A 72,089-nucleotide genomic window follows, 5' to 3' on the forward strand; every position below is an offset into this window, starting at 1 on the left:
CCACTGCAACTTAATTGTGACCTAATGAAATCCAAACTCCCTTCTCACCTCAATGACCACCATGTAACATATGGCCTTAGTCACAATAAAGTTCTATGCCCAACTTAAGGCTTATACTGAGGCCTCAGTTGTCATAAGGAATAAACACAGTGCCAAATTTAAGAACTAAACCATTTTGTGGACCCCCGTGGGAGGATTGTGGGACTGGATCTTCATGATGAGATCCAATTAACATGTGGTTTTATGACCATTATGGAAAAATGGTAGAGCTAAGAAGGTGTTAGAAGCCTGTTCTGTAGCTTTCAAAAACATCACTTACCCAGCAATAGTTGGTCTGAGACTTGACTGACCTGCTCTGACATCCAGAGGACTATTAGAAGGTAAATTTTGAGAAGTAGCTCAGTTTATTCATAGAGGTATTCAGGTCTCTTTCTAGATTCAAAATGACATGAGCCCTAAAGCTACACTTAAGGAGTTTAAGAAAAGACCTTACTCAGGATGAGAATAAGAGAAGAGGTAGGCACATTTGCTGCCAAGTTCCCTTTGCCTGGTGTACCGGACTAGGAAAATTGTGCCTTGAAGCCCTATCATTAGTGAAAAAATTATACAACAGCAACACCCAGCAACTTCTACTTCATCCGTTTGCTCTTTTTCTTTTTCTTCCAGTCTGTGCCACTTGCATGTGTGCACAAGAGCAGAACTCTGTCCTGAGCCAGTTGTGTCTTTCATCAGACAATGTAATACATTTGCTTCAAGTTGAAATTGGCAACACTGATGGAGGATGTAGAATAAAGCAACAGAAATTCATGGACTTGAGTTTCTATTCCATTTTTAAAATAATTCAGTGATTTAGCTGAGAAATGGATGCCTGCTATCCAGCAATTAGTCTGAAATAAATGTAATACCAGTTATTCTGGAGGTTTTCTACTTAAAACTATGATAATGATATAACATGGAATATCCTTATTAACTTATTATTTTGCAGCAGATTATACTTAGGAGCATGACTTCTAAGGGTACAAAAAGTAAAATGGTTGTTGGAGAGTGAGAATTTAAAAAAGGAAAAAAAAAAAGAAAAGTAAAAAAGGGAGGTTGTCATATGGTTAAGATGGTCATCTCACAGACACAAGGTACAGCGGTTTACTATTAGAATTTTAAAGTGAACTCCATCGACTGTATTGTTGTCGAATACGGAAGTTCGAAAACTGTAATATCGAAGACCAAAAACCAACCTAAGAATGGGTTTTAACATGGGTCGAGATAGGTGTTCAATGTTATTCCGAACAACAAACCTTTCCCCTATCTCAACCCATGTTAAAACCCATTCCTAGGTTAGTTTTTGGTCTTCGATATTACCGTTTTCGAACTTCCGTGTTCGACAACAGTACAGTCGACGGAGTTCGCTTCGAAATTCTAATAGCAAACCGGTACAGCATTTAATTTTCAGCCTTAGTTACTGTCTGGTTATTGGCTAGTATACCTCTCAACTGTCCACATTTTTACAGAATGTCCACATTTTTGCCTCATATTTTTGGTCTGTTCCTCATAAAATTTATGGATATCTGGGAAATCACTGCAGATTGCTGTCTCTAAATAATGTTAAATAATGACAAATATCTGAGTTTCAGACAGACAATACATGTTTGTATCTTTCGGCTTTTCCCAGTTAGGGATCGCCACAGCGAAACTCTGGTCCACTAATGATTGGCAGTAGAGTTTTACTTGCTGGCTTGCCGGGCCTAATGCACAACCTTCAACGAAGGAGTGCCCATTCACGCATGTTGCCACACAGAAGACGATCTAACTGAGAATCAAACAGGCAACGTCTAACTGTGAGGCAACAACGGTACTGCAGCACCACCACCGCAGTCAGACAGACAATACATAATAATGCAAAATCTGTTATTCTAGCAGCCTTCTAAGTTTATAGGAGCATTATGTAAAATCTGTCCCTATTTCTGGGCCTTTGTCTCCCCATTATTTCTGACTTTGTCCATATTTCTCGCACTGAGAGGTTGACAGGTATGTTGGCTATGCATGTAATAGTCTGCAGCCTGATTGCATAGATATGAACCTATGAACCCCAGTGTTAATAAACTTTACAATAAGAGGAAGAAACTCATAGTACACATAAGCAAAATTAATACCACAACAGCAAGAAAATAATTCAAAAATATCAGCAAAGACCTTTGAAAGAAAATCAAATCCTCCAAAAGCTAGTACAAATTGAGAATTCTTACCCATGCCAAGAATAACTACAAAGTTTCTTTAGCTGTTTCAAGAACCACAGAAGTAATTCCCAACAATGCTCTGAGTTAATAGAAAATAATTCCACATACTTATCCCCTAATGGCATGGCCATCTTATTAGCAGACAAATTAATTCCAAACATGACTCCCCTATCTCCTCCTCATTATCTGCAGTACATTAGTATGCACATACCACTCCCAATCACTTCTGAGCAAGGCCTAAGTGTCTTCTGCAGGGCTAAGAACACTAGCTTGATAGGCTAGTCTATCCTCTTGTCACAACCAAACATTGTCTGGCTGATTTGTTGTTAAGTTTATTCAGTATAATTTTCTCCACTGGATTCATGCCAGAGGTATGGTGAACTGCTATAATCATCCCACTCCACAAAGGGAGACCCGCTACTGATCCAGGAAATTATAGACCCATAAACCTCACCAGCCTTATCTGTAAGGCAATGGAGTGAATCATTGTGGAACTCATTAACAAAGATTTAGGTAGTTTTAAACCATGGACCAAACCAATTTGGCTTTGTTAAATGCAGATCCTGGTTCCTAAACCCGGAGGACATCTTTGAACAAGTCAAAGATTTCTTTAAGTGGAGCATGTCCAACAGCTCAGGGTTTGACATGGCCTTGTATGTTAAGCAGAGATCACCTCTGAGTAGACGATATGCCACAGAGTATAGCTGGAGTTATTTTAGACGGTCAGCATATGGCATCTGCTTTAGGCCTGTGATTCTTTTAGTGAGGTATTTCTGTGGCCTTTACAGCTGTTGCAGATGTCTTGTGAGGTACATATCAAATAGGGCATTATACTCTATAATGGGTCTAATGAGGGATGAGTACAGTGGGACAATGACCTCCTTTTTTCTGGATGAAAAGCCCTTAGTGATGAGGTGTGCCACATAGAAGAATTTCCTGACTGTTATGGCGATGTGGTTATCGAAAGTGAGACCACTGTCCACCTGTGTCCCTAAGTCTCTCATCACACTTTTGATGTTTAGTGTCCTGCCACCTATGTGGTAATTCATGGGTGCATGTTTTTTTCCAAAGGGGATAACTATACATTTCTTGGCATTAAGCTTGAGCCCATGGCTCTGGCACCAGGCATCTGTTTCTGTAAGGCCCTTTTGTAGAATATCCACATCATTTGGGGGATTCAATAATGGCTCCCAGTTTGCAGTCATCTGCAAACTTTGTTAGCTAGAGTCCCTTAGTGTTGGCCTGTACTTCAAAGAAGTGGATACCAAACAAGAGTGGTCCCAGGACTGAACCCTGAGGTACTCCACTTGTCACTTGTCTGGATCTGGATTTGGAGTCGGCTACTTTTACAGTCTGGGTTCTGTCAGTAAGCCAGTTGGCAACCCATCGAGTGACGTAGAGATTTATGCCCAGCTTAGTAAGTTTATATATGATTACAGAGTGGGGGATGGTGTTGAAGGCCTTGGCAAGGTCCAGATAGGCTGTGTGGACCGCCTTACCCTCGTCCACAGCTCTGGAGACTGATTCGAAGAAGTCAATCAGATTCAGGAGACTAGAGTGGCCCTTCACAAACCCAAACTGGGTGGGGTCCAGTGTCTGAACGTTGCCAATGTCTTTGTTTATAAGTTCCATGATAATGCATTCCATGCCCTTGCAGATCAGGGTTGTCAGACTGATGGGACACTAGTTCCCGGGATCCAAGGTAGATCCTCCCTTGTGGAGCGGGATAACTGTAGCTGTGCACTACTCAGTGGGCATGAAGCCTGAGGTGAGGCTATGATTAAACATGACACTTAGGTGAGGTGCCAGTTCATTTTGTAGTTCATGTAGTACACAGGCTGGGTTGTCATCTGGTCCCATGGATGCTGTATTCTTAGCTTTGGAGAGTGCAGTTTCTACCTGTGTGGCCGTGATTATCAGAATTTGGCAGTCTTTTGGTATTGAGATGGGCCCTTTAGGGGGTGAGAGGGGGTGAAGTTGGCAATAAATCGATCTGCCAGGATATTGGCAATATCCTTGGGATCAGTATATTTAATGCCATTCTGTTGTAGCTCAGAGCAGATCTGAGCATTGCCATTTAGATTCTTGACATAACTATAGAATGCCTTGTGGTTGTCTTTGGAATCTTTGGCAATTTTATTTTCGTAACTAGCTTTTGAGGATTTTATGAGGGATCTCAGCTTCTTACTGAGGCTGGTGAGGGAGTTTTCTGCATCCTGGGATTTTCTTCTTTTTTGTAACAGTTTCTTCCTTCTGTTGTATAGTTTGTTTATAGCAGGGGATCACCAGATTGGCTTCCTTTTCTTAGAGAAGAGCATCTTGATTCTATTTGGGATGGCACGATTCATGCACGAGTGAATGTGCTCGTACAGTGCCTTAGTGTAGGATTCCGCAGTCAAACTTCCAGATCCCGTCTGCATGGGTGTTGTGAAGTTTGTCACTTCTGACTTCAGTAGCTTGAAGTTGGCTTTGGAGAAGTTTTTTTAAGGAGGTTTCCTTACTGGGGTGTGGGGGTGGGATGTTGATGTCAAGGGTGATTTGCTTATGGACAGACCTGACCAATGAGGGGGTGACCACTGGTGTGGAGCCTCTATCTCCCATGTTAATAATGACCAGGTCTAAGATATTGGAGCCCCTGGTGGGACAATGGATTAGTTGATCCAGGGCATTGGAATTTATGAATTCCAAGAACCGTTGGGAAAAGGAGTTGGTACCCAAGTAGTTTTCCCAATTAATGGCAGGGTAGTTGAAATTACCCAGTATTAGGGTGTTTGGTTGTATCTTAATATTTTCCAGTATGTTTAGAAAGGTGTAGTGAGAATCCTGGGGCATGGTGGGGAATCTGTAGCAAGCTACAATTTGGATTGCAGTCTTACCTAGTGTTAGTTGCACCTGGAGAATTTCAGATGCATTGTGTTGGGCAACTAGCCTGGAGGTGTGAATATCCTTGGTGAATATGGACACTCCTCCAACTTTAGTGTTTCAGTCTTGGTTTTGTGGCCGAAAAGTGTGGTAAGAATTGTAGCCTGGTATTGCAGGGGTGCTCTCTGGTGCCTTGAACCATGTCTCAGTTACTGCACAGATATCGATGTTCTCCCATTTTTAGGAATGCCTCGAGAGAGTGCATTTTGAGGTTTAGACTTCTAGCATTGAGTAGCATTACCTTCAGATTTTGCATGCTTGTATCTGTTATGGTGGTGGTTTTATCCTTTGAACCTTGCCTAAAAAAGGCACTATAGGGGTGGCATGAGCTTAAGCCAGTAACCTGAATCCCAGGGGTGACAGGTGCAGACCATCTCTGGCAAAGCATCGTGGCCTGTCGATCATGTCCTCCCAGGCAAACAAATACTGGATCCCCTTTGAATGACACCAGAAGATTAGCCAATTGTTGAAGTCAATCATTTTGTCCTTATACTGTGGTATCATTCTGGGTGAAGGCAGGATGCTACTCAGGGCTAGGGTCATACCTGCCTGGGTCACATGATCCAAGAGCTCTTCCATTTCTCTTTTCATGTAATCCAGGGAGGTACGTCTCAAGTCATTCACTCCAGCATGGACAATGACAAAGTCGTATTTGTACTTGTTGTGGAGTGACTTGAGTGCATGCATTATGTGGTGGATCCTGGCACCCGACAGGCAGCTGACTGTAATTTTCTCCTTGTTCAGCCTGGTGAGTGGGACATCAGTGTGCCTGACTATAGAGTCACCTATAACTAAAGTGTTGGGTACATTGTCTTGCCTTAGGGGCTGTTGTTGGGTGACACACTGGTGTTGTGAGCTATGTGTCACTTTGGTTGTGACTGGTGTTTGTTTGTATTTCGGCTTCGGAGGTCCTTGTTGCTTGGGCAGGTTAATGTTAAGGGCCTCTGCATATGTGGGTTTAGTGTTGCTATGTGTGGGTGTTGATGGTGTGAGTTTTGAAGGGCTATGAGTTGCTTGAGGTGTAATGCAGGTGTTAACTTTCTTCTCTTGACTGTCTAGCACAATCTTGGCCGGAGAGAGCTTTGCTTCCAGTTTGGCTATGTAAGTGCATCTCTCGCAGGTTGTAGTGTTGGGTGGTAGGAGGAGAGAATTGTCTGTGTACATGAGGCAGTTGCCACATTGCCCCCAGTATGCCCAGATTCACCAGGTGGACAGGAGAAATCACCGGAAGCTGACCCTTGGACATGCCTTTTAGGTGCTTTTTTGTAAAGTTTAAGAGCTGTTTTCCCTTACCTTTGCAAGGTACTTTGCAATTATAGGCTGTTTAGTGCCTATGATTAATTTCTCCTTATTGACAAGGAGAGCTGAGCGCTTGTATCAGTTTCAGGCTTCCTAGTGCTTTCCAGCAGGTTCTAGAGCAAGTGCTAGTCACAGGGGTTCAGATTTTAGTGCTACTACTGAGAAACCAGTTAGTTTTAAGGGAAAATTTGAAGAGCAGACTTTCTGGCACCTGGAATAATTTAACTGTAGCCTCCCAGTGCTGTATGATGTGAAAAATGTGCAAACACATGCGTTTTTAAGCCAGAAAGTAGAAAGGGATAGAAATCAGCCCAAAAGGCTAATAAAATTGTATTTTCAGAGTTGGAAATCACTCCTCTAGCGTTAGATAGGCAGTACAATGCTCACCAGTCCCACTGGTAGGCAGTAGGACTTCCCTCTACCAAAGCAAGTTCTGGATAGCTCTGAGCACAGAAAATAAAGTCCCAAGACAAGCAAAGCCTGGGATATGGACTGGCTAGAAAATGTGGGAAACGAGCAAACAAGATAGTTTTTTTTTTGTTGTTGTTGAAACAGGCTAAACAATGCAATAATACAGTAAATAAACACAGAAAAGGCTAACACACTTGAGTGTGTAGTCCTAAACAGTAAATGCAATTAAAACTCTACAAAATTAGCAATTTAAAACTTTTTAAATGAAGCAAGGCAAGTGCACAACTAAAAAACGATTTAAGAGGCAGTAACACAGCAGAATAAGTAGCTAGTCTACATATACAGAGAAGTCTATATACACAGAAAAGCAGCTAAAACACGCAAACACTTCAGATGCAGTGCAACCTAGAGCACTTGAGTTGTAGCAATATTAAGGCAATTACAGTTATAATAAATGCTCTAAAATATATATTTATATTTTTAAAATGTTTGAGAAGCACAGTCAGATCACAAGGAGATTCAGGCAAAAATTTATTTTTTTTTTTGAAAGGGAAAAAGGAGAAACAGAAGGCCTTATCAAATATTCTCTCTGTATTAGGTAGAATGAGCTAATGACACTAGACTGGGAGGAGTGTCCCAGATCAGATCTACAGTAGGGGCGGGCAACTGCAAAGCCACCAAGTATAACAGCAAAGCACTACAGAAAGCCACAAAATGAAAGTTTTTAAACAGATAAAGATTTGTAAAGATACAGAATGCTTTTAACTGCAAACAAATCAGTTACCCGTGCAGATTAGTTAATAGCAATAAAATACACTCAAAAACTAAACAGCAGGCAATAAAAGTGCTATATATAAATTGCTAGAAACAATCAGTATAAATAATCGAAAAAAACAGGATACTTATATATCTCAGCTAAGAGTTGTAGTCAGCACCTCTCATCCACTCTGATCAGTGTGTATAGACAGAAACCCTCTCAAAGTTAGGGCTTAAATACCAGAAGAACAACTTTTTTTTTTTACAAAAACACAAAAGAACCAGCCCCCACTAGCCAGCAGCCAATTAACACAATCTAGCCAAGGTAAAGAAAGGCTTCAGCTAATTCAAGATGGCCTGTTCATATGCTATGGACAATCACTGTATAAACAAACAAGCCCAGAGCCAACAGTTCTGAACTGTCAATATGGCAGTTATAGGACAGGCTATATTACTGTTGTGTCACATGTGGTAGGGACTAGGGAGTGTACATGATGCAGAAAGTGTGGGAGTATAGATTATCTATGAGTACAGACCCATCATATGTGGCATCATGACATCTGCAGTCAACAACTATTTGGACCTGTCCTTTGGGGTTACACATGTCACTAAACTGTGTGTACCAGTCCTGCTTTGTGTGAGTGGTGACAGGTGTCACTTACCATGCCTACACAACATCACAACAACTCTATGTACTACTGTTACCTGAGGAGGTTGTGCCACCATGTAAGGGGGGCACCCCCACCACAACTGTCACACAGCAATGTCCACCTGTTATTGCACAGCGTGCTAATGGCAATTGTCCACCAGTCAGGTGTTCTGAGCCATGACAAGCTTGTCTCCCTCTTGTTCTATACAGCCCAGTTCATGCAGTTGCAAAGTTGATGACGTAATGCATGGGTGTAGAGCTCTGCAAACATGCCAGTCCCATCTGAAGGGAGAGGTGCAGTCACGCTATGTAAAGCATCCCACAGGTGGTTATAAATGGCTTTACTGACATATATATCTATTGTCTGCAAGAGGGGTATATGCTGGTAGTTCTAAGGAGGCTGTCATGTGGCCAGATCCCACCAGGTTGGACCACACATTGGGAGGGCTATAATGGTCACCCATATTGCAACTCACATGATGATGTATGCCAGCTCCCCATGTGGGAATGTCATGGGACCACTCCAGGGCAGTGTAGGTATGGACCTGGAACATGCTTTGGACAAGGGAGCCACAATACAGTGTGGACATATTACACAATCAAAAAGCTTTTGTCTGTAGTTTATACAGACATATTGCATGACTCTCACCTTGCAACATGATGGATGTAACTGCAATACTTGCATACACAGAGGACAACTAGCATGTAGTGCCAAGCGGTGCCCCCAGATCTATGAGCCATGACACCTGAAACTCGATGATAGGGGTTAGCATGGATACCAGCACTACCTCTATTGTATACCTACTGACACTGAGTTAAACAATGTCAATGTTGCTGTATGCCAGATTATGCCTACCAATTTGGCAGAGCCCTATAACTGTCACACTATGTGATGGATGTCAGACAGTCACACTCCACCACCCTTGAGTTGACAAGGTTTACATGTATATTAGGGCAGCAGGCCATGGCAGAAACTGTGTATGTCCTGTTCAGAGCGGTATGTCAGCTGGTGTATAGGCATGTGTCTAAGACTCATACCCTGGGAACATAGCATTGGGAGACCTATGCTGCACTGATGCCACTCACCAGTGGGATTCACCATCTGCCATTAATGGCATGTGCCCCTTCTAGGTATTCCCCACTGCCATCACAGCCACTGCCAGTGACCTCTGACTGGTACTTTAGCAGGTGTCTGCATATTGGAAGTCATCACAACCTCCCACACAGACCTAACAGTTATCTAGGATGTCCTATGACACAGTTAGTTGTTGTCTGACCCATTAACACAGATAACATGCCGACCACTACACAATACTACACTGTGGGATATCATCCACCATAGCACAATATTGTAGTGCCACACACAACACACATTTGCGCCATAACACATGAAGGTATGGACACACTGTACTTTACCCTGTGATGGTCAATGTTCATTAGAATGTGGAGATGCATTCACTATTGTACCACCTATACCGACAGGTTTTGGATATAAATGTCAGACTGTTACTGCGATACTGCCTGTGGCAGCCAGCACACCTATCATTGTGTGCAATGGCACCCTTGCCATGTCACCACACAGGCATATCGTACAACTGTAGCAGCCACACAGGTGCCAGGATACACCAATACACAGTGTAGATAACATGTCCTATGGAGTCAATGTCATGACCGTACAAATGTAATCCAGCACCTTCATGCTTTGATGGGGATTTCTATCTCCCCATACAGGGAGGTGTCAGAATCCACCATGTACCTCTCATGTTTCCATGACAGGAGTAACACATCTCACGTGTTCTACACACCTGCAACATCAACGTGGTATGAATAACACATACTGGGAAGACTGCTATGTAACACACACAGTATGCACTACATGAAACAGGCCCCCCATGCAGTTAAAGCCCACATCTGCTGTGACACACATCATGTGCAGGTTACACAATGGGATGCAGAACATGACAATCATAACTGATATTGGCCAACTGTCTGAACCGGACACAGGATATTTTTAGATGGGTACACTCCATCACCACAGCTTGTAGATGTGTAAGTTCTGAAAACACAGGTGACACATATCAAAGGTAGCAGACCATATCACAAATTATGAATGCGTGGGTACTGTGGCTGCTGCCAAAAGCTTGTTAGCCTGTCATACACATATGAACCTATGGAGACATGCACATATACTGCTGTACGTTGCTAATGTCATATTTCTGCTGTGCTGCCTTGCCATCCTGTGCCGCTTTACTGCCACCGTGTGTCCATAGGCTATCCCCTCAGATTCCTGGAACAGAGACATACACAGGTCCATGACATATCCTGTCTTTGTGTAACAATACCGCCTGTACATCATACAACATAAGGTACACAACCGTATGCTGTGTACTCATGACACATGCCAGCATACAGTATATGTTGTTGACTACTTCAAGAGGCATGGCAACACAATTCTGCAGTGTACAAGTACATGTCAAGTAATATAGTCACCCTGTGCATCAGACACATATCTTCATGTCCCTACATTGATGGGAAGGATGACAGGGATGTGGCAAAGGTATCATCACATGCAAAGAGTGTTGTGTGGGGTTGCTGCAGGCCTAGGCTGGCCCAGATGGTTGACAGCATGTGTATGAGTCAGAAAAAGGACCGGGTTAGATGGACCATGGAGAGGTGCCGTGTATATCTATAGGTGACTTGCATGTGACAGTGGTGTGTGAGTGTGTGCATGTATACAGTCAAGCTCAGTGCTAGCCCTACACATGAGTATGTTGGACAGCTTTGGACCATACATGGTACAGACAGGTCACCATCTCCAGCCCACAACATGGGAACTGGCTCTGGCAGGAGTTGCACTGACACCGCCATGCCCAAAGTCAGATGCTATGCTAATACCTGATGGTTACTGCTGGCTCCTGTGACCATGTTCCTCATGGGTCCACCCAGGACCACAAGCCCAAGGCCTGCCACATGGTGGTGTGGACAGCACACTCCCTTCTGTAGTACTGGATGTACTGCCACTATGGGAGAGTAACTGTGTACAGTTGCATGGACTCTCAGCAGTTGGTGTTTCTGACCTATGTCCATGGGGTGTGATGCCCTACTCCAACCACATGTTTCAGCACAGGACAATATACGGTCCAAGACAGACACTGTCTCAACCCACCGTCTGTCCACTGCATCAGTGAACCGATCCAGGGTGTCCCCAATCCAGTGGAGGCAGAAACGTATGTCAGACTGTGCTGCATCCATAACCCCAAGCATACATCTGGTGTTCCATTCAAAATGTGCCTGTGCCTCCATGATGGCCCAAAACGTGTGCCGAGTGACCCATGATTTGAAACCTGCAACAGATGGTAAATGGACAGCAATCTTCCTATGAGCACTCCTGTCAGTCTGCCTATGTGGGACCTTGCCAGCTCTCTGGTTATGGCTAGTGTCTACTCTCACTGAAGCCATAGTTGCCACACTGTCCTGTTGAATGTCACCACCCTCTGACTGTCCAATATCTGTGGCCTCTGGGGACTGGGAATGTGTGGGAATACTGACTGCGTGCAGTGACAATGGGAGCAAAAGAGGGATGTCAATCTCTGGGACAGAGTCAGCCCCCGACAACCCTACCTGTGCCTCACTGTGGCCAACATCATCATCAGAGTCTGAAGAGACACTGACATCAGGATGTGTGGGGGAGAGTTTCCAACCCCCTCAGTCACCTGTGGGAACCAAGAAAAAAAGCAGTATATTACTACCTGCACTATTATGTATGGAAACTCCACAGAAACTCATAATAATAGGGATCCACAACTGCATTACCAGTCTCACATCTTCTCATCTCCGCTGTCATGCACAACAGACTTCCTCACAACAAAATATACATTCCACTCAAGCTGTTTATAACAAGCATGTCAGGTAAATCATGTTAAACCTGGCCAGTATTATTTACCTTTTAGTTATGCAATATGACACTATACTTGATAACACAACACTTAACGCCCAGTGCACCTATCTTAACAAATATATAGATAGACACGTTTCAATGCCTAAGGTATGTACCATCGACCTTCCTGTTTTTAGAAGGCATGTTGGATTAATTGCCTCATGTAACCTAGGAGGCTTATTTGTCCTTAACTATAACTGCACACGTGTTTCTGTTCTTTCAACTACAGTGCTGTAATTACCCATTCTATGAACCTTAGGTAGATGTTCCAGACTGGAACACATCAACATTCTACTCCGGTTACATTTAACATTAATTGTACATAGGCCATTATTCTAATATTAACTTTAATAGCATAAATATGTTCCATGACAATACAGTATCAAGCTTACCAGGAGCAGGACCATGGCCTGGGACAACACCTGACGGACCTGTAAAAGGGTGAGGGTGAGGTAATTTCAATACCACCACATATTGCAGCACAAGAAGGTAATACCTGCATATATCTCACATGTACAGTAGCTACTGTGTTACTTGTTGTATTGGTGGCATTTTGAGTATGAGTGTACAATGGAGCTTAAACCCCACCCCCCAAAGCACTTAGACCTGACACCCATGTAAAGGTATGTACAGCCTGACAGAATGACTGCTACAGTATTACAGTGGTGATCACAGTAAACGTACTTGCACGTTCCTCTGCTGTGGACACTGTGCACTCACCTCCATGATATATGGTGTGATGGATGCCTTGGAGTTGTTGTGTGTCCCTAAGTTCGCCAAAAATTCCTCAGTGGCTATGAGTGCTTGTTCCATGGCAGGTCCTCCACCAGTGATGGCATGATCCCTGGCTACATCAGCTGACCTTCATCGTGCAGCATTCACCGTGTTGGTAGCCGGTGTTGAACCTGCTCATATGTCCTGTCCTGGTGGCTACGGGCATTCACCTTCCGGACAAGTTCTACTTACATTAGTCCTGAAAGACAACAAAAGGGAAAAACATTACAGGATCATATGCATGGATGTCCACTATGTACAGACACAGAAAGAACAAAATGACCAGCACTATACACTGCTTGCTCACACAACCAAGATAGTATCATTACCAAGGTATGTCCCTGTGTACCATGACAGCTTCTGCTGTATGATCATACACCCAACACTCTTGTCCACCATGGTGTGTCCCCTAAGGCCAACCACCCAATAATATGTCATAAGAGCAGTGCCATACAAATAACAGAGTGCTATTACAACTACTATATAAGGGCAGTCCGACAAGACCAGTGTGCCACACTGAGAAAAGAAAATGCAACACTGATGTATTGTACATCCCCTGTAGGTGTAAGTCAGCAGGGTATCACTGAAATGTCATTACCACAGGTCTAAGACTGGCTTACTACTGTAATCCTTATTCCCCATACCTCTATCCTTCCATCTGCATCCTGTTATACACAAAAAAACAGATACATACCTACTAGAGTGCAGTACTCCTCTGTTGAAATGTGTATCTGGTAATGTTTCACAAAGGCATTCTTCTTCTTCTTCTTTCGGCTTTTCCCGGTTAGGGGTCACCACAGCGGATCACCTGTTTCCATTTCTTCCTGTCCTCTGCATCTTGCTCTGTCACACCAACCACCTGCATGTCCTCTCTAACCACATCCATAAACCTTATCTTAGGCCTTCCTCTTTTCCTCTTACATGGCAGCTTCATCCTTAGCATCCTTTTCCCAATATACCCAGCATCCCTCATCAGCACATATCCAAACCAACGCAATCTCGCCTCTCTGGCTTTGTCTCCAAACTGTCCAACCTGGGCTGACCCTCTAATATACTTATCCCTAATCCTGTCTACCCTCGTCACACCCAGTGCAAATCTTAACATCTTTAACTCTGCCACATCCAGCTCTGACTCCTGCCTTTTTGTCAGTGCCACTGTCTCCAACCCATATAACATAGCTGGTCTCAGTACCCTTTTGTTGACCTTCCTTTTCACTCTTACTGGTACTCGTCTATCACAAATCACTCCTGACACTCTTCTCCACCCACTCCACCCTGCCTGTACTCTCTTCTTCACCTCTCCACACTCACCATTTCTCTGAACTGTTGATCCCAAGTATTTAAACTCATCCACCTTCGCCAACTCTACTCCCTGCATCCTCACCATACCTCTATCCTCCCTTTCATTCACACACATATATTCCTTCTTAGTCCGGCTGACCTTCATTCCTCTCCTCTCTAGAGCATATCTACACCTCTCCAGATCTCCTCAACCTGTTCCCTACTCTCACTACATATCACATCTCATACAGACTATTTCCCCATAGCCAGCTGCTTGCAGTTTTAACATGCTGCTCATTAGCAGGTAATTGCCTGTAAACCAATCTTTATTTTATTTATTTATTTTACATTTGTTTACCAGGAAAGTCTGACTGGACACAGGTCCATTTTCAGTGGAGGCCCGGGGAGAAAAGTTCCACATTACAATACATTACATGAGAGTAAAAAGAAGTAGAACATACATACATATGACATTGCAATCTGTGGCTCTTATATGCTAATTGCAGCCTAAACAGCTGAATTGCATTATCATTAGCCAATGACTTGCAACCACTGTGCAATATATAAGGCTCCTTTCTTAGCTGTTGAGATGGACATTACTGGAGTGAGGAGACTGCATTGTCACAGATAGTAAGTCTGTCTGTAGCAGAAACATTTACATAGAGCTGTGTTTGCCCCAGGCTGCAGCTGCTGCTGCTGCAAGTAATAGACATAGGCAGAGGGTGTGAACACTTTGGAAGACAACAAGCTGTAGGTGTATCTGTGTCAGTGGTGTCAGCCTTGTTGTAGAGGCAGAGCCAGGGTGGGGGTACCCTTTACACTCCAAGTATGGCATGTGTTTATGGTATGTATGTTAGGCAACTGTGTCAGTTACAGAGTACTAGGTGACATATACTTATGCCATACGGATATGTGAAGTGTGTCCATACCTGAAGACCTGTGGCTTCCAGCACTGAAGAGCAGTTATTACACTTGCAATGCTTTGTGTGTATAAAGAGTGCATGAGTAATTCATTAATTGTTGTCTTCAAAATAATGTACTTGAAATGCAACACAGCACTGGCTTTAAACCCAAGACTGTGAGTGGCAAAATGTAATGTATGCAAAACATTTAACAAACAGAGCTACTGAGTCACTGCTAGAAAAGGCAAGATATATATGCACACATACAGGCTGTGACAAACATTTTCCACATCCGTCAATATGTGCATGGCTTTATATGGCTGTATTTCTGCACCAGGGTCCCAGTTGTACATGTACTTTGCCACTGATGCCTTAGCAGGTGTCTTTCTCCATGTTGCTGATAAAAAGGCACATTTACCTGTTATCACAAACCTTACTTACATCCATAATCATGTCTTTGACTGTCTAGTAGTGTACTATTGCACCAGAGTCCAAGATACACTCCCATTTATTCCATTACTTTTAATTCCAGTTTGCCCAGCGCTGCGCGCAACTGTGCTGAAACACGCCTAATGACTGTAACTGGCAATTACTTATGTTTTGTTTAAACCACCAGCTTTAATAAAGAGTTGCATGACATGGTGGGTTAATGCAGTATGTTCTAGGTGTGATGTACTTGGATTAGAAACATTGCAGAGGTGTTTATTTTGTAATACTGCCATACTATGTGATAAACACATACAGTTATTATAGCCCTATTTAGCTGAGCTAAGTGATAAAAAATATAAAGAAAAGAAAAAAGGGAGATAGGAAAGTGGTGAAATAGGGGCAAGCAGGGGGAAAAATCATAGTGAAAGGCAGGTAGGGATGTGCAGGATGGGTGAAGGAAAGAACCATAGCTATCCATTTCTTCAACAGCAACAACTGCCCACTTTAAAAGATTCATATCTGAATTTAAACTGCCACCCGCACAGAGAGGGCGACAACATAAGTGCATTGTCAAGCCGATTGGACCAAATTAGGTGTATCCAGTGGACACATGTGTGAAATGGAGAGGTATGTTGTTGTTGTATCTTTTGGCTTTTCCCGGTTAGGGGTCGCCACAGCAGAACTCCAGTCCACTAATGATTGGCAGAAGATTTTTACGTAAGGAGTTGCCAGCGCTGATGCACAACTTTCAACAAAGATACACCCATTCACACATGTCTCCACACAGAAGATGCTTTAGCTGATAACTGAACACAACAACGTCTTACTGTGAGGCGACAACGCTACCGCAGCACCGTAAATACTGGAGAGGTATGTATGGGACAATATTTTTTTTTCTTGGGGACAGGTGCCCATTTTTTTTAAGGTGAGAGTGGAATGTTGGCATGGGTATGTGTGGGGGAGGTAAGTTGGGTAGGTGAGGATGCATTTGCAAATAGACAAGACAGACAGGACAGCAGACAGGGGTGGTGTGTGACACATGAGGGGGTAAACACCTTGGATATTGAGGGTGTTGTGGAATCCGAGTCCCATGTGCCTCCAGATGGCAGCAGCATGACTCACATCCCCACCTATGGGACTGTCGGCACTGCTTCTTCACTGCCCTGAGGGTGGCTGTGCTGGCGGCTAGGCACCAGGGCGAGGATGCCCCACCAGGTCAGCCAGCATGCCCTCAATCCCAAGCAGGTGCTACTCATAGCCATGGTGGACTACATGCCTCTCAACCTGGAAACATCAAAAATCTGGACAAAGGCCCATGAGATGTAGGTTCAAGTGGTCAAAAATTGGGATGCTGATTAACATAAAATTTGCATAAATAATCATGTAACCCTACCCACTCAAATGGATTGTGGAATACCAACATGAAGATTGAAGTCACTAAATAATAGGTTCATAGGTTCATAGGTAGGTACTAGGCTATTGACCCTAGGGCCTATACAAGCCTAGCCAAAATGGTACCCTGGCTTTCACTACCCAAGAAAATTATTTTCCTGTGCCCCTGTCAAGCAGAACCACAGAAGTGACCCCCGGGGTGAATTTCCTATTACCCATCCAGTCATCAAGATTTTTCTTGAATAGTGTTAATGAGGAGCTCTGTTTGACAAAGATAGGTAGTCTGTTCCAGAGTATGGGAAGTCTCTGGGACAGGAATCTATCCCTCCAGCATGTTCTGTTTATTGTGGTGACAAGGTTTAGGTCCCTAGAGTGTGTAGCTCGAAGGGATTGGGATTTCTTTAATTGGAGCATGTCCAACAGCTCTGGGTTTGACAAAGCTTTGTATGTTAGGCAGAGATCACCTCTGAGTAGGCGATATGCAAGGGAGTAAAGCTGGTGTTTTTTGAGACGGTCTGCGTAAGGCATCTGTTTGAGGCCAGTAATCCTCTTTGTGAGGTATTTTTGCAGCCTTTCCAGTTGTTGTAGATGTCTTATAAGGTGCATACCAAAAGGGGCGTTGTACTGTATAATGGGTCTAATGAGTGATGAGTAGAAGGGAACAATGACCTCTATTTTTCTGGATGGGAAACCTTTTGTGATGAGGTGTGCCACATAGAAGGATTTCCTGACCACTGTGGCGATGTGATTATCAAAGACTACCGCCTATGTGGTAGTTCATGAGTACAGAGTTTTTACCAAAGGGGATGACAATGCACTTTTTGGCATTGAGCTTGAGACCATGTCTTTGACACCAGGCATCTGTCTCAGTGAGGCCCTTTTGTAGGATGTCCACATTGTTAGGAGTTTCAATTATGGCTCCTAGTTTGCAGTCATCTGCAAATTTAGTTAGCCAAAGACCTTCTGTGTTAGCCTGTACTTCAGAGAAGTAGATACCAAACAGGAGAGGACCCAGGACTGAACCCTGTGGTACTCCACTTGTCACTGGTCTGAAGTCTGATTTGGATTCTGCTACTTTCACAGTGTGGGTTCTGTCAGTAAGTCAGTTGGCAACCCATCTTGTGACATAGGGATTTATACCTAGTTTAGTGAGTTTATCTATAATTCCAGACATTTGAATTTCAGACTTCATATCCCTCAGAAAAATACATAATAATGCAAAACCTGCTATTTTAGCAACTATCTCAGTTTGCAGGAGCAATATTTAAAATCTCCCCCTATTTTCGGGCCTTTGTCCCACCATTATTTTTGGCTTTGTCCAGATTTCTTGCTCAGAGATTGAGACTTGAGAAGTATGCTGACGACCTTGAACTGTTTGTTTTACCAGTGCACACCAAGAGAAATTGCTGTAATTTCCAACACACACACTTTACCTTCATTCATATTTTTCCATCTAAATATACAGCACCCCAAAATGACTCAAGCAGAAGACTCTAAAATAGACAAGTGACTAATTACCTATTCAAAGCCAGCCTCAACTCTTATCAACAAATGAATACCTACAGCAGTTAGCTAGAAGTATAATATGCTAAACGGTTCCATTCCACAAGACCGGCACCTGCCTGAAAAAATAGCACCTCAGAAGACACCGACACTGATTTCTTCCACAGAAGATAACACACACAAAACGTCATCAAATATAGCACTTAGTTGTACCAAACATCAAAAGTCAGCAGGTAAAATAGAAAACAAATCACACCTTATGAAAACAGTGCACATACATTTACTTGCAATTTATGTTCAAGTAAATTGGCAATCTATGTAACACCATTGTAACTAGAGTAAGTGCTAGTTGCAGGAAATAGCATTAACCACCCTATCCAGTGAAGAAGTGTTTTACACACGTCCCTTAGCTACAACCAATCACAGTGGGAAGAAGGGGAACACACCAGTTCCCATTTATCAAATCTTCTTTTGTTCACATTTGTTTAAATAATATAGGCAGACTTTGTATTGACTGACAAGATTTACCAATCATAATCAGAAGAATGTGGACAACAGAGGGTAAAAACTGGCAGAGCCGGTAATCTGGAATTGTCCTCAGATTTATTTAATGCAGTAAGTAAATAGACCTGTTCTACTCTGTGCTCACATTGTGGTTAAAGAAGGATCTATTAGTGGCCATAATAATTAAACAAAAGAGGAGGACCATCGTCCCACGTTACATCTCCCTTTTTAGAAATAAAATGACTGTTTAAGTTTTTTCCATGCACTTTCTGAACTCTAATACACCTCTCATGATAAGTAACTTTAAGTAACTTTTCAATAAGCAACCATTAACAAAATAAAAAAAAATTAGAAAGAACAAACTTCCAGATTAACGTCATAGGGCTGGACTCAAATTCACCAATAGTAGGAGACTGTTGCGGAACGCACACTAATACAATGTCCACTTGGGTGGAATTGTCCCTTTAATAACCATCATGACTGAGCATTTCTAATTGCATTAGACTGGCAGGATTTCTGTACAGTGATTACAGGCATGTGTTGTGTTCTCATGTCAGACATTTCTTTTTTAGTGTTCATTTTCTGCATCCCTCTATACGCGTTACCCATCAGTTGTAGCAGTTCAGGTTATCTAGGAAAATTAATGTATGCTGATAAAAGCTGCAATGTGGATAGGTGCATTTTATTTCAAGTACTTATGACAGGAGCAAGTTTAAGACCAGAAATGAAGAGTACTGAGGTGTGCTATTGTTTGTACTACTCACATATTGCACATGTATAAATTGTTGTAAATTAATGATGCAAAAGTCTGCTAGGCAATGGGGAAGATTGCTTTCTTTCTCTCTAGTACATGCAATAGTATGTATGCTATTAGGTTAGCCTCACTCTTCCTAGATTTGCTAATTAACTTCACAAGGATGTGACCCTTTGCTCTTCTTGATGGAACTGTTTAAAGGTATACACAGTATTTAAATAATGTAATTAAAATATAAATGGCCGTTATTACTAATTCTATGGTTGTTTAGTATAAGAATGTACTTTTCCAATTTTTTAACTCTGGTGCAAAGAATTGTAATGCTCTGAACTCTTGTATGCCACTTTTACATAAGATACCTTTCTGGCTGTCACGAAATTTAAAATTCCATTATTACTACACCAATGCCATGCATCCACCATATATAAGAGCAACATCTCTAACTAGTGCACCTTCATGAGCTGATTTCAGTTGTAACTAGCAAAGATACCTTGGCTATATGTATATATTTGCATGTGTACTATACTTTTTCATCTAGCTGCCACATTTATAACTGCTGCACCTGTCATCTTATTTTTTTTTTTAAACGGGTTTACAGGTTACTGATCAGTCCCTTGGGTTAAGGATATGCACTACAACAGAAGACATTGTACAAATAATAAAACAGCTTCAAGTGCCAGTTCCAGGATATGGCTGCCAGCCCTTGCACCCCTGCTGAATCCCATCATCACAGGCCTTCTCCCTGTAGAGTTTCTTCTTACCTTCCTGGGCATTCAGAAGTACCATATCAGCCACTATAAGCTCCAGCTTCATGGCAGTAGCATGAACTCATAGACTCCTCCATGCACTGCAACTGTTTTCTTTCAGACATCCAACACAGATTAAACACATGTACCCGAAAGGGTCCCAGGTTCATTGTTATCCTCATTGGCTGGCTGATGCAGTGCTGCAAGTCATGGTCTAGATGGGCTGTGGGATGTGGGCCTGTGGTTGTAAACAACTGAATTTTTTTTTTAAATTCCCACATCTCCGAGAGTCTGACAAAGCTGATCTCATAATGCACGCCCCTCCACGTTGATGACATTGCATGATGATGTCAGTCACTTTAAAATTGTAACTAAAATAAAATAAAAAATCAGGAATTAAAGGGACCACTCAGAAATTCATGGCACACTATTATTTTGCCCTTAAAACCATTACATTCTGAGGAATTTGGTATGGTTGAGAGGTATGGTGGACTATCCTGCCCACCAGGACCAGTAGCTCATCCCTGGTGACTACTGTCCCTCTGCCACCACTCCCAGAGGGGAGCCCGTCTCCATTCCATGGGGTGGTACAACCTAACACAGCAGGTAGTGCAGGGTCAATAGAGGGAGCACCACCGGTCTGGGTCCCAGACATGCAGGGACCTGGTGCCACGGCCAGTGGAGGCAAGGTAGGGGGATCAGCTGGAACTGGCCTACTTTAAAGTGCTGTGGTATATGAGGTATAGCAATACGTTACAGTTAGTAATAACCAGACCATTGTTAGTATTAACAGATTGGAATATCGTATTTATTAAGTCAAATACATATTAATGTATATTATGTTCAACACACTCTTATGTAACATAACAGTCAGTATGGTAATAGCATGCCAGTGTGAAGTAAACCATAACACCAACACAACAGTTAGTTTAACAACTTGTTGTGTCTTTCGGCTTTTCCCGGTTAGGGGTTGCCACAGCGGAACTCCAGTCCACTAATGATTGGCAGTAGATTTTTACGTGCCGAGTTGCCGGCCCTGATACACAACCATCAATGAAGGTACGCCCATTCACGCATGTCTCCACACAGAAGACGCTCTAGCTGAGAATCCAACATATATTAATATTACATCATAATAACACATAACAATAATCAGCCACAATTTTCCAAAATATAGTTAGTTTAACAAATTATGTAAGTATTAAATCATAATAATATATAAAAGTAATGCATATATTAAGATAAGGGGTGATAGAGAGAGAAAAATATTCCATTAGTGACATTGCAGATGATATCCCTGACAGCATTGGTAATAAATACTTCTACAGGTGTGTACTGACAGTTGTGATTACAGTCACTACAATTCTCCTATAGCTGTTGTAGCATATACATATCTCTCAAGCTGATAGCATGGGACAATAAGGGTGTTCTGTAAATAGATCTGGTAATACATTGCATTCCGGGTAATAATTTATCTGGTATACATAAACATGGACTAGTCAGTTTTAATTACATTACGAGAAATCATGACACTTGCGAGGCATGTTTGTGTACAGTAAGTAAACTAGACAGCCATCATGACTTAGTCGACAGGTATGGGAGTAGACCCCAATAGCTGTGACTGCAGAGGACATCTGCAAATAATTTAATAATTGACTACAGCAATAGTATGGACATGCAAGGGATACATCCATACTGGGATTACATAGATTTATTTCTGAATCAACAATGCTGATAAACACATTCTTGGTATTGATTGTAATATTCTGTGAGATCTAAACACAATATCTGCACATAATATCAGCTAACTCACCCATAACATGTTTGTATTGCTGGGGAGAGAGAAAATGTGAGCATTACGTGAGTGATACTGAATATGTAGTGCTACATGCCACTGGATTCGAACCCAGGACTGTGTAGGGCAAAATGCAGTGTGTACAAGGAATTTAACAGACTGAGCTACAGAGTCACTGCTGACTACTGGTTGACTGATACTTGCCTGGAGATCACCTGGCGACATACTATGAATTGAGCAATACAAGTTACAGGGCATTCCTCTAACATTCTAGTACTGTTACAATGTTATACTAGACTGCAGTGACAGTAGAACACACATACATGGAATACAACCATACTGCATATATTACTACAGCTTCATTCCACATTCAACAATGCTGGTGAACACATATTATTGTTATTGTTTTGAAATATCTGTTAAGTCCATACACAATATCTGGGTGGAGTGGGCTACTTCACCCATATACCTTTATTATCTGAAGTCTGTGGAAGAGAGAGCATTATTTGACCAAAATTGGCCTAGAGACAGCCTTGAAAAGTACTATGAGTTAAGCAATACAGTTTGCAGGCCATTAGATTTGCATTCTACAGCTATTATAGTGTTGTACTTGACTGCAGCAACCTTACCTTACAGCCTCAATCTATATAGCTCTACTGTAATGGTTATGACAAGACAATCCTGATGTACACCATTTTTCTTGCTGTTATTGGTATTGTTTCTTGTTTGTATTGAACTACAGTTGTTATTATTCATTTATTGCACTACAGCTCTAATTCCACATTTATTGCACTACGCACTTTCTTGTATATACTTTATTGCAGTTAATACTTTACTCTTTTGTACCTATTGTGCTGCAGTTAGCATCATATATCTGTACTCACCACACTCACAGCGCAACCTGGCCAGGTGCCCAGCATGTGACTCAACATTGTGAGCCTTCATAGCTGCAGCTGTTGGGAGAAAAGCGCACCATTATGCATACCAGTTTTGCAAACATTCAGCTTGCATTTTGTTAAGACAGCAGAAAACATATTTGCATACATGTGGGACATTCCTTGCCCTTGCTTCATGGATCCAGGTTTCCAAGGTTCCCCTCTTTCATCTTTTCAGGTCATCATGGTGGTGACAATACTGCTCACCTGTGCAATGGATACCAGTAACTCTGGTGAAATGTCTGGCCAACCAGTCCCAGGCCTCCACCTTAATCTCTGAGCCCTGGAAACTACCCTGTAGCAGCCTAGCATCATGTTTTTCTTCACTAGGAGCCCAACCATGACTCTGGACTCCTGAATGTCCCACTGCTGCACCCAAAAGTACACACCTGCACCCAAAAGTACACACCTTCGCCAACACCACCAGCTATACCAACAGTTGATTGAACTCAAATGAATGCTGCAGAATTCTCACCTATTGCACTTAATATAGGCTGCTTTCCCACCCTTACACATCATTGAGCAACATTCAAAAAAGTGCTACATTGCTTAGCAGCTTGCAAACCAGCTTAGCAGAGATGAGCAGTGAGAATACTCACAGAACCATGGTTTTAACAAAGCTTAGCACCGCACAAACATTAGCAGCCATTAATAGGTTTATGCAGTGCTTACTATGCTTGAGCAGAGCTCAGCAGAGCACAGCAGAGTGTAACACTGTCATATTTTACAATTTTATTATTACATTATAGAAAAATAGTGCAGCACATTACAGAGATGTTCTGCCTGCTATAGATTCGAACCCAGAACTACTACACACATGTAGTTGTAACTCTACCCATTTACCTGCACGGATATTATGAAAACTGGTATGCCTTCAAATATACTACTGAGCTACCTGTTAGCATTGTTGAGCACCACACCGTGCCGCACAAACACGTGTAAACACCCGTAAACAAAACTTTAAATAAATAATTAATTACATCTGGTTTCTATTTTTAGATGTCTGGCATGTGTCGGCTATGTATGTATGTATGAGTTCCGCTCGGCTTTGCTGTACTCCATGCTGCACCGTGCAATTAAAAAAAATGAAAAATACAAATAAATGTAATTATAATTATTGATTACATCCAATTCTTATTTTTAGATGTCTGGCATGTGTCAGCTGTCTATATGTCAGCACAGCTTGGCATTGCAGTGCTCCGCACTGTGCAAACATGCAGTTAAATAAATAAATAAATAAAGTAGAAATATAACACATCATTGAAATGACATATTACACATTTGACATATTTCACAACATTACTATGGTGGTGGGGACCCATTGCAGGGAGCCTCAGACTCATCTGCAGCCATGGTTAGCCACTAATCCTCTCTCTAAACTGATTCAATATCTGTGTTATTCGGCTGTCCAAGGCAGCACACCATCATTAACATGCATGATGTGCTGCCGAGGGGGAGCAGTGGCCATGTACATGGATACATTTCATAAAGGCTCTACACTGTACCTACACAGATTAATTCCTGGGGATTGTCTATTTGGACTGGTTCATTTTTCACATTCAGTTTATGCAGCCATTTTGTATTAGAAATCTTATTTTGCATCAGGCTCCCACTTTTACCACTAGCTTCCCTAGGATGTATGTCTTTCACTGTCACACTGACAATGATCCTCTTCTGTTTCTGTAACACTGGATGCACTGCTTATTAACGACTGGTCATTATGTGGTGTAACAGCATATTTTCTTCCAACTTCCCCATACAACCCCAAGATCCCCTTCCATGGCTATACACGAGGATGCACACAGAGTGTATGAAAAATAATGCATCCTAGATCCACACTTGACCTACTGCTAAGAACCATGTATTTGTTTTGTGCAAAAGGCAGACAAAGCCTGTCTTCTCACTTGGATCGATGACAGCTATCTGGCAGTTGACACATGCCCTAAATCATTGCCTGTGACTGACTCATGACAACTGAGTGCCTTCCTGAGTGTCTGTCAGTTGATAAACAGTAGCCAGAGACATCAATATCCATGAGCTCAATGCTACTGAGGGAGTAACCATGAAAGATGACAGAAAATGATAGCATCCATTATTTGTTGCTAGCATAGTGGTCAGGCTACTTATATAAAAGGAGCTGCACAGTAACCATCATTGCTAACAGCAGCATTACATATTTTATTGAGATGCTTATTTATTTTACCAGAAAAAGTAATGATATAAATCCCTTAAATGTTTTATCTGTGCTATTTATTTGCTTGTTTATTAATGTATTTCTTTTCTGATTACCAAGTTTTCCAACTATGTGGTGGTGCCTATTTAGTTGTGGCCCAAGGATGAAAAAGTCCTATGATTTTATGTCAGTGTAGCTCAGATAATCAAAAGATAATATAAACAACTGTAAAATATATCAGTGAATGATATACAATTAACAGTTCAACAATAACATAATAAAAAGATATAAGCAACTGTGCAGTACAACAATGAATCATATGTGCTAATATTTCAGATGGAAACTGTGAGGTATCATACAGTATGATGTACTACACACACCGAGTAAGGCTTGCAGTACCATATAAACAAATGATATCCATTTGATTATAAATGCAGAGAAAATCTGTAATAATCTGCAAAACATACCATGCAAGCACCATTTTTGTTCTAAAAAGAAAGCAAGTGGCAGTCAAACAGTTGATGTTTAATATCTTATGACCGAGTATTAATAAAGATTGTGCCATGAGTCTCTTGGTAAAAACATAACTGCTTAAAAAAAGAAAAATAACTCCTAGAAATGTTATAGAGATGTTTTTTTTTACCTTGTGCTATGTTTACATATTTACTGAGTTTGGAAACTAAATGATAAATCACATATTTACACGCCTGCAAAGTGTAAATGTAACAGACAATTGGTATAGCGCAAAGTGGAACATCTGAAAGAAAAAGGGGTCTTCCAGATCATCGTCTGAAATGCTTACTCCATTCAGGACAAATGACATTTGTTTCTTTTTTGTCTTGGTAAATATGTCTCAGAACAAGATATTATAAAGGCAGCTTATTTAGCAAAGTTAAATTTCAACAGCTCAACAAACAAATCTTTAGTGTTTCTAATTGACTTTAACTTTACTTGCACCACACCTACGTATAATTAACTATTTGGCAGTAAGACAGAAACTAACATATTAATATGCCACACCTTTGCCCACAAATCACTCAAAATATTCTTAGTCACAGCAATGTGACTACAGAGCTATTAACACACCTATGTGCACCAAGTCAACATTACCTTTACCCAGCCAAATGATTACAGTGTCCACCCAGTCACTTCCTAATCTGTGGATGACTAAGATGAAATAAAGGACGTGGACTCATTGAAAGAAAATTGTTAAAGGCTGACTCTTTCTTTGTGAATTTAGAGGATGCTTACTTTGATAGAAACAATGCATTTAAATGCTGGCTATATTCAATAATTGGTAGATTGCTATTATTTACTTCATTTTTTTTAAAATTGAAAAGCATTTCTTGACATTATATTATTGTTATAAATTTTGATTACTGTTTTTTGATATGGGGCAAAACAGCGACCTTTTGGGTAGAGTACCTAGAAGGTTTCATTTTATTTTATTTTTAACCTGTTAACCAGATCCAGATGTGTATTTTCACACTCAGCCTAGGGTCAAATAAAGTTGAGTAACAATATAATTGTAAATATGCAAGTATACACAACCTGAAACTTTAAGGAGTATGCGGTGTAATGTATATCATGCACACAGATAATATATTACAGAAGTGCTTTTAGCCAGAACTGTAGGAAAGGCAATATTTGTGGGGGCTCTCACCCCAGTTGTCAGTTTATATATGACACAGTTACTACTGCTTCATTGTGCATTACTTTCATTACTGCTATAATTTTAGATGAGTGCAGAATGGAGTGTCACCCCCAACTGCAGAATCCATTGCTGCAACTCTACCTTTAGTAAAGTTCATGGCTAAAATGGTGACTAAAATTGAAGGCAGATCTTGTATCTCAGGAGTACAGGAGGAGTTCTTTGAGTAGAAAAGAGATCCCTTGAGTTAATTATATGAATATAGATGTGGATGTGGACAGAATTAAGTATGATGTCATATACAGTACTTTATTTGCAAGATAGTAGTAAATGATGTTCACAGGGTACTACGGGAGCATAATTGGAGATTACAGTAACATGATACAGATGGGCAGAAAAGACCATAAGCAAAGATAAAAAAAAAAAACAGCACAGCAGAATAACAAATTGAGAGAGAAGGGATGTGCAAAAAAGATTAGCATTTAGCATGTCTCTAAATCTAAAATAACAACCCATATTTGTGTGTCACATGTTCAAGTGCAGCTTTGAAAGGGGTAGAGGAGATGATTTACTGTAGCCTGTCAAACATATTGATCTGCAGAGTAAGGTTAGCAAGATTAGCCTCACTTTGGGCTTTCTAGGAGACTTTAGGGATTTCCAACGAGTAATCAAAGGAAGCTATCTCGTGCAAAATTCTAGCAAGCATGGACATTACCAGGTAACTTTTGCTCCTGATGATCATTTGATTCTTCACAATTTGCCCTTAGCCGTGACTGTTTAATTTCATTTTCTTCCTACCATGCAGAAGTGTAGTCTGTCTGATTTATATGTCTTGGTGGCAAAATCTCCTGCTTGTTGTATATACACGGACAGCAAGTTAATTGTAAAGAATAAACATAGCATCAACTCTATATGTGCACATATTTAAAATGAAGGAATATACTGAAACATGGATTGGGTTAGGCCATTAAATTGCTGACTGGTTTTACAATCTACAGCCTTCAGTTAGATAACTATAAATAAACAAGTCACCCTTTCTGAATGCAGTGACCTTATAGAAAATAAAACACCCCTTCTACTTCCTGTTCACTGTCTCTCCATGGCAGGTCTATATGATGTAATTATAATTCTCCTACAGTTACCCTTGGCCAATTAGTCTTTATTTTTGTAGTCATTAATGAATGCCCTTGGTTAGATATTTACCTTTCATCCTTTTGATTGTAGTACACCCTCACTTGTATCTGAAAGATGATCTGTATATATTTTATAAGCTGATAAATTAACTTCCTGAAGAGGTGTTCCCGAAACTCAAGCAGTCTAGAGATTTCAAATTTTAAATTTGCTACCATTGCATGCTAGTGCAAAACCTTTAAAAACAAACAAAATACTTTTTTTCAGTTGCACTGTTACAGAAGCTATTGCTTATGTACAGAGAGCCAAACTTGAGCTATCTTGTTCCTGATTTGTTTTGGTTCTGATATAATTTAGCTTCTCATGCTAACATTCATTACAGAAGCTATGGACTCAGATCCTATGGAAACAAGACTACCTCAGAAGTAAAAAAAAGGCAGTAAAAAAAACAGAGATACCCAGTTGTAGATAACCATAATTCTCTTACTAATCTCCAGCTTTAAGAAAACTATACCCTTGTAAATTCTTTTAAGGAGCCTGTGTCTGATCATCTGTATTGAGTGTTAAATAAAGAACATGAACCAAAATCATGATTAAAAACTAGAATAACAGGAAAATCCTATACAAATAAGCAAAAAAGAAAATCACTTCTACGTCACAAGTGCATAAACTGCAAAGACTAAAAACATAAACATTTTATGATGGAAACAACAAAAATCCTATAGTAGTGGGTTCATCACATTTGTCACTTTTAGCTCTTTTTTTTTTGCCCACATACCCCTTCCACTGCTGATCTTCTGACCTTCCCTGATGAACCCCATTTGTTATCCCCTCCTTTGGACTGGCAAAATCCTGCCATGTTCTTTATGACAGGTACCCCCCTTCAGGTAAGGAGTACCTTGTAGATTTTTCTTGTGAGGTGGCCGTCTATGTTCAAGGATGAAGATCGGGAAGTGGACATCATACATACAGATAGTAGCAAAGATTTTAGGTTTGCAGGGGTGGGAAATCCTAAGGTGAATTATGAGTGTGGCATCATGCACATCACTTGTGATGACACACCTGCTAGCAGTGTGACATCATGCACATCACTTGTGGTGACACACCTGCTAGCAGTGTCTCATCATGCACATCACTTGTGGTGACACACCTGCTAGCAGTGTGACATCATGAACATCACTTGTGGTGACACACCTGCTAGCAGTGTCTCATCATGCACATCACTTGTGGTGACACACCTGCTAGCAGTGTCTCATCATGCACATCACTTGTGGTGACACACCTGCTAGCAGTGTGACATCATGCACATCACTTGTGGTGACACACCTGCTAGCAGTGTGACATCATGAACGGCACTTGTGGTGACACACCTGCTAGCAGTGTTTCATCATGCACATCACTTGTGGTGACACACCTGCTAGCAGTCCCCTGCTAACAAACCAGTGGTAGCCTGCTAGCTATATACCTATTTGCTTCCACCAGAAGGTTCTCAGTTAGAAGGAGAAACCCTAAACCCCACTCCTTGGATGGGTGACCTGGCATTCGATATTCCTGTCCACCACCTGTAGCCAGCTTCTCCCTTGTCCAAGTTGCTAACTGAAGTCAGGTTGTCTAGGCTGCAGTGAGAGTTCCATCCCTTTTTCCCACAGAGATAGGCCTTCCCTTTTAACACTAAAGAAGTCTATTATGTTATTGGAACAAATGCACTAAACCTTTACTAAAGTCTTTTTGCTATTTTCCTTATAAAGTATGTTTTTTAAAGTATAAAAGTACACTCCTGCTATACTGAACAGGGAGAAAATGAAATTTAACTGAGAAGAAAGATGGTTTATTCTGTTCAAGAGCTACTGGGGACTCTTCATAGAGGGTATATATATAAAGAAGTAAGGGGTGTCCAGAAATCAGTTTACTCCCATTCCAACAGAACTTGTTGGAGAGACAGATTTGTCTCACACAGGTTGCCCCCACCTTTGTAACAAGCTTCTTATTCATGTTAAACAAAGCCCCTCCCTGGCCCTATTTAAGTGCAATTTGAAAGATTGGATGGGTAACCAAAATTTCACCCCAGGGTAGACTATATTTCTTTCTTTCTGTGTACTGACCTCTGTATATTACGGGCAATATCACTAAAAATGTCTTGTTGCAAAGGTGTATTGGATGGGGATGAGTGTACCTTTTAAAAGATGCAGTTCATTAAAAGGATAATATATTATTTATAAAGTAAATGTAATCTGCCATATGAGGTTGATACTTCATAATTTTTGTAATGACTTAGACTACAATACATAAATAACACAACTTACATTTTTTATTCTGTTTCAGAAACAGTACCAAAATTGGCCATGAATTTTCATTTCACTGACTGAAATGAAAAGTCTGATTATTTAATAGTTAGTATTTTAGACCTAGAATGTAAATTATAAATGACAGCCAGGACTACAGCTTTGCCTTGATTATTTTGTAATTTCTGATATTAGAGACAGTTTTTACTGCATAACCATCCCTTTCTAATGTAGCGCTGGTACTGAAAAATAATTGTACACTATAAATGTCTTTGAATGATGTAACAATATTTGTTATTAGGAATAACTGTTTGGTATAAACAATTTTTGACAATGACCCACCAGTAATTGTTGATGGAAACAATACCCTACTGTATTGTCAACCTTTTCATTTCCACAGTGAGCAAGCTGAACTTGTAATCTTTGTATTTTCATTGTGAAGTAAAATGTGTCATTATCAGCCATTCCGTACTATCAGTGCATACAAATAAAAGTGCTTTAAGATTTTTTATATGCAGTGCTTGAGTTAACTAATTACAGCCAATTCATCATTTTCTGCATAGCATGGCTTTAAAATTTATACAAGAGGTTTACCAACATCTGGAAGTAACTGCTGTACAACATCACCACCGTCTAAGCAGTTAATACTATTCCTCAAAAGGCAGGACTAGTACTTTATCCAGAGTCTGAGTTTGAACAAGCCAAGGTTATTACTGAAAAAAATTAAAATCCTCTCTACAGATTATTCTCATCAGTATTGAAAGATCAGCCCTATCATGTCTTACAAAACTACTGCAGTTGTTACTGGCATTGATTGCTTCCAAAGTAAGTACCTGAAGCCAGAATATTAACTGATTCTGCCATTTCCTAGTTTTTCAGCATTAAAGTCCACTGCTTACAACTAAACAACAGCAGTTAAAATGACAAGAATTATTATCCAATGCCCAAACCAGAAACATTATATTTAAGTTATAATTAATTAAGAAAAAACAAAACAAAATTCACAGCAGCTTCCAAATAAAACTTGTAATCCACAAAATGAAGCAGCTTTTCAGGCAAAACAATAAAGCCCTGAGCAGGGCAAGCTTAGGAAATTGTGAAAAAACCCACAGATGGCTCAGCACACTTCAGTTCACTTTATTCAACAGAAACACAGCACATTAACGCTCCACCATACGTTTTCGTTTTAAAAATCACTTCCTCAGATGTGGGCTGTTCAAACTACTAGTGCTTTTTTATCATTCACTTAATTACATTGATTAGGTTAATTAATTAATTAATTAATTGAGAGGTTAATTTAGTTTAAAACCAAAAACTTTTCTTGTTGCATCTCTCTGTTGCACAATTAAAACACATTTAATGTTAAAATGTTTGTGAATAAATATGTATGAATAAAAATATGTTTTAAATAAAAATTCTTAAAACACTTGACTACAAAGAATAAATTATAAAGTTAAAATACTATTAGAAACACATTTAGTAGGACCCAATGGTTAAAATTACCAACTTCAATATTTGCTTTAAATGAACTTGATACTCCATCTAGTGGATCTATTATTTAAATCATTAACCTAATCAATGTAATTAAGTGAATGGTATAAAAGCACTAGTAGTTTGAACAGCCTACATCTGAGGAAGTGATTTTTAAAACAAAAACGTATGGTGGAGCATTAATGTGCTGTGTTTCTGTGGAATAAAGTGAACTGAAGTGTGTTGAGCCATCTGTGGGTTTTTTCACAATTTTCTAAGCTTGCCCTGCTCAGGGATTTATTGTTTTGCCTGAAAAGCTGCTTCATTTTGTGGATTATAATTAATTAAATAACAAAACACTCAGAAAAGCATTATTAAAAGTTCATAAAGTTTATATAAATTCTTCTATTGAGTTCACAGTAATACCCTACAAAACAAGATGTAACCTAAGAGACATCCTAATGGAAATTTTGCATGCCTGAATCCAAGGTGGTAGTTGCTTCTAGAAGACAAGAACATTATATTAAAAAGAACTCCTGCCTGATCTCCCTAATCAAGTCTCTGGAGCCACAAGTATCCCAACACTAGATGACCAGAGCTAGCTCAGAGCAGCACAGAGCTTCAACAACTTCTTAAGATAAATGACCCAGACCATGTAGGTGTAGTAGGTATGGGTAAAGATACTGAACATTTATCTACTCACAACTGAAAGCCCACCTAGTGCAAATCCCACTGTACTTGTATAATATGGCAAGGTCTAGAAATACCAAACATGAACGTAGCCACTACATTTTGCTTCCATTGCAGGCATGAGAAGTCACCATCCACCATCTCCAGATACAGAGCAAAACCAGAACGGTAGTCAAGACATGACAACAAAGTATTACGTATGTATACCCCCCTAGGATCTGTGTACCCTGTGTACTCAGTGTATCCCTGTACTCATATAAACTGTAATGTTTACTATGTTTCATTTTCTCCAGTTTTAGATCTCTAGCCAGGAAGACAGTTTTGGTAACTCTGTAAAGTATTCATATTTAGTTAGAGTAAACTATAGAATGAAACCTATTTGACATTTAAAATGCTCATGCCAATTGAACTAGGAAAGAATTATGTCCACTGTAAATCAAACCTTACCCATAAGTAAGTACGGTGAAATCCCTGTTAATGTAGCCCATAATAGAAGCTACAATCACAATCTTCTCAATGCTGCTAAGTGAAGAACCAAAAGAAAAGAGCAGCCATTCCAAAGTATAACAGCCCCCCACCACCACCCCCCACCCCCCACATAACACAATACTGCTCCTAAGAGCAGGACAGCATATGTTAAGAAAGGTTTTAAAAAATCATAGGTTGCCAGGATTTGGCAAGGAAGGAGACACATTTAAATGATGTACCATGCAAGCATTGGCACAAACATGCCCATCTCATATGCAGTATATCATTTAGGAATTCCCCAAACTACTTAAGAATAAAGGTCAATCAAATGATTACATTACTTTAAAAAATAAGAATGCGTTTAATAATGTCATTGTATAACAGCAGCAACTCATATGCTGTTGTAGATAATCCAGTATTTACTCATGGCTGGCTTTCTTTAATCACATGAGCCTCACTTTTATGATCAAACAGCACCACCTGAGGGTAAATCGTGCATTACCTATGCTTTAAATGGAAGCTGACGATTTAACAGATTTGCAGATACATACAGATGTGTGTGTAATAATTCTTTCTGTATACTGTTCCTTATGTACATATATTTTTCACAGAAGTAGCAGCTCACAGACGCGTAAGCATAGACCTATACTCAAATATGGTGTAGTGCCTAAAGACACACTAGATCAAACTGAAAGCACTGACAGGAACAGCAGTTTTCATCTTCCTATCAGCAGGGATGCACATGGCATTAGAAACATTGTGCAGAGAAATTGGAACATCATTAGAGCTATTAAAGATTTATGTCAGGTTTTAGGGAATAATCCTACCTTTTCCTTAAAAAAAACACTGAAAATGTCTTTTGAAAAAGATAATCCATATTTTTCTGTATTACAGGTGCATAACAGTGACACTAAGGGCATGTTTACTTGCAGCAGATGTGTAGTATGTCAGTACATCTATACTGGCTCTGAGTTCAGGTTTCAATACTGTAACATTACAGTCTATTTTAAAAACCATTTTGATTGCCATTCTAAGTTTTTAGTTTATATAGCAATGTGTAATTCTTGCAAAGCATTTTATGTTGGTAGGACAATCAGAAAGCTTTCGGATAGAGTAAAAGAACATTTGGCAGCTATCAGAAATAAAGATGCAAAAAATGCTCTAGGAAGACACAGTTTACACTGCCCTGATTTATTGGTTTCAAATTTCTCATATTGGAACAGGTTGACTAATTTTTTGGAGACTGTGAGACTTTGCTTGAAGTGAAAGAATTGCAGTGGCAGTTATTACTTAATGCTGAGACCCCTCCTGGACTCAATGAAAACCTGAATGTTAAATGTGCATTGAGATGGGGAGTCTGACCACTCCCACTTTATACTAATATTTGTTAATGTATATACAGCTGTACAAAATGTGTACATTCTGACTGGTTAATTTTTTTCCTCACTGTGTTCTCAGAAGATATATGCTATTGTCATGGTTACATTTTTTGTCTACTTTGTGCACTTTACTTATACCTGACATTTTTTAGAAAAAGTTCTAGATATCATTAAAGAATGAAAGCGCTTAGCATCAGTTTTGCCTTCGAGTGTCTTCCTTTTAGTTTATAAGAAAGAAGTTTGCTGTATATATATATATATATATATATATATATATATATGTGTGTGTGTGTGTGTGTGTGTATATATTTATATATATATATATATATATATATATATATATATATATATATATATATATATATATATATATATATATATATATATATATGGAACAGTATACAGAAAGAAAGAAGCAGGACAAAGCTCACCTTGGCAGCGAAATGAATAGCCTAGCACTCCTTGCAGGCACATGGGTAAAGAAGATACACATAAATTATGTGTAAGGTTACAAGGAAAACTGGAGAGCCATGCATTGTAGGAAACTTTTTGTGTAATTAATCTAAAATGCTTACAATGGAAAGACGTGGAGATATTTGAGAGCAAAGGGCGCCCATTTACCTTACCTCCTAGCTATCTTCAATTCAGCAAGATGTAGTATATTGTGGAGAGTTTGCCAAGATTCTATAACTGAAGGGACAGTAGTACTTTTCCAATGCCATGTTATGGATTTTTTTTCCAGCTAATAAGTTGACATAGTGAGTATTTGTCCTTCAAGAGTATGGTATAAAGCTGTACAGCATATAATCTTTTTCATCGGCTTCTCCAATGGGATATAACTTTTCTGCTTGCTCCCAAAAATTAATCCAAAACATTTGAATCAACTACTACTCCAAATTATGTTCACAGCATGGAGTGGAGGTCACAGCTTTAGCAATGTTAACAGTGAGGTTCTACCATGGAAATGAAGCTAGCTACTCATTTTGGAGTCAGATAAAGCAAATTAAACCATTTCCATATAAAAGAACTCTACTTCAGGAAGGAGCTTATTATATAAGAGATTTTCAGTGTATTGGCTAGTTGCATGTCAAAATAGTTTTAAGACCTCATCTCTGTAAAAGAGCTTTTTAAAGTCTTCCTTCAAATTCTAATGTATATCAGTTACTAATGACCAGCCTTGCAGGCAGTAGACTGAAATAGTGGAGTACAGATGGTCATTTCCAGGTGTTTTTATCCATAATAGATTGAAATAGCAAAAGGTGATTGGGAGATGGGATAATGGTTAAGGTGTTTACCTCACAGACACACGGCAGAGGGTTTGATTCTTGTCTCAAGGTTTAAAGTGGCCCGCAAGCTCAGACAGCCTAATAGTAATCTATGCTTAATTAGGTCCATCTAGTGCTAACCTATGCTGGAAAACTACGAATAAAAAAATGAAATGATTATGGGGAAGATTGTATTTCTGAAATAGTTCCATCTGAGACTTAAATGTCAGTTTTAGAAGTAGTTGCAACATCAGTAAGAGTCCTTTCTCCCACCATGCCCACAGAGGGAAGGATAAATGGTGAACAATGAATTTTAAATGTGCTCAAAATAGAAAGAGCATTACTGCTAGGATGATGGTCAGATTAGCCTTTTTAAGTACAGCACATTTACTGTATTCCAATAAAGAGCATATAAATACCGAGAGGATCCAGTAGTATTCAGTTGTTTGTAATATCCCATTGTTATTGCATACAGCACAGCTACTCGTCTTCTCGCACTGTCTCTTCCTAGGTGTGACAAGGATAATTTTAAAGATGCACCTATGTTATCGACTATTAAATTTACCCAGGATGGGGGTGTCTGTATGATTAAGGTCTCTGTAACATCTGAAATGAGTTGCTAGATAGGCTACAAATAGTCTAAGAAGCCTAATGCTACAAAGATTTTGTGAGGCTTAGTGAGCAGCCTGAGATCCTCAAGGTCAGGGTCAAGAGTGCTGGAATTTTAATAATTGTATTCCCTTTTTCCATTGTACAGTATGTGAGAGTCTTATTGATAGGCCTTGAAGTATATATAGCAATTTCAGGTATAATATCATCTTAATAACTGACAAATTCACATCTCAAAATCTAGACTACATATCTCATTCTTATAGATATTCATCTAATATTGCCTGTATTCACTGAAGATTTAGATTTCAATTTTTTTTAGCACTAAGGGTTAATTGTATACCTAAATATGTAAAGCTAGGATGATTAAAAGTAAACTCATACTGGTCCTTAATATAGAGGAGCTTGATAATATTATGTGATACTAGTGCAGACTTCAAGGAGTTAACCTTATAGCCAGAAAAAGATTCCCAGTTTGGCAAGATGCTCCAACATGGAGGAAGAGTAAACAACCACAAAAATAAGATAAAGGAAGCACTGAGCAGCAAACCCCAAACAACCCAGTAGATCCAGCAAGTAAATAAAAACTTTATTCCAATTCAAACTCTAGTGCCTCAGCTATACAGCCTTCAAGGAGGAAGAGTATGTTGTTGATGATTTAAGAATATTAGAAGGTCATCCATAAACTGGGCAACTCTACCTATTAGGGGATTGCCTTTTCTATCAGAAGAAATGGAATATAAAGCATTTCTGAGGAGAGTGACTGGTGGTTGCATTACAACTATGAACAAAGGGGGAAAAAGGAGATCCCTGCTTAACCCTTTTGAAGATGCCTAAAGGTTTTGAGATATAAGACTCAAGGGGTATCTTTACTATGGAGCCACAATATAAAGATTTAAGGGTTTCCATAAAAGATGCAGGAAAGGCAAAAGCTCTTGAATGTAAGGCCATTTTACATTGTCAAATGCTTTCTCTGCATCCAATGAAAGCAAAGCTGATGGCTGAATGGAGAATTGCTCCTTCTCTGGTCATCGTGCTGATCTTAAAATAGTATACCAAGATATCCTATCTTTATTAAATCCAACTTAATCTGGGTGACAAAGGGTTGAAAGAGTGGGGGCAAATGTTATCCAAATATTCATGTAGATTTTGCTGTCTATGTTTAGTAGAGATATTGGCCTCTAACTGGAGAGAGAGCTGAAAAGTCTTTGCTGAGTTTTATTAGGGGGATTTTAATAGGATTTTAATAGGGGGATTAGGAAAGATTGATGGAGGAATAAGGTTCCCTCTGGCTGCACAAGGACAGGTGTTAACAAAGAGGGGCAATAGCAGAAGTGAAAGAACTTTGTAAAACTCTGACGGCAATCCACTAACTCCTAGAAAAGTATTGGACTTTAGCCTCTTTATAATCATAAAAAATTCTTGCTTGGTGAAAAGTTTGAAAAGAGATTGAATGTGATCTTATGCTAAATGAGGCAGAGGGAAGATGTCATGATTATTACTTGAAAGTGAAAAATGGGATTTGTTGGTCTTCTATATCAGTATACAGAGCTTGAAAGTAGACTCTGAAGGATTGCAAGGTTCCCCCTTTCCAGATGAAACACATATCATCTTGGTACCTTGTGTACCAAATGACAGTCTCCTTGTAAAGCGCATCATTAAATAAATAATGCCTCTCCCAAAAAGCCATTACACAATTGGCAAAACTACTGCCACAAGGAGACCCCATGGCAATCCTTGTCTTCTGTAGATAGATAACAACACCTATAAACTTCCAACCTAATTCATTGAAACATAAGTATAGTGGATTAGCACCAGATATATGTTTTTTGGTGTTGGTTCGCATCAAAGTTTTTGGGCGAAAAATGTTAGGACACAAATAGGTATACAGAGAAGGGACAAAAACTTTGACTAGGTAATACTGTTGTCATACTGGTCGACTGGTTTTAACCATATATTTTTCTGTTTTTAGCCATATATATTTTTCTGTTTCTATTTATGATAAAGACTTTGCAATGTTCTGCTAATGTAGAGAACTCATTTATATTTAACTATGCTACAGTACTAGTAATGTAGTTTTTTATTCCCACTTTGGCGTTCTGTGTTGCAAAATGTTTTTTCTGGGAATATCTCTTTAATTTTTTTAAAAAAATGGTTTTAATTGTGTAATTGATATGGCAGTTTGAAAGTATTTAAACTGCAACTACGTTATGTCATTTGTCTGATGAAGTTGGTGGAGTACACTGACAAAGGCGCTTACTTTATCTACAATAAAAACAGTGTTGCTGTGGCTCTGCTGCTGCCGTTTTTCTGTTTTTTAACTGTTTTGGTTTCTCAATTTGAGGAGTTTGTTTGGTCTATATAAACATATATTGTGTTTATCTCAGTTGAAGTACCAAAACATGAGAAATAATATGAAAAGCATGGAGCCAGAGGAGTATCATATATTCACAAATATACTAGTGACATTTCCTGTGCTCAGGAATTAAGAAATTGTGCACATGATGAAAATTGGGGCTGTTGCTGTGCTGAAGTATCACATGGTGCTGTAATACAGTTAAAATATCAATATGAAAAGCCCATGGCCTTATCCTGGATATAGTGGAATAAGTGATGGGCTGCCTTTATGCCTACAGATTCAGGTAGATAGTGACTAATGAGAGTGTTCCCTCCCCTGTTTGCATGCTCAGTCCAGCTAATTCACCACTCAAAAGAAAGCATTCATCGATTGGTTAAAACACCATTGTAGCAGCCAAATATCCAACCAATGGTCAGCTGTTTTAAACAATTTGGTTTCATCATCCGGAATCCATTCATTCAAGGCGTGACCTTATTTGTGATTTTCACATTCATCTATTATGTGGATATATGACCCAGCATAATTACAATGCTGTTTCCCTCCTAGCTACCCATTTGGCTAGCCTTCCTTACTAACCTAGTGTCTCAAGCAAATGTTATTCCTCCTCATGATGTACCTATTCTCCCTTCTTTTGTCTTTCTGTCAAGCTACACTCTTTAAAACTCTTGCTACTTTGTTAAATAGAAATATGTTGTAAACTTGTTACTGTCTTTATTGTACATTTGGGTCTCAGTTTTTATACTCATTGTTAATTTTCTGTATAATTGGTTTTGTAATTTAAACTACTTATATATTTATATTTTGATACTGTTGTTATATATTGTACTTTCTGTTCTGTAATTCTGTAGCTTTTCTCCTCAGGTCTCTGCTGAAAGTGGGCTTCTGCTCAGACGGACTAACCTGGTTAACAAATGTCAACTAAATAATAAATATATGGATGGCTTCTTTACAAAATTGCTACTCCTAGCTAGATCATAGCTCCAGAATGATAGTTTTAAATATTGGTTGTAAGAGAGGTAGATTTTCTCTAAAATTAAAATATATATGTGTCCTAGCCAGTGTGCATAAACAAGCCCTCTTAATAGTGCAGTTTATACCACTCACACTGATACTAAGTAATTTAATCTTCAATTAAACCATCAAAATACAATGTCTCCCATATAAACTGTCTCAATATTACAACCAAAAGCAGTATGTCTGTTTATCATAACAGCTGCAGCCATTTCATGTATGAAGACATAATCCAGGGTGAGCTGCATGAATATAGATAGTGATATGTTTCCTATTGTATGAAGACATAATCCAGGGTGAGCTGCATGAATATAGATAGTGATATGTTTCCTATTGCATGAAGACATAATCCAGCATGAGCTGCATGAATATAGATAGTGATATAAAGACAAGGCAGAGGCACCAGCAAGTAAATCCACAAAAACAGATATAGCGTAAACTTTTTTAATTTTCCACTTTCGTCCGTAGACTTCCTCAGAATAACACGTACTAACACAAACAAGGTTTAAATAGACAAAACATCACTATGGTAATTAATTAAAAACAATCAATGATGTCATAACAGCAATTGACCACAAATTTGAAAAAATAAAAAAACATTTTCAAATGATGTGTAAACAAACTAGATCCTCACATTTGTTAACCTTTAATTTTCTATATTTAAGGAAACATTTGACATTGGTTGTCTCGTTGAGACCTGGGGACGGTCAGACCTCAATTTGATCTGCCAATATGTCTCCCTTTGTAACAGGAAATTTTTAAAGTCCCCCTCCCTTTTGTCTTTCTTGCAGACTTCCAAAACTGAAAATAAAAATTTATTGAAAGTCTGACAAACTAAACTATGTTTAAAAAGGGCATTTTTTTCGTCCTTGGTCTTTATACTGTATAAATGTTCCCTGATTCTGGTTTTTAGTTGCCTGGTCGTCATGCCCACATAAAAGGCGGTGCATGACGAACACAAGGCAATATAAACAACACCAGAAGAGCAACAATTGACAGATCCAGGAACAGAAAAAGTTCTGTCAAAGTTGCCTACTGATATATATGGCCCGGTCAGTATGAATCTACACATATTACAATTGTGGCAACAATTCATTCCTCTTTTACTACTAAATAAAGCACTATGGGAAATATTGTTGCCTCTTTCAAAAATCTTTTTTAGGTTCTGATCGTTTCGAAAAACGAATGAAGGACCACTACCTAATGAATCAAACATTTCAGCATTACCCTTAATAATACGCCAGTTTTTAAATATAATATCCTGTACGTGCTGATTATCAGAATTCATCCCAAGTGAACACACAATTCTAGAACCAAAGGTGTTGTCATTACTGGTTGCCTTATTCACTACATCGTTCGAACGTGCACTTAAAATGGGAGGATAAAAACTCATTCGCTTGTTGTATATGTCAGTTGCCATGTGTAATAAATCTTCTTTAGGATAACCACGACTAAAAAATAAAAAAATAATGAAACAAAATTCGTGAAAAACATCACTATCTTTGGAAGTCATGCGACTGGCCCTTATGAACTGCCCTTTTGGGATATTAGAAATAACATGTTTGGGATGCGCACTCTTATGATGAAGGTACCCATTATTGAAAGTTTTCTTTCTATAAATACTACTGTGTAACTTCTTCTCATCAAAATCCCATCTAAGGTTCACGTCCAAAAAATTAATGTTAATGCCGTGGTCACCTATAACAAACTTCAAATATGTGCTACAAGAATTAATATCCTTTAAAAAAGAATCAATAGATAACTCCTTAAAGTCTAAAATAAAGAACAGGTCATCGATGAAATGACAGTGGAATAAAATATGATATTTATCAATTAAAAATGGAAGAAATGAACGCTCCCACAATGCCATTACAAGATTGGCGTAGGCAGGGGCTGCTGAAGACCCCATTGCTACGCCTCTCTTTTGTCGGTAAGAAACTTGGTCAAAAACAAAAAAATTGTTTTCTAAAATGATTTCAAGGAATCTACAAATTAAAGAAATGGTGTTCTTTGAAAAACCAGAATAAAAATTGGTTAGAAAACTTCTAACAGCCTCAATGCCCTCTTCTTGAGGAATGCAGGTGTATAAGGACACTACGTCAATGGTTAACATGACAAACCTCTCGGGATCAAAACCGTTGTCAATAACAAACTGGTTGATTTTAGTCAAAAAGTGCCATGAATCACGTAAAAAGGAAGCTTCATTACTAATGACAGGGCCTAAAAGAGCGTCAATAACCAGGGCTAACCCTTCTGTGATACAGTGAGGAGATGAAACAATAGGTCTGAAGGGTGGATTAACAAGGGATTTATGGGTTTTCGGAATCCCAAAAATGACACCAATACGTGGCTGGTCAATGACACAAAAGTCATAAAGTTCCGGACTAATATCTCCCTCCATTAATGCTTCATATAGATAAGAATATATAAAGCTTTGACGTTTATGAATGTCAAAAAGGTGGATAGTCTCGTATTCTTCAGCGTTACCTAAAAGTTTCAAAATACTCTCAGTGTAGTCACTTTGGTTCATGACAACGATGTTATTACCCTTATCACTCTTCATGAATCTAACTTTGTTACACATGAGCTGTAAATTCTTTAAGGCTTTGATTTCAGCTTTCGTTAAATTTTGTTCACATTTATGACTGCTAGCTAACAAATGTTCCACATCTTGCAAACAATTCTCCTCAAAAATCTTCATGGTATGATTTAAATTGGGACAAAAAGTGGAAGGTTTAACAAAAACCCTATCAAAATGAGCTATGTCATGCAATAAATGATGTAAATTTAACTTCCTAACATACTGTTTGATGTCAATCACGGTCTTTACATAATTAGCTCTAGACCGTGGTACAAAATTGAGCCCTAACTTCAAAATATTTATCTCGTCAGATGTAAAAGTTAAGTTAGTCAAATTGATGACACTAAAAAAACTGTTACTTGATTCTAAGTTTCGTCCCCCGAAGACTGCGAACTCAGAAAAGTTCGGCTTCGGGTCAGCACAGTTTTTACAGAGGCTTGATTCTTCTTGTTGACAAAAGAAGAAGGCGCCGCTGCTTTAGCAGAGGCTATACCAGAATTAGTAGCTTGTTTCGGTTTGACAACAATGTTGTTGTCTATAGCATTTAAAAATTCGCTGTCTGTATGAGAAATAGACTTTGGTTCTGAAGCCAAAGTAATAGACTCAACATCATTCTCACCAAAATTGATGTTGTGATTACCTTTCACGGTAACAGAATTAGGAACTGGATTTGGTCCGGTGTCCGGAAGATGTTCAGTTACATCCGAAACAACCAAACCTTCCTTGTTTAAAACAAACTTTCTGTCCCACTGGTTATTAGACTTTGAAAAAGTCTGTTTCAAGCCGTTGTAACCTTTATGAGATTTGTTAGAACTAACAAATGACAAATACGCTGAATTATTTTCATAGGCACTAAAGTCCCGGAGTAGCTTGCCATGTTTCCGGTTGACGTTGTCCACAGAAGAATGTTTTAACTCCTTAATTATGGAGTCATGAAATTCACCAAAGCCTTTGTCGTCTAAAGACTCTTTAAAAAATGATTCAGATTTAATTATTTCCTCCTTCAGACACTGTAGTTTTACCGTGTTATTGTCAATTAAAAGTTTAAGAAACTGAAGGCCGGCCTCGTTGAAAAAGCCGGTCAATATCTCAAAGAAAGAATCATTGGGTGTAACACCGTTAGGGCACTTAAAAAAGCGTAGCCCTTTCGGAACAATGTGCAACTCAAGACATCTAGAAAAATAACAGTTCTCTAAATGTATGGCATTGTACCTTTTGAGAAGTTTTAATAACTGTTCTCGCTTGTCCTGGAAATCCCGATGCAATGGCAGTTTCTTTAATCCATCGACATTGCCAAAAGACCCAAAAGGGTTGTCAGCACGGTCAAAAAAATGACTCAACGTCGTTCGACCAATAGTGCGCGGTGTAGTAAACCCCAAATCTTTTCCTGCCGGTAGTTGGTTATCCAGACAAATCACGGTGTCTAATTCGCGAAACGACCCAACAGGACTAGATGTCTTTGTAGTCGATTCGGTTGAATTAGCCTTGGAAACAAGGTACTGCAGTGAGCTCTTAATGTCCGTTAAGGTGCTGATCAATAAGGCACCCAAATTAATCTTCTCAGATGAAGGAGTAGAATGAATACTGAGATTCATAAGTGGATCTTCAGCCGCCTCAGCCATGTAAAACACAAACTGGTAAAAAGGCAAGACGAAAACTAGTAAAATAAAGACAAGGCAGAGGCACCAGCAAGTAAATCCACAAAAACAGATATAGCGTAAACTTTTTTAATTTTCCACTTTCGTCCATAGACTTCCTCAGAATAACACGTACTAACACAAACAAGGTTTAAATAGACAAAACATCACTATGGTAATTAATTAAAAACAATCAATGATGTCATAACAGCAATTGACCACAAATTTGAAAAAATAAAAAAACATTTTCAAATGATGTGTAAACAAACTAGATCCTCACATTTGTTAACCTTTAATTTTCTATATTTAAGGAAACATTTGACATTGGTTGTCTCGTTGTTTACTACACCGCGCACTATTGGTCGAACGACGTTGAGTCATAACACGGTAAAACTACAGTGTCTGAAGGAGGAAATAATTAAATCTGAATCATTTTTTAAAGAGTCTTTAGACGACAAAGGCTTTGGTGAATTTCATGACTCCATAATTAAGGAGTTAAAACATTCTTCTGTGGACAACGTCAACCGGAAACATGGCAAGCTACTCCGGGACTTTAGTGCCTATGAAAATAATTCAGCGTATTTGTCATTTGTTAGTTCTAACAAATCTCATAAAGGTTACAACGGCTTGAAACAGACTTTTTCAAAGTCTAATAACCAGTGGGACAGAAAGTTTGTTTTAAACAAGGAAGGTTTGGTTGTTTCGGATGTAACTGAACATCTTCCGGACACCGGACCAAATCCAGTTCCTAATTCTGTTACCGTGAAAGGTAATCACAACATCAATTTTGGTGAGAATGATGTTGAGTCTATTACTTTGGCTTCAGAACCAAAGTCTATTTCTCATACAGACAGCGAATTTTTAAATGCTATAGACAACAACATTGTTGTCAAACCGAAACAAGCTACTAATTCTGGTATAGCCTCTGCTAAAGCAGCGGCGCCTTCTTCTTTTGTCAACAAGAAGAATCAAGCCTCTGTAAAAACTGTGCTGACCCGAAGCCGAACTTTTCTGAGTTCGCAGTCTTCGGGGGACGAAACTTAGAATCAAGTAACAGTTTTTTTATTGTCATCAATTTGACTAACTTAACTTTTACATCTGACGAGATAAATATTTTGAAGTTAGGGCTCAATTTTGTACCACGGTCTAGAGCTAATTATGTAAAGACCGTGATTGACATCAAACAGTATGTTAGGAAGTTAAATTTACATCATTTATTGCATGACATAGCTCATTTTGATAGGGTTTTTGTTAAACCTTCCACTTTTTGTCCCAATTTAAATCATACCATGAAGATTTTTGAGGAGAATTGTTTGCAAGATGTGGAACATTTGTTAGCTAGCAGTCATAAATGTGAACAAAATTTAACGAAAGCTGAAATCAAAGCCTTAAAGAATTTACAGCTCATGTGTAACAAAGTTAGATTCATGAAGAGTGATAAGGGTAATAACATCGTTGTCATGAACCAAAGTGACTACACTGAGAGTATTTTGAAACTTTTAGGTAACGCTGAAGAATACGAGACTATCCACCTTTTTGACATTCATAAACGTCAAAGCTTTATATATTCTTATCTATATGAAGCATTAATGGAGGGAGATATTAGTCCGGAACTTTATGACTTTTGTGTCATTGACCAGCCACGTATTGGTGTCATTTTTGGGATTCCGAAAACCCATAAATCCCTTGTTAATCCACCCTTCAGACCTATTGTTTCATCTCCTCACTGTATCACAGAAGGGTTAGCCCTGGTTATTGACGCTCTTTTAGGCCCTGTCATTAGTAATGAAGCTTCCTTTTTACGTGATTCATGGCACTTTTTGACTAAAATCAACCAGTTTGTTATTGACAACGGTTTTGATCCCGAGAGGTTTGTCATGTTAACCATTGACGTAGTGTCCTTATACACCTGCATTCCTCAAGAAGAGGGCATTGAGGCTGTTAGAAGTTTTCTAACCAATTTTTATTCTGGTTTTTCAAAGAACACCATTTCTTTAATTTGTAGATTCCTTGAAATCATTTTAGAAAACAATTTTTTTGTTTTTGACCAAGTTTCTTACCGACAAAAGAGAGGCGTAGCAATGGGGTCTTCAGCAGCCCCTGCCTACGCCAATCTTGTAATGGCATTGTGGGAGCGTTCATTTCTTCCATTTTTAATTGATAAATATCATATTTTATTCCACTGTCGTTTCATCGATGACCTGTTCTTTATTTTAGACTTTAAGGAGTTATCTATTGATTCTTTTTTAAAGGATATTAATTCTTGTAGCACATATTTGAAGTTTGTTATAGGTGACCACGGCATTAACATTAATTTTTTGGACGTGAACCTTAGATGGGACTTTGATGAGAAGAAGTTACACAGTAGTATTTATAGAAAGAAAACTTTCAATAATGGGTACCTTCATCATAAGAGTGCGCATCCCAAACATGTTATTTCTAATATCCCAAAAGGGCAGTTCATAAGGGCCAGTCGCATGACTTCCAAAGATAGTGATGTTTTTCACGAATTTTGTTTCATTATTTTTTTATTTTTTAGTCGTGGTTATCCTAAAGAAGATTTATTACACATGGCAACTGACATATACAACAAGCGAATGAGTTTTTATCCTCCCATTTTAAGTGCACGTTCGAACGATGTAGTGAATAAGGCAACCAGTAATGACAACACCTTTGGTTCTAGAATTGTGTGTTCACTTGGGATGAATTCTGATAATCAGCACGTACAGGATATTATATTTAAAAACTGGCGTATTATTAAGGGTAATGCTGAAATGTTTGATTCATTAGGTAGTGGTCCTTCATTCGTTTTTCGAAACGATCAGAACCTAAAAAAGATTTTTGAAAGAGGCAACAATATTTCCCATAGTGCTTTATTTAGTAGTAAAAGAGGAATGAATTGTTGCCACAATTGTAATATGTGTAGATTCATACTGACCGGGCCATATATATCAGTAGGCAACTTTGACAGAACTTTTTCTGTTCCTGGATCTGTCAATTGTTGCTCTTCTGGTGTTGTTTATATTGCCTTGTGTTCGTCATGCACCGCCTTTTATGTGGGCATGACGACCAGGCAACTAAAAACCAGAATCAGGGAACATTTATACAGTATAAAGACCAAGGACGAAAAAAATGCCCTTTTTAAACATAGTTTAGTTTGTCAGACTTTCAATAAATTTTTATTTTCAGTTTTGGAAGTCTGCAAGAAAGACAAAAGGGAGGGGGACTTTAAAAATTTCCTGTTACAAAGGGAGACATATTGGCAGATCAAATTGAGGTCTGACCGTCCCCCAGGTCTCAACGAGACAACCAATGTCAAATGTTTCCTTAAATATAGAAAATTAAAGGTTAACAAATGTGAGGATCTAGTTTGTTTACACATCATTTGAAAATGTTTTTTTATTTTTTCAAATTTGTGGTCAATTGCTGTTATGACATCATTGATTGTTTTTAATTAATTATCATAGTGATGTTTTGTCTATTTAAACCTTGTTTGTGTTAGTACGTGTTATTCTGAGGAAGTCTACGGACGAAAGTGGAAAATTAAAAAAGTTTACGCTATATCTGTTTTTGTGGATTTACTTGCTGGTGCCTCTGCCTTGTCTTTATTTTACTAGTTTTCGTCTTGCCTTTTTAATAGATAGTGATATGTTTTCTATTGTATGAAGACATAATCCAGGGTGAGCTGCATGAATATAGATAGTGATATGTTTCCTATTGTATGAAGACATAATCCAGGGTGAGCTGCATGAATATAGATAGTGATATGTTTCCTATTGTATGAAGACATAATCCAGCGTGAGCTGCATGAATATAGATAGTGATATGTTTCCTATTGTATGAAGACATAATCCAGCCTGAGCTGCATGAATATAGATAGTGATATGTTTTCTATTGTATGAAGACATAATCCAGGGTGAGCTGCATGAATATAGATAGTGATATGTTTCCTATTGTATGAAGACATAATCCAGCGTGAGCTGCATGAATATAGATAGTGACATGTTTTCTATTGCATGAAGACATAATCCAGGGTGAGCTGCATGAATATAGATAGTGATATGTTTCCTATTGTATGAAGACATAATCCAGGGTGAGCTGCATGAATATAGATAGTGATATGTTTCCTATTGTATGAAGACATAATCCAGGGTGAGCTGCATGAATATAGATAGTGATATGTTTCCTATTGTATGAAGACATAATCCAGGGTGAGCTGCATGAATATAGATAGTGATATGTTTTCTATTGTCTCCTAAAAAATAGAAGAGTGCAATCAGACTTAAAAACCCACCTAACTTCAAACATCTACAATTTAAGGCAGAATAAGAACATGTCAGTTGATTAGAAAGGGAATCAACTATATGCATTAATAAGAAGTCTTAGAAATATTTGCACATATGATGTAAAGTCTTTTATTTGCCATTTTATAGAACATCATGTTAGCAAACTAGATTGTTTTAAAGCTTTCATTTTAGAAGAGGTACTTTGGTATGCCTGATAAGGATGCACTGTAAAATTACTTTATTATGTAACGAAAGTAATTGCATTCTTAAACTTAATACTTTAGTCCCATTTAGACTTGATATTCCTATAATTGGTATGTTTTCTTAAATGCTAATTGTTAGCTAATGATGCCATCATTTCCTTTTTGTATATATTTAGTATTTTATGGGTTTTTTTTCATGTGTGGGAGGCTTTTTCTGTGGCACCAGAAGAATACATTTATGGTGAAGACTTGTACTTTTTAATTAACTATATGCATTACTTCATACAGACTCCTAAGGTTATGGTGGAAATATTTACCCCAACACCCCCATTCCACCATTTACTTGGTGGAGATCATTGCAATTCACTAAAATCAGGAATTTCACAATAACGGGTGTGAGAGCTATAAACACTTATTTCACAAAGTAGGCTGGTATCTCACACTTTATCATAGTAGTGCAGATTTTAGCTCAGTCAAATTTTATAAAGAGTTATTTTGCTCCTTTTATGACCTCTTATCTGGTGATATGAAAATGGAATAAGAAAAGAGAATAAACTACTTAACTATTGAAATGGTTTCAGGACACAAGTGCATTCAGAATTAGTCCAGCATCATTAGCTGCTTGCTTAGATCTCTTCAGACCAGGAGAGTTGATTGAAGGATCCTTTACTGATCTCCTCCTTTTTTTAAGCCTGGGGACTTCTCCTTTCTGTCAAGAAGTGATTAACACCAGCTTATGTTGCAGGTAATTAACTTTATAGAACACTTGAAAGCCATCTGTGAGAGTCACCCTCAGACATACTGAATAAAGTATAGTCACCTCAATGCCCTTTTCTTTAAGGAATCTCTGTTATGGGAGCCACTGAATATTTAACTATTTCTTTCTTTATTTGTTTGTTTGTTTGTTTTTATTCATTTACCGAGGTAGTACACTTATCACTATAGACCATTTGCAGTCACAGCCTTGATGAGGAGATTCAAAAAAAATATAAACATATGTAAACATATTCAAAAACACAGAGTGATCAGAGAAGGTAGATAATCCCATAGACAACTGATACAATATGTAAATGCTATTAGCAGAGTAGAAAATCAGATGTGAATTAATTTTAGCAGTAAATATGAGAGGTAAGCAGCAGCAGCTGAGAACAAGGGGTAAAAGTAGTAATAATGCAGGTGAGGAGGGAGTTAGGTTATGTGTACAGTGGAAAAGCACTTGCAGTCAGATTTTTGATGAAGGTGGCTTTTGAGTAGAGTTTTGAGGGTAGGGAAATAGGAGATGTCTTTAAGGTGGGGGGGATTGCCAGAGTTTGGATGCAAAAATGGATAAGGAATGATCAATACAGTGTAGTACAGTTTACGGTGTCTGAAGTGAGGGAGTTAATTGGGAGAGATTGTAGAGGTTGTATGGGGAATATTTTTTTTATTATAGAGTTTGGCTGCAAGAGGTGAAAGGGTACCTGGTTGAAGTAGTTTGAAAACAAGAGACCCTAGGAGTAGCTCAGCTCTGTAGAAGACTGGTAGCCAAAAGGAGAGATATCTATACCAGAGGATTGTAGCCCCCCAAACATCTCTAACGCCCAGGTGAGAACTGCTCTCTCTAAGGCGAAAAACACAGCATCCATGGGACCGGATGGTGTCCCCGGCTGTGTGCTCCACGAACTCAATGAGGAATTAAACCCGCAGTTAGGACAGCTGTTTAATCTCAGCCTCACCTCAGGATACATACCCAAGGAGTGGCGCACGGCAACTGTGGTCCCACTTCACAAAGACGGTGCCTCCACCGACCCTGGTAATTACCGTCCCATCAGCTTGACAAGCCTGATCTGCAAAGCCATGGAGAGGATCATAATGGAACTCATAAATAAAGACATAGGGAACTTGCAGACTTTGGATCCAACCCAGTTTGGCTTTGTCAAAGGCAGATCATGCCTTTTAAACTTGGTTGACTTTTTCGAAACAGTCACCAAGGCCATTGATGAGGGAAAGGCAGTCCATACAGCCTACCTCTACCTGGCAAAGGCTTTCAACACAATACCCCACTCAGGTATCATTGAAAAACTCATCAGCTTAAATGTAAACCCATACATCACAAGATGGGTTGCAAACTGGCTAAGTGACAGAACCCACAGGGTCAGAGTTGCTGGCGCCATGTCAGACTCAAAGCCTGTCACAAGTGGTGTCCCACAGGGCTCAGTCCTGGGCCCACTCTTGTTCGGCATCTACTTTTCTAAAGTACAAGCAAACACAGGAGGGTTATGGCTGACAAAGTTTGCAGATGACTGCAAACTCGGCGCCATAGTCGAAAACACATCTGACACAGATATCCTTCAGAAGGGTCTCACAGAAATGGATAACTGGTGCCAGAGCCATGGCCTAAAGTTAAATGCCAAGAAATGCATAGTCATACCCTTCGGGAAAAACAAGGTTACCCCTAGCTACCATATAGGTGGCAATCCACTGAGCACAGAAGAAGTTATCAGGGATCTGGGGACCCAGGTTGACAGTAACCTTTCATTTGACACTCACGTTGCTAAAGTAGTTAGGAAGACCTTCTACATTGCCCACCTGGTCATGAAGGGATTCACATCTAGATCAAGGGAGGTCATCGTCCCCCTGTACTCATCACTCATCAGACCAATGATTGAGTACAATGCCCCATTCGGAATGTATCTGATCCGACACCTGCAGCAGCTGGAAAGGCCCCAAAAGTTCCTCACCAAAAGGATAAAGGGACTCAAAAATATGTCTTGTGCTGCCCGACTGAAAGAACTCCAGCTCTATTCAGTCGCTTACCGCTTGCTCAGAGGTGACCTGTGCCTGACATACAAGGCCATGTCAAACCCAGATTTGATGAACATGCTTCACCTCAAAAAATCTAGATCCCTCAGAACTACAAGGGCGGGAGACTTAAACCTTGACACGGTTATTAATAGGACGTGCTGGAGGGACAGATTCATCACCCAGAGACTCCCTATGCTGTGGAACAAAATCCCGGTACATGTGAGGCAGAGCACCTCGCTGGCCATGTTCAAGAGAAATCTTGACCAATGGATGGGAGATCGCAGATATACCCCAGGGATTACCTCAGTGTCACTGCTTGACAGAGGCACAGGAAAATAATGGGCATAGTTTTCTTCAAACTAAAGGGGTGGAGAAAGCCACAAAAACTCTGGGCTAGGCTTATAAATGCCCTTGGGCAGATAGCCTAGTATGAACCTATGAACCTATGAACCTAATTGGCTTTGGAGAGGGTGATGCAGTGGTATTCCTGAGGAGAATTGAAAATGAATTGGCATATTTTGCTTTTAATGGACTGTAGAGCGGATGAGTTTTTTTTTTTAGAAGATGTGGCTATGATGGGGAGGCTGTATTCTGGTTGAGCAAGGAGGACTCCTTTGCCTATTGCAGCTATAGCTGGTCTGGAGAGAAAGGGAGATATTTTCCACAACCACAGTAGAAGAGAACTGATCTTTTTCCTGGTGTTTTCAGTGTGGCTTTGAAAGTTGAGTGACTAGTCTAGCCATAAACTGCAGTATTTAAATATTGTGATTGTTTCTATTGGGTCACCATTGAGATCTGTGATGTTGAGATTTTTAGGTATGTTTTTTAACTTTTGTAAGATTCCAAATAACATACTTTTTGTTTTAGAGGGATTTAGGAGTAGCTCATGGTTGTTAAGCCAAGAATTAATACAGTGGTGGTCAGACTGAAGCTGGGTTTGAATAGCAGAATATAAGGGATTGGATCAATGAATAACCATGCCATCTACATAAAGAGTAATAGGAAAGCTATGGAGATTAGAGGACAGCGTGTTAATAAAGACTAAAAACAAAAGTGGGTCGAGTATGAATCCCTGGTGCACTTCTGTGGTAAGGGGTACAGGTGGTGATAGTGATGAGCTTATTTTGACTCTATAATACCTAGTTGTTAAGAAATGTTGGAACCACGTGACCATTTGATGACCATTTGTTTGAGTAATCATTGTCATCCTGGGTATTGAATGTCTCTTTCAACCCAAGTTGCATGCAAAACTTTCTCTTTCTCTTAGTAAGAGAGAAATCAAACTACTACTGGTCTGGGAGGGGAGTGAGACTGTGGATGGGTCAAACATTTTGTGTGCCCTCACTAGTAGCAACTTAGATATGTCTGTGTCTTAGTATGTGTGTGCCTGAATCCAAGCATGGAGAAATTGCAACATATCTTTTTATTCTGCCCCTTCAAGGACCCCTAAGATGTGTATAATATTACGGAGCCCCTTATTTTCTCAGTCATCCAGTTCATTACTGAAGTTTTCTGTATAAACCAGTAAAGAGGAGATTTGGTGTTCTGCTTTCTGTAATTAGACAAGCAGGTCCTAAGTCAACTGCTTTAGTTTTGTTGTCTGTTTCATGATGCCAGTTACTGAGTCTTCCATTTATTGTACATGAGTTTGCAAAGCCTTTTGAAATGCTTCTATTAATATTGTGAGTTGATTGATGGGGTCTATATTATATCATCGAACATTTAAAAAAGTGAACGATGAATAATCAAACGCATGTAAGCGAAAGCTTACAATCTCGAAAGCTCAGAACAGTGATTTTTTTCAAAGGGAAATAAAATCCCTGTTCCAAAAAAAAAAAAAAAAAAAAAAAAACTTGAAATAATACATAAATTGTGGGGGGGGGGTCACCCCCTACACACACCCCCCCACTTAAATATACCAACTCCGAGATTGCACTACAGTGCCGAAAATGGGAAAGTAATGGAAGAGGCCAAGCAAATTCTTTCCCTGGGAAAAAATTCACTTAAAAGCCACTTCGCTATTTTGCCTTTTCGTTGTTTTAAGTTCGACCAAGACGCATTCAATATAATGCGTCTTCGGTCATCTAATAGGAAGCCGATTTATGGAAGCAGATAATTGTATTAGATCTGAATGACTCATCTTAATCTACTTCTGTGACAAAAAAGTGGAGTCTTTTGAAATTTGTGCAGACTCATGTTTGGTGTCTGCCACCATAGCAAGGGAGATGGAGGAAATCTGTGTTTTGGACCAGAGTTTCTCCAAACATTTATATTTGGAGGTGATTTCTTTGGCAACATATACTTGTTGTGTAGCCAAAAATTAAGGCTAGGATTCACTGGCAATTAATATATATATATATATCCATATATATATATATTATACAGACATATATATATATATATATATATATATATATATATATATATATATATAATGAGCAGAATGCTCTTTTAAATTACATTAAGCCCCAAAGATCTCCTGTGCTCACATTGGTGACCCTGGAACCAGAAGTTTGTGGGCAAATATTTTGATTTGTTATAAGGACTACTGAAAAAGGCTGTGTTTACATGCAACCCTGGTGCCTCCAGTGGTGCACTGGACTTGTGTGTGTGTGTGTGTGTGTGTGTGTGTGTGTGTGTGTGTGTGTGTGTGTGTGTGTGTATGTGTGTGTGTGTGTGTGTATCTAGACAGATACAGAGAGAGAGAGAGAGAGAAAAAAACAGAAGGAGAAAAATGATATTGACATGTATCTCTCTCTCTCTGTCTGTATATATGTGTGTGTGTGTGTGTGTGTGTGTGTGTGTGTGTGTGTGTGTGTGTGTGTGTGTGTGTGTGTGTGTGTGTATATAAATACATAGATAAATAGATATATACAGATACGTATTTACAGTACATGTACATCTGATCATATTGATACTACATATCAGTAGTAGTTTTACATTGTAGTAATGACTTTAAGCAGTGTGTGCACATCAGCAGTGTGGATACAGCAGCAAACAGCTGCAATAAGGACAGTGTACATATAGTGCACACAGGTGCACACTGTAATTGGCTACGTATATCATTCCTCAGCACACAGCTTGGTGTACCTGTAGCCTGTTATAGACTGTGTCTATAGGCAGAGAACCATTACAGATACTTTCAGGAAATACATCACTTATATATTTGCAGCTTGGAGTACCTAAAGTGGGCACAGATTAGTGTCTACCATACCTCTCAACCTCTTAATGCAAAAAAATCTGTATAAAGCTTGACAAAATGGGGTACAAATAGGGACATATTTTAAATATTGCTATTATAAACTTAGAAACTTGGTAGAGTAACAGGATCTGTTTTAATGTACATTTTCTGATGGATTTGAAGTCTGAAACTCAAATGTATGTCATTATTTAGTGACTACAATCCTGAGATCATCCCAGTAATTTGCCAGGAAAATATGATTTGCCAAAAGTATGAGCCAAACATCTGGACATTCTGTAGAAATCTGTACAGTTGAGAGGTATGGTACCTCTATGACATACCCCACAGCAGCTTTAGACACAAAACAGTTCAGTATGCCAGCTGCCATCCATTGTGGCCTTTTATCTGAGCAAATGGCACTAACTAAGCAGTTTCTGTCTATAAATAGATAGTTTCTCACATGCATATGTTCCCAAAAACAAACACAGCAAACTTGCCAGTATTACATGGTCCATACATGCCCTACTATAGTACTGGGCAGTCATACAACATGCATCTTGGAAAACATAACTCAGCCTCAAGAAGTTTTACACTCACCCTATAGAGTATTCATCTCAGATTTGTACAAACTGTTGAACTGTCCTTTCCTCTGAAGTTTACTCCTTTTTCATTATTGTTATTATGTTTAAACACCTTTATTAAATTATTACTTGTGACATTTATATAAAAGTAAGCAAAGCATATTAACAAGTTCACATTTACAAGTATTATACGTCACATATATTTTTATGGTTTCATATGAAACCATCGAAATTACATTACATCAACGATTATAACATCGAGACTAGTCCATCGAAATCAGAAAGCAGCGAAAACGGAAATCGTCGACATTCACAACATCGACTTTATGGAAAGTGCACAACATACAGCATGCAAGTTATGAATATAGTCCGTACATACTGCAATGTTAGTAAAATAAGCAACGGATTCCATATCCGGTTGGGTGACGTATTTAGCAACCGCTTTCATTAGTAACAAAACGTGAAACCACAATGGCGGAATGCTGCAGATATTCTCCTGGTGCTATAGGTACGTTGTACTCAGTGGGTAAATCTCAGCGAAATAAAGATATACTGATTGTAGATGGATTTCTCTATAATTTAGAACGAGCTGTACACACTAAACGATATTGGTGCTGTAAGCAAAAGCATATAAACAAATGTAAGGGACGTTGTGTAACAATATCTCTTTCTGATAGTGAAAAGTTATTGAAAAGTAATCCTCATAGCCACACTGGAGATCCAGCAGAGGTACAGCGTTATAAAATGTGTAGCTATTTAAAAGAAAAAGCTATAATGTCCCGTGACACACCATGTTTAATAGTAGAGGATGTTATGGCAAGTTGTAGTTTAAGTAATGTTACCAGTTTACCTAGTCGAAAAGCTTTGCTACAACAAGTTAGAAGAGTGCGAAAAATAAACAGTAGAGGGTCACGCAGCAGTTCTCTTACACTATCTAACGTTGACATATCCCAGTATGAGTTAAAGGAAGGTTGTTTCATTAGCAAGAGATCTGTAGATGAATCTACAGGAATGACAGTTCTCGTTATTAGCACAGTTAAGAATTTGTCTGATTTGAGCAAATGCAGAATATGGCTGATGGATGGAACATTCTTCTTTAAGGGATTAATGTGTAAACAGCTTTATAGTTTGCATGGCGTTGTCTACTTTGGTTCTAACACCAGGACTCTTCCATTACTATATGCGCTAATGTCTAGGAAGTCCTTAAAAAGCTATAATATCATGTGGCATTGTATTTTACCTATGCTATCTGAGCTTAACATTGTACCTATTGTAAAGTAGGTCCTGTGCGACTTTGAAATAGCTGTTATAAAAAGCTTACGAATTAACCTCAATGGAATCATTCCTAAGGGATGTCTTTTCCACTTTAGCCAAAACATATGGCGGAAATTGCAAAACTTAGGACTAGCTGGTTTGTATAACAAGTGTGAGCAGTTTCAACTATGTGTAAAATCCTTCATTGCACTGTCATTTTTGAGTGAAGATGAGGTTTTGTCTGCTTTCTATCTGCTAAAAGAATCATTTCCTGAGGAGGGACAGCCTTTACTGAAGTATTTCAAAGAATGGTATCTGTTGGGTAAACCGAGAAAATTCGCAACAAGAAGTTCATCATGTATACGTTTTCCTCCTCTATTTCCTAAGGAGTTCTGGAATGTCTCACAACTTAATTTAGAATTCCTTCCTCGTACGCAGAATACTATAGAAGGATGGCACCATCGATTAAAATGTTTATTGGGAAGGCGTGCTAGTGATTTATCTGTTCTTATTTCAACTTTAGCTCGGGAACAAAACAGAGTTGAGGAAGTACGTCTTCGTATGCTAGGAGGGTTTCCTGCATCTCCAAAGAGGCGTAAGATAGTCATGAGAGAACAGCGTCTTCAAAGTGTTCTGCAAACTAAAGACTCATATGACACATTGAGCTATTTGAAGGCTATAGCTATGTTATTAAAGTTGTAAATATAACACTGCAACGCTTGTAAATATGTAGATAATGAGCGCAGTGATACTGTCGAATTGTGTGGTTTACACTATGTTTCAAACACCGAGTTGAGGTGTCAGTTTATATTTGAAAGTTATAGATATGTTTAGTTTCAGCGTATAAGTTTGCTACTGGAAATATACGTTTTAATTTAGAGTTCCTGACACAGAACACTAATGGGATCTTAAGTGGAAAGTTGTCCGTTTTTCAGACACTACTATCGTGGACGTATGATTTACAGATAGTGCCATAATGAAAAAGGCACGTTTGCTGCAGATATGTTTTGATTTCGTGTGCGTTATGTCTGAACCATAAACAAGAGTTGTTCTTAAGTTTCAACGTTTTGACAGTCGACGATTTCCGTTTTCGATGGTGTTTGATTTCGATGTAGTCGTCTCGATGTTGTAATTCTCGATGTAATGTAATTTCGATGGTTTCATATGAAACCATTTTTATATATCATATAATCATTATGTTACATAAATTATTCAATTCCTACCTTCTCTTAAACCTTATTCCTCCTCCAAAACATTTTTCTGCGTGTATTGTTCCCTCAAATTCTATTTCTTTCAATCTACTTTACTTCTACCCTTTCCAAAGATCCCACTTTCTGTTCTATTATCTCTGTTACAATATTTACTATAGATGGTTTATATTTTGATGTCCTTTTTCTAGTAATTGCTTTTTTGGCAGTGACCAGAATTGAATTTAACAAGGCCTTACTATAGCTAGGCAATTCAGATCCTATACCCTAATGCAAAAAATAATTTCTTTAGTTACACTCATTTGCTCCCCCACTATTAATGACAGAGTACTCTGCAGGGAAATTGTTTTCTTTCTTTGATAGATATTTTCAGGCATTGTACCAGTCTGATGTAAATATAATGGTATGTTTAAAACTAAATCCATATCTTGGAACTATCACTTCAACAAACTCTATTTCGCTAAACAAAAACAACTTTTGGGCAACAATAAAAGATATCTACTTCATTATTATAAAAAGGATTTAAAAATGGTAGGTAAGTCCCTTAAACATACCTGTTACAAAAATGCAAGATCAGCTATGAAATTAGGGTTGCAATTAATTCAGAAAATAACCATAAGCCTTTCATCATCTATATAAGGAAGCTTAGAAGAAACCAACAATTTTCTAGTGACGGTATATTTAATGGTACTCCCTTCTTTGGTCCCGAGGATATTGTTAATATTCTTGCAGAAAAATTCTTCTCCAGCTTCATTCTGCTCACCTTCCCATCTTTCTTCCCATTTCCCAAAATGTCCCCTCCTGAAATTACTTAGGAACAAGTCCTTTTGGCACTTTCCTAAATTAAAATTCTAACATCCCTTGAAGTCTGCTAAGACACACTACATCCCACCTGGAAAACACCCTCAACTATTCAGCCTATGTCTGTCCACTGGCTACATCCCTGATGTGTAGATAATAGTTGTTGTGGTATCCTTGCATAAAAGCACCCCCTTTACTGACTTTGTGATTCATAGGCCTATTAGTCTAAGTACTATTATTTGCAAAGTTACGGACCATTTTATAGCTGAACTAATGAACAATGATATATGTAAACTTATATCCCTGGATCTACACCGGTTTAGTTTTACAAAGCACAGATCATGTCTGTTCAATGTGGCTGTGTCTTCTGAAAGGGGTACTAAGGCCATGGATAACAGGCATACACTCTAGACAGCCTACCTGGACCTTGTCAAGGCCTTTGACACTAGTCCCCATGTTAGGATCATTGACAAGCTCTCCCAACTTAACATTGGCTCGTACTTACTTCACTGAATAAGTAACTGTCTCTCTGCCATCTGAACCTACACCATTAAGGTCAAGGGGTTTTCCTGTAAACAGAAAAGCATCACTAGCAGTGTCCCAGAGGGGTCTGTCCTGGGCCACCTTCTCTCTGTTTCCTTCAGTGGGATGAAATTTCCTATCAATGGACTGTGGAGTTTCAGCTCTTTTTCTGTTGTTTAGAGCTGTGTCTCCAATAGTCACCATTTTGTTTGGCTTCAGATGTTAGTCAGGGTACATGATTTTTTTTTTATATCTTTGTGGGAAATACTTAAAAAGTTTAAAACTATTTTGTTAAATTAGTTTATAGCTTCATAAAGAGGCAATCTTTTAATTACATTCAAAATAGTTGATTGAATGAATGCTTCAATACAGATTCACAGAAATGTTGCTTTAGACTGCTACAAGCTGAGAGTAGATATTTTTAATATCTTACTTTCTGACCAAATTGTATATGTGAGATAATAATCGCTGACTGTGTCAGGTAATATTTCAGACTGAGTGATGTTTGTAGATGATGCAGTTCATATCCAGTCTAGTATGATTTACTTACTTTGTAATAGGATCATAGGAAGTTACTAGGCTAATGGTCCTAGGGCCCTTACAAGCCTAGCCAAGTTCTACCCTTATTTACATGATCAGCAACTATTGCCCCTCTCCAAGAGGGACACAGGTCTGGGGTGAATTTATGGTTACCCATCCAATCGTCTAGATTGCATTTGAAGAGGGCCAATGAGGTTCACTGTTTGACATGAAGTGGGAGTCTGTTCCAAAGGTGTGGTAACCTTTGGGAGACAAATCTGTCCCTCCAGCAGGTACTAATAATGTCACATACCAGGTTAAAAGTCTTTAGAGTGAGTAACCTGTGTACCATTTGACTTGCGGATTTCCAATAAAGCAGGGTCAAAGACTGTCTTATATGCAAGGCAGAGATTGCCTCAGAGCAGTCTGTATGAAACAGAATAAAGTGAAAGTGATTTCAGATGATCCACATTGGACAGATGATGAAGACCTTGAATTTTCCTTATGAGGAACTTTTGGGGTCTCCCCAATTGCTGCAGGTGCTTGGAAAAGTACATAACAAAAGAGGCACTGTACTCAGTTATTGGTCTGATGAGAGAGGAGTACAGGAAGACTATAACTTCTTTTTTTCTGGAGGCAATGTCCTTACTTATGAGATGAGTAATATAGAATGTCATTCTTACCACTGTGGAGACATGGTGATCAAAGGTAAGGTTGCTGTCAACCTGTGTACCCAGGTTTTTCAACACTGAGTGCATACTTAGGATGTTGCTATTGATATGATAGTTTATAGGAACATTGCTCTTACTGAAAGGGATAATAATACATTTTTTTTGAATTAAGTTTAAGGCCATGACTTTGGCACCAATCAATTGTTTGTGTAAGACCCTCTTGTAGGATGTTGACATCATTTGGAGATTCTGTGACCGCTCGCAGTTTGCAGTCACCAGCAAACTTTGTCAGCAACAGATCTTTAGTTTTTGCTTGTACTTTGGATAAATAGATTCCAAACAGTAGATGTCCCGGTACTGATCCATGTGGAAATCTGCTGATTACAAGTCTGCTGTTGGAGGTGGATTCCCCTATTTTGACTACATGTGTTCTATCAGCGAGCCAGTTAGCAACCCATCTAACAATATAAGGGTTGATACCTAGCTGGGAGAGTTTTTCAATGATGCCTGAGTGAAGGATAGTGTCAAAAGCCTTGGCTAAGTCTAGGTAGGCTGTATGCACAGATTTCTCCTTGTCCAGGGCCTTGGTGACTGTCTCATAGAAGTCCACCAGGTTTAACAGGCATGATCTCCCTTTGACAAATCCAAACTGAGTAGGGTCAAGTGTTTGGATATTACCTATATCTTTGTTGATAAGTTCCATGATGATTCACTCCTTGGCCTTGCAGATAAGGCTAGTCAGGCTAATAGGTATATAGTTCCTGGGGTCAGTGGAAGCACCACCTTCGTGCAAGGGAATAACAGTGGCCATTTTCCATTCAGCTGGGAAGAAGCCAGTGCTTAGACTATGACTGAAAACAGTACCCAGTGGTGCTGCTAATTCATGTTGGAACCCATGTAGGACGCAGCTTGAGATGTTATCAGGTCCCATAGATGCTGTGTTTTTGGTCTTAGAGAGGGTGTTTACGACCTGCTCTTCAGAGATACAAGGTAGGGGACAGGTGGTAGAGGGTGTCAATGTCAAGCAGTACATGTGGGGGGGATAGGGGAGTGAAGTTTTCACAGAACCTGTCAGCCAACAGGTTAGCTATGTCAACAGGCACAGTACATGTGGTATCATTAACTACCAGTTCTGCACAAATCTGGGCCTTTCCTTTTAGGTTATGGATGTAACTAAAGAATGCAATACCTTATGGTTTTCTTTAGTTGAGAAAGCTAATTGGGATTCATAGCTTGCTTTGGAGGACTTCACAAGAAGTCTTATTTGATTGTTTAAGCTGAGGAGGGAGCATTTCCAGTTTAGGTCTCACTCCCTCTTTCTCTTAGACAGCAATTTCTTCCTCTTATTGTAAAACCTGTTAATGCCAGTTGTCCACAAGGCAGGTTTGCTCTTCCTTGAGGAGACTGTTTTGGTCCTATCAGGTATGGCTGAGTAAATGCAGTTATGCAGGTGTTTGTATAAAGCATTGGTGTAGAACTCGGCATACTTGCCAGTTCCATCGGCAGGGGGAGGTGCAATGAAGCTATTTATACCATTCTGTAAGAGGTTGTAATATGCTTTGGAGAGGTTTTTTAGTTTAGTTGCTGTTGGGGGGGAGGCCAGGTGTGATTGTTACTTCGAATGAGACTGATCTGTGGTTAGATCTTACAAGGGGAAATGTCAAAGTGGGGGCACTACAGTGGTCCCCCATATTGGTAAGTACCAGATGCAGGATGTTGACACCCTTTGTGGGGGTGTCAACCAGCTGGTCCAGGGCATTGCTGTTAATGAAGTTGAGGAATCTTTGGGCAAGTGAGTTTGAGCACAAGTAATTTACCCAGTAAATGGATGGGTAGTTCAAGTCACCAAAAAATAGTATTTGGATGTATCTTGATAGACTCCAAAGAGGCAGTGTGGGGTGTCCTGATTCAAGGATGGAGTTCTGTAGTTAGCAATGACTTGAAAAGGTGTCCTGCCAACAGTTAATTGCACCTGAAGTACCTCCAGGGAATCATACTGTCTAACCAATCTGGAGGTGTATTTATCTTTAATGAATATTGATATACCGCCTCCTTTAGTTTTTATGCCTTCAGTTTGTGATCTGAATGTGTGGAAGTAGGTGTAACCCAGTATGGCTGGGGTGCTGTCCACAGCATTGAACCAGGTCTCTGTGACTGCACAAATGTCTGCATCTTTCATGGTCAGGACTGCTTCCAGTGAGTGTAGTTTTATGTTAAGACTCCTAGCTTTTAGCAGCATAACCAAGAGGTTGTTTTTAGATGAAGTTTTTATGTTGGGAATATTGTCCTTGAGACACTGCCTAAATAAACACTATGGAGGGAGGTGTTGGCTAGAGCCTTAGCCAGTAGCCAAAATCTCAGGAGTGACAGATGAAGACCATTTCTGTCAAAGCATCAGGGTCTGTCAATCATGTCATCCCAAGCTGACATATATTGGATCCCCTTAGAATGACACTAGAAACTAAGCTAATTATTAAAGTCAATAATTTTCTGTTTGTAGTGAGGCATCATCCTAGGTGAAGGTAAAGTGCTGCTTAAGGCTAGGGACATATCTGCCTGAGACACATAATCTGAGAGCTCAGTCCTGTCTGTCTTCATATAGTCCAGAGAGGCATGTCTCAAGTCATTCACACCAACATGGACTATAACAGAGTCATAACAGTACCTGTTGTTGAGTGACTTCAGTGCATATGTGACATGGCGGATCCCAGCACCTGACAGACAGCTGACCATGAACTTTTACTTATCCAGCCTGGTGAGAGGGACAGCTGTGTGTCTCACAATGGAATCATCTATGACTAACAAATGTATATGGTCAGGAAAAGGGGTCACACTTAGGAATAGCTAGTGGGTAAGAGGTGTGTTTGTACCTCTGAGGCTAGGCTTAATATTCCACCAGACAGTAGAGTAGGGCTGTGAAAAGCCTCTGGAGGACTACAAGCAAAGTGCTAAGAGAAAATTTAACAAGCAAAACATTTGTGTCTATAACCACTAATGCTAACCGCCACTATGTGGCAGTGCAGGATGGTGTGCTACATGCAAACAAGTGTAAACACGAGCTTAAATAAAACTAGAAATAACCCCTTTAACTCAAACTAGCCAATAAGGATGGTCTCTCTGAGCTCTAATCCAATAACCTTTGATTTGATGGGACCCAGATTGCACTCTCCTCCCACAATGGTGCAGAAGGGCCTTCACCAACAAAGATGGCTTGAATTTGATGCTCAAAAGTTACAAAACAGACACAGAAACAGCAAACCTGGAAGTAGGCTATTCTACAGCTAAACTAATGCAGTATACAGTAAATGTGGCAAAAAACAGTTCAGACAATTCAAACAGATAGTAGAATGCAAATACAAATTAAAGGTGCAATACAAGCGCAAAAACAGGCACTTATAGTTAGTTGGAAGCAACAGATGCCTCAGATCTTTTAGTTTCTCAGTGAAGAGCTGGTTTTATTGCTCAAGTGATGCCAAACTCTAGATTCAGCAAGTCTGAATCTGGCCAATGCTATAAAATGCAGAAGTACTAGAAATTCAAAGTGCATAAAATCACAGTCACAACAGGAAAAAAAACAGTTTAAATAAAACGGTAATTCACCAGCATTTCCAAGCTTAGAAGGGTATAGGCCACACTCTCCCACCAGATGAGCCTAGACGGCAAGCCCTCCTAATGTAAAACAACTGGTTTTGGAGCCCAAGTGCTTAAATCAGAACTAAAACACTTCAGAATAGCAGGCACAATAGACCTTTAACCAGCGATTTCCAGTTTAGAAGGGTGTAGGCTATCCTCTGCCACCATAAGAGTTTAGACCACAAATCTTCCTAATGTAAAGTAACTGGTTTGTAACCCAAGTGCTTAAACCAGAATAAAGACACATAGAATAACAGGCACAATAAGCCTTCATCAGCAACTCCCAGCTTAGAATGGTGTAGGCCACACTCTCCTGCCACATGAGTCTAGTCTCAACCCTCCTAATGTAAAATAACTGGTTTGGAGTCCATGTGCTTAAACCAGAACTAACACACTTTCAGAATAACAGACACAATGAATCTTCAGCCAGCACTTCCCAGCTTAGAATAGTGTAGGCTACCCTCTACTGTGACAGGAGTTTAGACCACAAATCTTTCTAATGTAAAATAACTGGTTTGGAACCCAAGTGCTTAAACCAGAACAAAGACGCTTAGAATGACATGTAAAATAAGCCTTTACCCAGCAATTCCCAGCCCAAAAGGGCAGAACCTACTCTCTTCTCTCACAAGAGTGCAGACCACAAACCTTCTTAATGTAAAATAACTGTCCTGAAGCCCAAATCCTTAAACCAAAACAAAGAGGCTTAGAATAACAATTACAATTTAATCAGGCTACTAACAAGCAGTAATAAATGCAATTGAGCAATTTTAAGAACAAGTAGCAAAAGCAAATAAAGTAATAAAGCAGGAAAAGACACAAATACAGTAAAAGAAACTGAATAAAGTGTATTTTTTGTTGAGTAGTAAGGGAGAAAATAGAAGATTTTTTTTTTGTTAAGTAGTAAGGGAGGAAACCAAAGATAATTCAAGGTTAACAAACTAAGGGAGTGGGCCTTCTCAAATGATCTCACTGTACTCAGTAAAATGGCCTGATGCAATAGGACTAGGAGGAAAGTCCAATATAAAATTGATAGTAGAGGTGGGCAACACAAAAGCCACCAAGTTTTAAGAATACAACAATAGTTGGGCAGCTGGGTGGCAAAAATAAAATGGAGACAGATATCAGAACGGAAGCGAGGAAAACAATAACCTTTGTATTTCCAGATAGTTTTAGAAGCAATCTAAATCTTGTAGCCACAGGCACAAGGAAGCTCTGGGCATAATCTTAAAAATGTAAATCTTTTATAACAGCAAGATGAAACACTTTTCTAAAGTTAAACCTGTAGGCCAATCAGATAAAAACACAAAAAGCTGTTGACCAGTAGTTTCCACCTAAATAACATCGAGACAGATATCAGAAAAGAAGCCAAGCAAATGACAGCCTAAGAACAGTACAGCAACAAGCGGATGGAGTTTCTTTAAGAATTTGCTTGTTTTTGCAAGTTATGAAATTAATATTAACTGAGTTAGATCATAGATGTTTATTAGTACATCATTTTCTTAAGCTTATAGGGATTTTTTTCTGTAGGCTGGCATATATCATCATTTCCTATTTTTAATCACATCATTCTTTATGACTAACTTGATCCAGCCTATAATGTTTTCTGAAGAGCTGGTATTATTTGATGTGGTGCTTGGTGGAATGGAAATTTTTATTACATGGATAATTTTATATGTGCTTAGTTGGAGGTGGGTTCTTAGTATTTTCTAACTCTTCAAAGCACGCAATGGGTTTTTGATATTTTGCTAGTGTAAGTTGGTAGAATATAGAACAGCTGTTCCTCTTGCTCTTTTTGGTAATCTGTCTATACTGCATAATTTGCAGCCTGGTGGTTGTATTTCTTCATTATGCATTTTGTTTGCAGCCAAGTTACTATGACACATAATAAATCTGATTTATAATATTCTGTCTTACTATGCAGATAAGCTATTTTATATCATATACTTCCTGCATTTTTATGAAATACTTTCAGACTATGGTGATTTGTTTTGTTTGAGGTATCTTGGTTATATATGATTTTATTATTGCAACAAGTAGGGCGTGGATTAGGTTCTGTAGCTCTGCAGTGAAGAGTATTAAGAAAAAAGTGATATATGTTGTTGTAACAGAGTTTGTTTTAGTTTCTGAAACAGTTAAAATTATTTTTCCTAATGTTTTGTTGCAAGTGTGTCAAGTATCTCAGAAATAAGAAATTATATCATGTTTTTCTCTACAAGGGTGGGGATATTATGTTATTGTAGTGTTTTTCCCATTATAGTGTAGAAGAAATGGCTTGACTATTTTATTGGATTGTTATGTAATCTGGTGTGAAAGTTGGTTCCTAGATCTATTATATACAGTTCAGCAAATATAAACATATGATGAAGCATCCTTTCTTTTGTCATTATAACAAAGTATTGTTTCTTTTTTCTTTTGTCATTTATTTAGTGTGTGTGTGTGTGTGTGTGTGTATGTGTGTGTGTGTGTGTGTGTGTGTGTGTGTGTGTGTGAAATTTTGTAAATAGCGTTTTGTGTCAGCCTTACTTATATATATATATATGGTAATACTGGTATGTGTTAGAGATGTGATAATGCTATATGTAAAAGGTGTTATCTCAAAATTACTGTTTGTTCTTATGATATCCCTAAATAATACGAGCAATACTTTAGAATACAGCTAACTTGATGGAGTAAACAATATTTCATGACGTTATAGGATTAATAATTTATAATTACATTGTTTATGTCATAGAGAACAGCAGGTTAATATTGTGTTCTGATGACAAGTTTGTAAAATAAACAGTGTGTAAGTCTTTAATATGATAATTTTTGTGACAGCAATGCTTTGTATTAGATTTTTTTTCTTCTTTTCTTTCTGAGACCTTTTAATGACAGTGTGATATTACAGGTATTGTTTTGCCTTAAGAAACTTGCTTGTGATTTGTAATAGGAGAAGTGAGGAGACCATAAAGCTAAAATCAGCAGGAGGGGTTAAGAAGCAATGAGGGCCTTCAGTCAGGACTTGTGATAGACAATCAGTGCACTCATGCCAACTCTGGAGACTGCAGCTGACAAAACTGATTAACAGGAGCATGAAAAGGGAACATTGCAATCCGGTCCCTAGCAATTGAAGACAACTTCCTCAATGCCAGGGACTCGAGCATCTTGTAGTCATGTGGGCAACTGCTCAGACACAAACTTGAATAAGAGTTCAGCTAAGCATCTGCCACACACAACTGCTCATATCCTAGGGAAGAAAATGCTCATGGGCTAGGTACATCAGGAAGTGCAGCAGGCAGGGGGACTTTAGGTTTAGGAAATGATCAGGACGTTTAAGGTTAGGTAGGGAGAAGGGAGTCTTGGGTTTAGGGAGAAATCGAGACTTTAGATTTAGGAAGAAGGAAGGGATTTTATGTTTAGGAACTTTATGGTAATGGACCGGGTGGTAGTGTTTATGGTTAGAATGAGGGTCCTGGTAGGCCTAGACAGTCTGGTGGGGTCAGGCTTTGGGACGGATGCTTAGTTAACGGAGATCAAGTTAGAGCACTTGCCAAAAATGAGCAAGTGGCACTGAGGAAATGTGTCATGAGCATATGGCACATGAGAACTTATAATATACCCTATGCAAAGTATAGTTCATATATTCAAATATCCAAACAGACAGTTTATTCACCATAAAACATCCAGTAAGCGCTTTCATCTTGTGGGTCATTTTAAGACTAGGCAATTTCCTTTTTGTGCTCAAAATAACCTATCCAAAGAGCAAAGAATATTTTCCAGTCTAACACCCCCAATCAGGAATTACAGTAAGCAAGCAGTTTGTGTATAACACACTAGAGACTACATGAGGCAAAACTGATTAACAGTTGATTGATTCCCTAGGATTCAGTAAACTCCATGTAGGCTTCGTGCCTTGAGTTTACATTTGTGCACACTGATGCAGGGAAAGCAGCAGCACTAATTACATATTCATGCCACACACCAGGTTTAAATGTAAATAAGTACAGTTTTGTGTCTGGCAACAATGTTGCCAGGCAGGAAACTGTGTAAAGCAACTTGGATAGCAAGCCTGTTTACATCAGAGCACAGTCGGTTAGTTTGTTTGCGTGGAATCCCACAGTGATCACCAGGGCTTAACATATAAGTTTACATAGCTCTCAGTCTCTTAGTGCAAGAAATTTGGACAAAGCCCAATATAATGGGGGTACAATAACCGAGAAATAATGGCAGATTCTACATATCTGCACATTTAAACTTAAGAAATGTGCTAGAATAACAAGGTTTGTGTTAAAGATACATTTTCTGAAGGATTTGAAGTCTGAAACTCAAATGTATGTAATTATTTAGTGACATAATTCCTGAGATCATCCCAGTGATATGGCAGAAAACCACACATTTTATAAGGAAAAAAACAAAAGCTTGAAAGATAAGGCAAAATTCTGGACATACTGCGAAAATCTGGACAGTTGAGAGGTTTGAATGATCCAAACACAGTACAGGACAATGTATACAGTGCAGAGCATTGTGAATTTCCATTCCTAGCATTCTGTACCAAAGTTGTGTAAATTATCTGTAATGGTACATGGACTGCCATGTAAAATAAACACTCAGGGGAAGTACGTGTATTCAACAGGGACACACAGATGAATTGTAGGAATGAACACAGGGAAAGAGGACAGGTGAAACAACCTAACTTACAGCAGATGACGACATGTTAATGGAAGATAGCTTCAGCAACAACACCAATCACATATCAATATGGTACAGTAGAGACTGTGCAGTAAAAATTTGTATTATGTGACTGTCACACAAGGTGGCATAACAATGGGGAAGATGTCTGTGTGAATTAAGTATCTTTACATGAGCAATGCAGAGGGCATCTATCAGGGATGTTATATACAATTGGGGTAGGGTGTATTTTGTGAAGCTCTGCAAACTGATTTGCCTGAATATGAGTGTAATCTCAGCAGAGGTCTCCAGCAAGTGGGACATAGGTAAATACTCATTGGCAACATTAAAAGAAGTGTAAACTATCATGGAAAATATCAGAATAATACCAACAGTAATCCCATGTCTCTGACATAACATATGTGATTTAGAGTGATCAGAGAGGGCTCTGCATAAACACACTTGTACAACTATTATGACATGTTCACACTCTATGAGGGTAATCACACACACTGCTCTGACACTGTAACATCTGCTGGAGGTGTTAGGAGGGACACTGCTATACCTGTATGTGACATTATGATCAATACAGGCTAGTTGGCTGGTGTGCATGGCATATACACACACACACACACACATATCTATATATATATATATATATATATATATATATATATATATATATATATATATGGTTAGAAACACAACAAAATCCAGCACTAGCAAATAAATCAAACCTTGTTGCATATGTTCAAAGAAAAAGGGACACAAAGACACTTAAATAAGTATATTAAAGCATTATTCCAGTAGAACAAACATTCAGGCAGCTTACATAGCGGCCATTCGGCTTCTACAATAAAGACCAGTTTCGCCCCCTGGCGTCATCAGTGTGAATTCACCATAAAGCAGCCACCAGTATTTATATGCCATAACCCCTGTTATAAGTAAAGAAACAGAGACATTTAAAGTGCACATTTCAATATACAGAACAATGTCTAAAAAGACACATGTATACTCAAAGACACATATATATTTGAAACCAGGTGAATGTATGTGTACATATATAAAAAAAAAAATATATATATATATATATATATATATATATATATATATATATACATATATATATATATATATATATATATATATATACACACACACACACACACACACACACACACACACATGTATAAATATACATGAGTACAAACATACCTATACATACATAAACACATATCAGGGAAGAGAAACAATCTATCAAAAAATGCAATTCAGACATTACCAATGATCATTAAGACCAGGTTTATATAAGGCCCCTAACTTCACCATCCACATTCTTTCTTTTTTGTCTAAAATTTCATGCTTAGTTATGTCTGACATCCTATTACCTTTCACTACATCAAGTCCAACAAATAGAAATTGTGCTGAAACATGTTCCAATCTGTTTGTAAAGTGCACTTCTTTGATGTTTACAGCTTATATCACTCAAGTGCACTGCAATTCTATTCTTTAAACTTCTTGAGGTCTGTCCGACATAAAATGGCCCACATTGGCAGACAGCCATATAGAGTACCCACTCAGTGACACAAGAGATTAAATATCTAACATCAAAAACTTTAGATGTGTTGATTGATGTGAATGACTTGGTCCGTGATACCACCCTACAATAAACACAATTCCCACAGGCATTACTGCCCCTGGGGGTATCATTATACAATTCCCACAGGCATTACTGCCCCTGGGTGTATCATTATACTCATTACCTTTAGGTCAATCGATCTTCTTATACCATGAGAGTGACTCACCAATGTTCCTTCCACGTCTATAGCTATAAGAACATCTGGTGTCTAAGCATTGATCAAAAAAGGGGTCAGATTTCAATATTTCCCAAAATTTAGTAACCACTTCTCTGATTTTAAAAATATTTGTGCCATAATTCACAACAAATCTAATTTTTGAACTAGTTGTCCCAGTTTTTATAACCCCATCATCCTGTTCTGCATATGTATCTCTGTTTTTTAAGAAGTTAACTCTGTCATAATTTAATGCCCTAGTTAATCCCTCATGATGTTGCTTTTTTGATAACCTCTTCTCACAAATCTATCACCCATGTTTACTAATTCAGTTCTGTATCCCTCATCTTCACTACAAATATGCCTTAATCTCTGAAGTTGTGATCTTGGTATATTAGAAATAATATGCTTAGTGTGACAGCTACTAGCTTCTAAAATTGCATTTTTAGTGAAGTTTTCTATACAAACTGGTAATCATACAACCATCTGTTGTCTTACTTATCTTGACATCTAAGAAGTCAATACTGTTGGCTTCAATTCTATCAGTGAAGACAAGTCCAGACTCATTGGAATTCAGATATTTAACAAACTCTGACCAAACTTTAATAGTTCCTGACCAGATACCCCAGCAGTCATCCAGGTAATGATGCCACATGATCAGCTCTTTTTTAAAAGGGTTCTTATCACTATATATTAGTTGCCACTCCAAATACCCCATAAAGAGGTCCACGTAAATTGGGGTAAATATAGTGCCCATGGCCGTTCCCTTCATTTGTAGGTAACAGTCACCACAAAAATAAAATACGTTATGTTCCAACACAAATTGTAGAAGGGTAATCAAAAAATCAGCGTTTAGATGAATACATACCATACACTTCAAACCAATGTTTAAGAGCCTGAATACCCCCACTATGTGAGATATTCGTGTATAAGGATTGAACATCCAGGAGACAGAGATGAGAGTCAGAGTTCACTTGCAAGTCATTTATCAAAATCATTAGAGTGTTTTAATCTGGCTCTAACCAGATACAATAGTGGTTTTAGCTGTTGTTCTAGATATACTATCAAAGGTTCTGTCAGGGAACCTCTCCCTGACACTATAGGTCTACCCGGAGCATTTATAACTGTTTTATGTATCTTTGGCAGAATATAATATCTCTGAGGTTTGGGGTCATCCACTATAAGTTGTTTATCTATAGATTCTGATATATCTCCATTAGACATAACATTCAAAAGAAATTCATCTATTTTTCTTTTGAAATCCACAGTCGGTCCAAGTGGCAGTTTATAATAAAACCTACCATCATTCAATTGTCTTAATGCTTCCCCCACATAATCAGCTCTTGCCCATATCGCTATTGCACCACCCTTGTCTGCCTTAACTATCACTATGTTTTTGTTGTGTTGCAGCTGTGTTAAAGTACATCTTTCCAACTTTGTTAAATTATCACCAGAATCTCTGAAGATGACATTCTAGTTTGTATGTAAATCATGCAATAACATATCTTCAAATAATTTCACCCTATGATGGTAGGGCTGTTGAAAACTAGATTTCCTAAAATGGAAAACATCTGTAGAAACATTACTGACATCAGTTCTGGTGTTAAAAGATACTTCAAATTCAAGTTTCTACAAAATGGTTTACATCTAAGCATACATCAAACTCAGAAATAAAGCACGATGGTACATAGCCGAATCCTTTATTTGGTACAGTCTTTTCTTATAAAGTTAACTCATAATCAGTAAGGTTAACTATTAAATTGCCCATTTTTTCATTTATATTCTCCACTGTTTTTGTTAGATCCCTGAATGCTTGTTCTATGTTGCTCCTGGGTCTGCCTGTGATGTTTTCACCATCCTCTTCTAAAGGGCCCCCTCTTACCATGGATTTCTTATATACAGGTGATGTCAGTTCCTCAATACAGTCTGCCTCCGTGTCTGTACTAGGGGGATTAGATGAAAAATGTGAAGTGCTTGAATCTGTAGTCCTTCAAAAACCCTTAAAGGCTTTAAAATGGATCTATTCCTTTTACGTTTGTACTTGGATTGTTTATTAGTTGAATCAGAAAATCACACTGAC

The sequence above is a fragment of the Protopterus annectens genome, chromosome 1.part1 (assembly GCF_019279795.1).
Source record: "Protopterus annectens isolate FY-2018-M chromosome 1.part1, PAN1.0, whole genome shotgun sequence".
NCBI lineage: Eukaryota > Metazoa > Chordata > Ceratodontiformes > Protopteridae > Protopterus > Protopterus annectens.